The sequence below is a fragment of the Gossypium hirsutum genome, chromosome A13 (genome assembly GCF_007990345.1).
Source record: "Gossypium hirsutum isolate 1008001.06 chromosome A13, Gossypium_hirsutum_v2.1, whole genome shotgun sequence".
Classification (NCBI taxonomy): domain Eukaryota; kingdom Viridiplantae; phylum Streptophyta; class Magnoliopsida; order Malvales; family Malvaceae; genus Gossypium; species Gossypium hirsutum.
In genome coordinates this window covers 109,542,634-109,606,641 of record NC_053436.1, presented here as the reverse complement: position 1 = coordinate 109,606,641, position 64,008 = coordinate 109,542,634, and the positions used below count along the sequence as shown (strand labels likewise).

The 64,008-nt window shown below is 31.9% G+C and overlaps 5 protein-coding genes and 2 long non-coding RNA genes across 11 annotated transcripts; 6 read left to right on the top strand and 1 right to left on the bottom strand.

Moving 5' to 3' along the window:
• Positions 1–16,911: 16,911 nt before the first annotated feature.
• Positions 16,912–18,450, bottom strand: LOC121212642 (uncharacterized). The gene is made up of 2 exons (XR_005907910.1): positions 17,621–18,450; positions 16,912–17,303 (listed from the first exon to the last, which is right to left on the bottom strand). It is a non-coding gene; the product is annotated as an uncharacterized lncRNA (long non-coding RNA).
• Positions 18,451–23,897: 5,447 nt separating this feature from the next.
• Positions 23,898–26,918, top strand: LOC121212641 (multiple organellar RNA editing factor 3, mitochondrial). 2 transcript variants are annotated; one of them, XM_041085813.1, is made up of 8 exons: positions 23,898–24,239; positions 24,830–25,213; positions 25,321–25,418; positions 25,759–25,824; positions 25,906–26,107; positions 26,182–26,285; positions 26,373–26,441; positions 26,522–26,918. In XM_041085813.1, exons 2-8 carry the CDS (start codon positions 24,879–24,881, stop codon positions 26,722–26,724), a joined length of 1,077 nt encoding a protein of 358 aa, XP_040941747.1. In that variant the 5' UTR covers positions 23,898–24,239; positions 24,830–24,878; the 3' UTR covers positions 26,725–26,918. The 2 variants fall into 2 exon arrangements, with proteins under 2 accessions (XP_040941747.1, XP_040941748.1); XM_041085814.1 differs by having other exon boundaries at positions 23,913–24,239; positions 24,827–25,213.
• Positions 26,919–31,518: 4,600 nt separating this feature from the next.
• Positions 31,519–32,602, top strand: LOC121212640 (uncharacterized). Its single transcript, XR_005907909.1, has 2 exons — positions 31,519–31,959; positions 32,199–32,602. It is a non-coding gene; the product is annotated as an uncharacterized lncRNA (long non-coding RNA).
• Positions 32,603–33,969: 1,367 nt separating this feature from the next.
• Positions 33,970–37,443, top strand: LOC121212365 (pentatricopeptide repeat-containing protein At1g63130, mitochondrial-like). Its single transcript, XM_041084841.1, has 3 exons — positions 33,970–34,252; positions 34,326–34,585; positions 37,408–37,443. The coding sequence occupies exons 1-3, from the start codon at positions 33,970–33,972 to the stop codon at positions 37,441–37,443; spliced, it is 579 nt and encodes a 192-aa protein (XP_040940775.1).
• Positions 37,444–37,780: 337 nt separating this feature from the next.
• LOC121212639 (multiple organellar RNA editing factor 3, mitochondrial) lies at positions 37,781–39,921 on the top strand. 4 transcript variants are annotated; one of them, XM_041085812.1, is made up of 7 exons: positions 37,781–38,303; positions 38,413–38,510; positions 38,823–38,888; positions 38,973–39,158; positions 39,241–39,344; positions 39,425–39,472; positions 39,554–39,921. In XM_041085812.1, exons 1-7 carry the CDS (start codon positions 37,960–37,962, stop codon positions 39,566–39,568), a joined length of 861 nt encoding a protein of 286 aa, XP_040941746.1. In that variant the 5' UTR covers positions 37,781–37,959; the 3' UTR covers positions 39,569–39,921. The 4 variants fall into 4 exon arrangements, with proteins under 4 accessions (XP_040941746.1, XP_040941743.1, XP_040941744.1 ...); XM_041085809.1 differs by having other exon boundaries at positions 38,973–39,162; XM_041085810.1 differs by lacking the exon at positions 38,823–38,888 and having other exon boundaries at positions 38,973–39,162.
• Positions 39,922–48,479: 8,558 nt separating this feature from the next.
• LOC107944183 (protein ROLLING AND ERECT LEAF 2) lies at positions 48,480–51,993 on the top strand. The gene is made up of 5 exons (XM_041085808.1): positions 48,480–48,597; positions 49,163–50,361; positions 50,445–50,656; positions 50,730–50,953; positions 51,024–51,993. Exons 2-5 carry the CDS (start codon positions 49,266–49,268, stop codon positions 51,685–51,687), a joined length of 2,196 nt encoding a protein of 731 aa, XP_040941742.1. The 5' UTR covers positions 48,480–48,597; positions 49,163–49,265; the 3' UTR covers positions 51,688–51,993.
• LOC121212364 (villin-4) lies at positions 51,880–60,162 on the top strand. The gene is made up of 24 exons (XM_041084840.1): positions 51,880–51,884; positions 53,118–53,222; positions 53,361–53,460; positions 53,635–53,703; positions 53,819–54,055; positions 54,150–54,327; positions 54,431–54,569; positions 54,657–54,819; positions 54,905–55,052; positions 55,187–55,287; positions 55,509–55,664; positions 55,978–56,046; positions 56,155–56,223; positions 56,325–56,462; positions 56,668–56,796; positions 56,921–57,068; positions 57,195–57,205; positions 57,288–57,428; positions 57,609–57,734; positions 57,818–57,883; positions 58,458–58,779; positions 58,862–59,070; positions 59,153–59,350; positions 59,876–60,162. The coding sequence occupies exons 1-23, from the start codon at positions 51,880–51,882 to the stop codon at positions 59,264–59,266; spliced, it is 2,943 nt and encodes a 980-aa protein (XP_040940774.1). The 3' UTR covers positions 59,267–59,350; positions 59,876–60,162.
• Positions 60,163–64,008: the final 3,846 nt, after the last annotated feature.

Below are 64,008 nucleotides of genomic sequence, written 5' to 3'. Positions count from 1 at the left end.
TGGTCACACCCTTAAGTGGGAGTGAGAAGCTATGCTTTCGTGAGGTTTTCACCTCCGCATGGGCTAGTGGATTGCTTCAGGGATACATCCGTACCTATGTCTTCGTAAGATTTTCATCTCTGCATGGCCATAGGGAAATGTGTCCCCCTGAACCGAACTTGGTCCATATGAGCCTATAATTGGTGAGGATCGAGGAATCTGCTGGTTCAGGTACCCTTGCTTTAGAACCGAACTACATATAGTGAACTTTAAGTGCTTACCCCAGGTAGTATGATGATGACCTTTAGTGCCTACCTTTATAAGTTCTTATTTATTATTATTTTGTTATATATGAGACACTGACTTGTTTTTCTTATTTTGCTATCATTGCATGTAATTTATCATTAAAAGGTGTCGATTCAAGGTTCGATTTCTGAGTTAGAAAGTTTTGTAATAGGGAACGAATATCTTAATAAAGTGGAGGACAACTCTTTCGTTTGTGCTTGGTCAGAAAAAACCCAGATAGAAAAAGGAAATAGTGTCATCGAAGGATACACATCAGAATTATGGGACTACACTCTCGTTAGTGTGATGCAAAATAACCTCCAAGAGTTAAAAGAAATATGGAATTGATGGAGTAACGAAGCCAAGCAGTTGTTCTACAACAGTTATGGGGAATTGCAGTATTTGCTTGACATGAAGATAGATGAACAATTCAAAGTGAGCGTGGGGAGTACTGATGGACAATTCTACCATTACAGATGGAGATAGTCACCTCGTGGATGGTAAGGTTATAAGACCTACAAAATTGAATTGGATGGAAAGAATTTTGCTTATGATGGTAGAAAGGCTCACTTACTATAGGACCATTACCAAACAACAAACTGGAATTTACTGTGGTACTTTAGGATGTTGTTGTAATGGCCTAAATTCAAAGTTATTGGAACAGTGGTTTTGTAACCACAAATCCGATTTAAAGAGAAATTTATTTCAATATTTTTGCATGAAAATTGATATGATAGGAAAATCATATGAAATTATTAATAGAAAAATTTTACCGATTTAGTGGTTAGTTAGAAAAAGAAATTATTGAAGAAATTAGGTAAAAACAAGATATCGGGATCTCTATCTTGTAAAACTGAGTCGAAAATAATTTTACAAATATTTATGAAATGTTATTAGTGTGCTATTAAAATTTCGTTAGGAAATTTTAATGTTTGGGTAGTCAATTAAATGAAAAGGAGTAAATTGTAATAGGTGTAAAAGTTGCTAGAATGATTAAATAGCTTAAGAGTCTAATGAGAAAGGATTTAAAAGGCAATTAGACCCAAAAGTTATTTGGGCTGGACGGCAAGTGTATGAAATTAGCAGAAAAATTGATAAATTAAGGGTAAAATTGGAATATTGCAAAATTAACTAAATAAAGCTAGGACTAAATAGGAAATATCTAGATTTCTCTTCATTTCTCTTCAATTCCAGCAGCTAAAAACGCCATAGGAGGGTTCTCTAAGCTGGTATTTCATAATTTTTGCACCAAGTGAGTTAATACTTGCCTGTTTCTTGTAATTTTTGTGTTTCTAAGACTTTTACAACTAGGTCCTACTATTAAATTCATTAGTTTTTGATTTCATGGATGAAATTGAAAGTTACCATGGTTGAGTGCTGTAAGCTTATGATGAAATATAATGAAATTAAAGCTTTAATTTGTTTATGAGATGATTTTATTAGGTAATTTCAATAGAAATTGATTTTTAGGACCTAATTGTGAAAATGTTTGGAATTAAAGCCTATTGCTGAAATTCTGATTTCTAAGGGTTGTAAACTAGTTTAAGGTGATAGAATAAAGTGTTAATTGAGAAAAATCATCTCAATTGAGAGGCTAATTGAGTAGGGACGAAATTCTTATTTATTAAAAGCTTAGGGGAAAAATGTAATAAACAGCTTGCACTAACAATATTGGACAGCAGCAGTAGACTAACTTTGAAAAATCACCATAAATTTTAGGAATTGAATTATAAGATGGAAAAAACATGGAATGAAAGCTTATTGAGTTTAGTTTCTCATAGAATAAACGATGTAAGCAATGAATTTGTAAATTTTGAGATATAATAAATTTTGAGACAAGGTCAGAATGAATTCAGGTTCCCCTGTTCTGACTTTGAAAAATCATAAAAAATTTAATAAAAATAATTATGGGCTTAAATTTATATGTATAGAATCCTGAATGAGTATATTTTCAAGAGAAATAAATGGGAACATCATCCAAATTCTGTATGAAGAGATAATTAATTTTTAGTGAAGAAGGGTCAGAACAGTTGGACAGCAGAACAGGGTTGATATTAAAGAATAAACTGTACTTATTGGCTAAATAAAAAATTCTGAAAATATTATAGTAAGAATATATATGAGTCTAGTTTCAGAGAAAATTATCGGATCCTAATTTGGAGCTCTGTAGCTCAAGATAAAAAAAATTTAGTGACTATGACTCAAGTAGACAGCTTTGAATGAACTATAAATAATAGTTGAATTATAGAGAATGTTGCATATGAACATGAAATGTATTAAATTGATAATTAAATTTATTTATTTAGATCCAGAAGATTCAAATACGAAGTTAGATCGAGGAAATGAAATAGTTCGGGATTAGTAGATCTTTTTGTTTACAAACAAGTGTTAAGGTAAGTTCGTGTAACTTGAATTATATTCTTAAATGCTTGAAATGTATGTTATTGATTTGAATATGATTTGAATATGATTTGAATGTTCATTGTATGAAAATTAATGAAACATTGATATATTTGATAAAATGGGAAGAAATCCCAGTTGAATGAAAGGAAAATTCGATAGATCTCTGAAAAGGAATTGACGGTAAAAAGGATCTAGCCCGGACGGGTGATCCTATCTTGATATAGCCCTTCCGAAGAATATGTGTAAAATGAATTTAGCCCGGACGGGTAATCCGAATTAAGGTCTGAATTTAGCCTGGACTGGTAATTCAGATCCAAGCTCATTAGAGTAATTGTCGTTGCAGTGGATTTAGCCTGGACTGGTAATCCCGCTGCAAGGTTGAGGTTCGCAGGAGTGTGCTCTCTAAAATGGATATGTGCGCACATGAATATGAATTGACGGACCCGAAATTGTACAATAAATGTGTACCTCTGAAAATCCATCGAAATTCCGATAAATTCAACTGGATAATATATGGAAAAATAACAAGGAAATGGAAATCATGGTATTGACGAGCTCATCAATCATGGTATATATATTATTGATACATGGAAATTATTGTACTAACTTGAATGTTGAGTTTGTGCATGTTAGGGTAATAATGCATTGAATGGATATATGAATGCTTATTGTATTGTATTGAAAATATTAGGTAAGTATAATTCTTGTTACATGAGCTTACTAAGCACAAAGTGCTTACCCTGTTTCCTTTTCCCCTGTTTTGTAGTGTTAAGAGCTCGGAGGTCGGATTTGGTTGGAGACACATCACAGTATCAACCTCAGGACTTCGGTATATAAAGAAACTTTATTTTGGAAATCAATGGCATGTATAAGCTAATAAAGTAAATGATTCTATGAAATGAATGTAGAGTTATCCATTGGTATGGTTAACAAACCTGGTTTTGGGTATGTGATGACGTTATTTTATAAATATGCATGAATTTATCTTGAAAATATATTGAATTGGATTGGTTGATTTGGATTGGTCTCGATATAATATTGCAAGGAATGTTAGATATCTGTAAAGGGATTATATTGAGTTTTCCTAAAAAAAAATCGTAAACTCCGGTAATACCTCGTACCCTATTCCGGTAATGAATACGGGTAGGAGGTATTACAGTTGTACTTATCAGAAATAATAGAAATGCAAGCCCTGATGGCCGGAACAGCCCAAATGAGCATGAAAGAAAGAGATTAAAGACGATCGTATCGTTTAAAGACCTTTAAAGTGGAGATTAGCTATGCTGCGAAGATACCCATGCAAGTAATTCGAAATGTTCTGTGGAGGCAGAAATTTGAAGACTCTCAAGAAGCACTGAGGATGTTTGATATCATTTTAAGGAAGTATGCTGCGAAGCTGGAATGCCTACTTGTTCGTCAATCTTTCTTTCAAGGTAATCAGAGCAACTTCACAGACATTAGAGGAGGTGTCTTTCGCTGTAGAGCTTACTTCATAGGTGAAGCCATAATTCAAATTCAAGAGATAACTGATCATTTACAGATACTGGTAGAAAGGGCGAGCACGTTGAGCACCAATATGAGCTACAGTCAGATCGTGGTTGAAAGTTAGCTTTGTTATTAGATAGGGTTAAGACTATGGGCCTACGGGCGAAAGCTTATTTGTAATTTGTTTTATGAAAAGATTTTTGTTCCTTAAATAACGTTTTCTAAAATGAAACTGAATCAGAATCGATACCCTTTTACATTCATGCATTTGCCTCTAATAGCATCTCATCGCATCATTTGCATTCAAAATTATAAAAAGACCCTAATTAGTTAAAGTTATCATCAAAAAGAGAAAGAAAAAGAGAGAAAGAGAAGAGGGTCACGGCTGAGTAAAAAAGAAGTTGAATGGGAATTAACGACGTTCCCTTACATATCCCCGACTTTATGTCAGGAGGGATAGCTTACCCGGAGAAGGGGGTGTTTGGAAATGAAAATCATTAATGAGGAAGGGACTGAACAAAGAAACCTTGAGGACATTCGCCCTTACGAACCAAGAAGTTCTTTAAACAATTGGACTGCAGAAGAATTTCCTGTAATCTTTAGGAATTTTACGGAGTAATATTCAGAACACTCTTATTGCTCTAAAGCCTAGGAGTAATGAGATTTCTTTTGAGAAGTGGGCTCATGTTCAGACATTTTTATTTTCAATAAAACATACTTTTATTATTTATCCGAGTAAATACTCTTTCATTCTAATTCTTTTGACCTTTGGCATTCTTTATAAATTTTCATTTCATGTAAATAGTCATTCTTGAATTCATTTATTCCTTGTATATTCTTTTGTGTGCCTATCGTAGATCTCTAGATATCAATGACACGGGCAACGATACTACAGATTCAGAGTTCCTTTTAAGTGTGATATGTGTTTAGAGGAATCTCAGTACTTTGAAGGTGACAGAAATTGTGACTTGTTTCTGAATTTGTTGAAAATGGTTTATACCCCATGAAGTGGTGGTAGGAAATATAGCCTTAGAGGAAGGAAAGATTATGAAATTGGAATTAGCTGAGGAGACAAGACAAGACCTTGTTGAGACTATTATGGGAATTCAAAAATGTGGTCCAAAAACGCATGCAGGAGGATTTGCAATTGTCAGAATAAACATGAGGTTTTGGGGCACTGTTGGTCCACCATGGACAGGGATCGCATCAGTTGTACAATGAATGCCAAATTTAAGGGAGTCAAGACTTATGGGGCATTTAAGTTATGGGCCCAAGTTCGTCAAAAGTTTCAAGCTGACAATGACTCATCTTTGTGGACGTCAACTGCTCCATTAAGAGGGGGAGATAGCTTCATATGCCAATACTACAAAGTCAAAAGTCATCCATTCCAAAAAAAAAAGATTATATAACTGCACAATGCCAAAAGTTTGCAGTCTTTTCAAAGATAATGCGCCATACCACAGTACAACAAAGGTTGCCAAAAGAAAAGAAAAAGAAGAAAAAACAAATTACAGAAGATGACCGAGACTGGTAAAAATTGGCATAAGAAACTACCGCTTACTCTCTATGCTTACGCTGGGGCAAACACTTTCAATTTCAGTTGTTTCAAAGGTTCCAACCATCATCCTTGGAATGGGTACATTGTTTGGCTTTCCTGAGCAGTCTGATGTGCCGTCAATAGCTGCGATGGTTAGCTCCAGACGGTGGCCATTGATTTCCAGCTATGGGGCATCAGGCCGTACACAGTCTCTGAAGCTTAAAATGATAGATTCTTTCTTCAAAACCAGTTTCTAACAAAGTGGATGACGAAAGCTTGCAAGTTTCTTGACGAGAGGTGGAACCCTAAATATTGTGGTTATTGTTGTACAAAAAACCATCATACCAAGTTTTTTCAGCTTGGATCTCCTAATAATGTGCTACATGGTACTATCATTGAAAACAAAGTATTCCATCTAAAGAACAATGATTTTTACCTTGGTACCCATGCTGGAATGATTGGAATCACGAGGCAGACCCACTATCATGTTCTCTTAGACTAGGCTGGGTTTTCGGCTGATGATCTGCAAAAGTTTTTTCATTCTCTATCCTATATGTATCAAAAGAACACCACAACCATATTTGTTGTGGCTCTTATTTGCTACGCTCATTTGGCAGCTTCATAGTTGGGGGCAATTTATGAAGATTAGGGATGCTTCAAAAACATCATTGAGTCATAGTGGGATGTATGCTCCGGGAGTAATCTCTGTACCTCAGCTTTCCAGGTTGAAAAGTAAAGTCAGGAACTTCATTCTTGTCTGTTGAGAATCATTGAACCATCTTTTTGTAAGGTTCGACAAACAACAGCCATGACTGCTGCTGGGGCAATCCCTTTCTCATGGGTTTATGAATCAAGATTTTTCCTCCAAGCTTTGATGGAGTCAAGAATTGAATACCTCTAGTAAACTTAACTTGAAAGTATTCATCCTAAGAAAATTTACCAAGAATGGATGACACAGACTTATAACAAAGAAAGTTCGTCCAAAAGAATTTCATAAAGGAAACCTTGTGCTGAAAGAGATCCTTCCCATGCAAAAGGATGTTGAATTGGGAAGGGCCATATGTTGCAAAGAGGGCTTTCTCTAGAGGTGCACTGATTTTGACAAGAAATGGATAGGAAGAATTTATCTGATCTAGTGAATTCAGACTCGGTCAAGGAGTACTTTGTCTGAAGGAGAAGGGAAGCCAAGGTGAAAACCCGCAAAGGGCACTTTAGGACTTCTATTTCAAAAAAAAAGGAAAAAAAGAAAAAAAAGAATAAGAAAAAAGAAAAAAAAAAGAAAAATGGAGAGGCCAAGGTGAAAACCCGCAAAGGGCGTCTTGAGACCAAAGGGTTTTGAGTTGAAAACCCGAAAGGGCAGCTCAAATTTGGAAAGTCATGCAGTGACCTTGCTATACCGGATTCGACGAGAAGTGAAGTATGTTACATATAGAGGCATCAACGAATTACTTTGGATCTTTTAAACACATGTTGAACTCAAGAAAGTCTTCATGGAGCTGGTGTATAGACGCTCTAGCGGCGATATCAGGGGCATCTGATTTCAGTCCTATTTACTATCTTTGGATTCTTTTTCTTTGCAAAGATATGTTCTCAGGTTAATCTTTTGCATTCCTTCCAATAATTTTTCCAAATCTAATTATCCTCAGGATCAATTTATTTGTATCCCATTATTCATAAAGCATGTTGCATTGAAATAATGATAGATGAACTAAAATATCTTCACAAACGAAGTTTTACATATTACTCTGAAAATTTCTAGATAATACAAGAAACTAAAACAAGACAATTGTTTAAGGAATTCCCATATGTATGGGTTGGAGATACTCGAGAGATTTTCTTCTTCAGTCCAAAAGGTGGTTGGACGTTTTAAGTAATATTGATATTAAGAAAGGATCATTTCATAAACATTTTCAGTGGGTCGTAACATTCAGGGAATGGTACAGTAGACCAAATTGATGGAGAAGATTCGAGGCATACGAGCAGAGTATGATTGATATGTCAAGAAGAACGAGGTGGAAAGCTCGATAGATGAATGAGTGATGACGTCCGAAATAGGAGTTATTTTCATAAACATTTTACATCATAATATGTCTAATTAGGAGCATTTGACTCATTTCGATCATGGTAACTTAATTATTTGGCATAAGCATAAATTCTAGGAAATCAATTCTATAGGTGGATTCCCCAGTGGACAATGTAGCAAGATTGATTGAAAATTACAAAATTCAACGCCTTAATCCCCTAAGCAGTAGGGTAACAGGTTAAATTTGCAGATCTTATCTCCCTAAGCAATAGTGGAGCAGATCGAAGACTCGCCTTAATCCCCTAAGTAGTAGGGCAACAGGTTAAATTTGTAGAGCTTATCTCCCTAAGCAGTAGTGGAGCAGATTGAAGACTCGCCTTAATCCCCTAAGCGGTAGGGTAGCAGGTTAAATTTGCAGATCTTATCTCCCTAAGTAGTAGTGGAGCAGATCGAAGACTCGCCTTAATCCCCTAAGCAGTAGGGTAACAGGTTAAATTTGCAGATCTTATCTCCCTAAGTAGTAGTGGAGCAGATCGAAGACTCGCCTTAATCCCCTAAGCGGTAGGGTGACAGGTTAAATTTGCAGATCTTATCTCCCTAAGAAGTAGTGGAGCAGATCGAAAACTCGCCTTAATCCCCTAATCAGTAGGGTAACAGGTTCCCAGATCTTATCTCCCTAAGCAGTAGCGGAGCAGATCGACGATGACTCGCCTTAATCCCCTAAGCAGTAGGGTAACAGGTTAAATTTGCAGATCTTATCTCCCTAAGCAGTAGTGGAGCAGATCGAAGACCCGCCTTAATCCCCTAAGCAGTAGGGTAACAGGTTAAAATTACAAATCTTATCTCCCTAAGCAGTAGTGGAGTGGATTGAAGACTCGCCTTAACTCCCTAAGTAGTAGGGTAATAGGCTAAGATATAGCAGATCTGACCTTCATATGTTTACATCGAAGTAGATCCAAGATGACAGATTTGGCATCTCTGTATTAGACGGGGAGTAGATCGAAAACATAGTAGATCTGACCTTCAGGTGTTTACATTAAGTAAATCTAAGATGACAGATTTGGCATCTCTATATTAGACGGGAAGCAGATCGAAGACATAGTAGATTTGATCTTTATGTGTTTACATCGAAGCGGATCCAAGATAACAGATTTGGAATCTCTGTATTGTCAGAGAGCAAATCGAAGATAGCAGATTTGGCATCTCTGTATTGTTAGGGAGCAGATCGAAGGTAGCAGATTTTGCGTCTCTGTATTGTCAGAGGGCAGATCGAAGATAGCAGATTTGGCGTCTCTGTATTGTCAGGGAGCAGATCGAAGATAGCAGATTTGGCGTCTCTGTACTGTCAGAAGGCAGATCGAAGATAGTAGATTTGGCGTCTATGTATTGTCAGGGAGCAGATAGAAGATAGCAGATTTGGCGTCTCTGTATTGTCAGAGGGAAAATCGAAGATAGCAGATTTGGCATCTCTGTATTGTCAGAGAGCAGATTGAAGATAGCAGATTTGACATCTCTATATTGTCAGAGAGCAGATCGAAGATAGCAGATTTGGCATATCTGTATTGTCAGAGAGCAAATTGAAGATATAACAGATTTGGCTTTCACGGGTTTACGCTGCAGCAGATCTAAGATGATTTAGCGTTTCTGTATTACACGGGGAGCAGATCGAAGATAACAGATTTGGCGTCTTTGTATTAGACGGAGAGCAGATCAAAGATAGCAGATATCGCCTTCTTGAGTTGCAGTGAAGCAGATTGAAGCCGTCAAGAGGCCATTTAAAGAAGATCAAGGATCAAGAACTCAAGACTCGGCGAGCCCGGGCAAAATTGGTCCTTTTATAGTCTTTACTCTATTCCTGTTACACAACAATGAGCAAAGAGAGGCAGCTATAGACACTCAATTTTGTCGGGGCCCAGAAATAAGTACAAAAAAAACCCAAAAAAATGAAAAAAAATTCCAAGTTCAGTCCATAATTATAAATATACTTTGGCCCGATCGGAATGGCCAATTACTTGAAAAAATTTAAGGTCCATCTACAAGCTTGACTCATATGAAAATATAATCTTCAATGATATGCAATCTTAGATGTGATATGCAATCTTAGATATGATACAATCTTAGATATGATTGCAATCTTAGATATGACATGCAATCTTAGAAGATATGATTTTGTAATCTTAGAGATTTAATTTGTAGATACCTTTTAATCTTAACCGTTGATGTAATTGATCTGTACCGTTAGATTTGGGGAGGCTCAACTATAAATAGAGGCCTCTCCCCTCATTGTAAAAAACTTGACTTCAATTGAGTTTTGGGAAGCAATAAGAATTCTTAAGAGCATTCACTCAAATTTCTCTCCCTCTTGCGTTCTTATTTTCTACGGTTTGTTCTTATTTATTCTTTGTTCATTTTCATTTTCAACCCTTTTTTATTTTGATTTAATCCCTATTTCCTTGATTTTTAATTCTCTTTTATATTTTATTTTTTTTAATAATTTTAGTATTATATCAAACTATTTTTTTATTAAATTCTATATTATTCATTGTTTTAAAAAATATATTTCATCTAATTGAAAAAGTTTTTCTTAAATAAGGCAATGTTTGGCGTTTAGAAATTCGAAAAATAGTGTCCTAACATGCTGGATTGCGATTTTTTCGTTTGACTAAATAACCAAATATCCTTTTAATAAATTTTCAAAATCATGAGATAATTTTAGTTACGAGGATTTAAAACATCGTGTCCTAACATGCTGGATGTAATGTTTGTATACTTTCGGAACAAAGGAATCTCAAGTTTCAACTTTAAATTGTTCAAGTTTTAAAATCTTTTCAAATTTTCGACATTAGGACAATAAATAATCAATTCGGTACCAATTTTGGGAGTTACGAGGGTGCTAATCATTCATTGTGCGTAATCGACTCTTGAACCTTTTTTTTTGAATTTTGTAGACCAAAATGTTTTATAAATGTGATCCAATCACACCTAAAAAGGTTGGTGGCGACTCTCATTTTTATTTTTCAAAAAGTCGAACCCCGTTTTTCAAAACCCTTTAAAAAATAGTTTCGACATATATGTTTTCTTATTTTATTTTGTTTATTTATTTTATTTATTTTTTGTTATTAATTTTAAAAAACTTGAAATCTATATTTGAAATGTTTTATAATATATATTTTTTAAAATTTTAAATATTATTTTTAAATTATTTTTAAAAAATTTAATTTATTATTAAAATAACTCATTTTTTAAATTAAACAAGAAAGTGACCTAAAATCTACAGTAAAAGTTAGTGGAGCCAAATTAAAAAAATGAATCATTTTGATAATTAATTAATTTTTTGGGTTATTTTTATTAAAAAGTCGAATATCTTTAAAATTAATTTAAAAATAATAATCTAAAATATTATAAAACAAATTAAATAATATTAAAAATATTAAAAAAAACTAATAATTATCTTTAAAATATTTAAATATTTTATATTATTAAAAATATATATTTAATATTTAAAAAATAATATTTTAAAAAATAATATTCAAAATTTTAAAAATAATTTAAAATTAATATTTAAAATTTTAAAAAAATATATATTATAAAACATTTCAAATATACATTTCAAATTTTTTAAAATTAATAACAAAAAATAAAATAAATAAATAAACAAAATAAAATAAGAAAAATATAAAACTTAAAAAAAGATAAAATAATAAAGAAAAAGTTAAAAGTTAAAAAAAAGTAAAAAATATCAGAAAAATATCAGGTTTGGTGGCGCCATTTAAACTGGCTCCACCAGAAAATGAAAAATTATTTTGAAGTCCCCTATTTTTTCAGAACTTGCAGTATTTTCATGATATTTATACAGGTGACGTCATTCTACATCGCTTCACCTAAAAATTAATTTTTTTATGCTCCCTGTTGACATGGCAAGTTGGTGGCACTATATAATTTGACCCCACCAACTTTTGCTGTAGATTTCAGGTCATTTTGGTGTTTAATTTAAAATGTGAGTCAATTTGATACTTAATTAAACTATTTGGGTTATTTAAATAAAAAAAGCCCCTTTCTACCACGGAATGGATCAAACCTTAACGTACGATCTGGATATCCAATAGCAGGAGCTCAGTGGGAGCCAGAGTATTTTCTGAAGATATGAATAGCTCTGCTTTTATTATAAAACATTTCAAATATACATTTCAAATTTTTTAAAATTAATAACAAAAAATAAAATAAATAAATAAACAAAATAAAATAAGAAAAAATATAAAACTTAAAAAAAGATAAAATAATAAAGAAAAAGTTAAAAGTTAAAAAAAAGTAAAAAATATCAGAAAAATATCAGGTTTGGTGGCGCCATTTAAACTGGCTCCACCAGAAAATGAAAAATTATTTTGAAGTCCCCTATTTTTTCAGAACTTGCAGTATTTTCATGATATTTATACAGGTGACGTCATTCTACATCGCTTCACCTAAAAATTAATTTTTTTATGCTCCCTGTTGACATGGCAAGTTGGTGGCACTATATAATTTGACCCCACCAACTTTTGCTGTAGATTTCAGGTCATTTTGGTGTTTAATTTAAAATGTGAGCCAATTTGATACTTAATTAAACTATTTGGGTTATTTAAATAAAAAAAGCCCCTTTCTACCACGGAATGGATCAAACCTTAACGTACTATCTGGATATCCAATAGCAGGAGCTCAGTGGGAGCCAGAGTATTTTCTGAAGATATGAATAGCTCTGCTTTTAATGGCTGTAGCGATTCAAAGAAAAGAGAAATGTCATTAAAGTGGTCCAGCTGTTTCTGTCTACTAGAGATATTTTAGAGTTTAAGTTTCCTGTTTTCTTATCTTTTGTTAGTTATTTTAGTGGCCTGTGGTCCTTTTACTGCTTTTGGGTCTGCTTTCCTTTTATTCGATTTATTTGTGTGGTGTTGGGGCCTGTTTGTTTTGAGTTTTAGGCCCAGTGGCAAGCAAACTTTTGTTTTGTTTTCTTATTTTATAAATCCAGTCGAATTTTCTCAAAAAAAAACCATTGATCCAAATACATCCAATAATATATTATAAGTGTAATATGTAGCCATGATGAAGTTGTTATCGATTGAGATAGTGAGACCTTTCTTTAACAATCCTTTCTTACAGAGTGATTCAATAAGAGTGTTGTAGGTGATGATATTAGGATCAATGCCTTTTTCTTCCAACATCTTAACAGCTCTATCAATATCTTCAATAATATTAAACCCATTGATTAAGATAGTATAAGTATTTATATTAGGAAACATACATGTTTTATTTATTTCATCAAACAATTAATAGCCTGATCAACTTTCCCTTCCATACAAAATCCATTCATCAGAGTAGAAAAAGTATAAACAGTGGGTTGAAAACCTATGCTCGTCATTTTGCCCCAAACAGATAAACTATAATCTAGTTGATGAAGGTGACAATATGCATTAATCCAGGTGTTGAAAGTAGTAGTATTTGGCTGGACTCTCCAAGGTTCCATTTTGCCACAGAGATAAACAACTATGGCATATTGGTACTTGCTAGCATGTTCTGCTAATTTTTGATTGAATTCAAAATTTGTGGGGGTTAGGATATGGGTTTTTACATATCTTGTTTGAATTTTCAAAAATGTCAAAAAATTTTGTAGTAATGCTATTGAAATAAGAGGGGAAGTGAAACGAAATAAAGAAGGCTTGCCCATTGCGAGAGAAGCAGAGAAAATCAAGATAAGAAAGAGAAGCAGAGAAAGAAAATCAGAGATTGATGAAGAAAGATAAATAGAGAAAAAAAACAGGGATTGATGAAGATGAGAGAAACAGGTGTAGCATATATATATTTATATATATATGGGGAGGGGTTGGTAGGACCCAGGCCCCCTAAAATTTCTTTTAAAAAAAAATTACTTTTTGATGTCGTTGCATTGTATCTCATTAGCAATTAGTGATTGATTTTTTTGAATTGCATCATTGCTCAATGTAGTTATGCTTTTTGTATTTTTTATGTTGTCAATTGCGTGCATGTGCAGTTTGTATATGCATGGTTCAGATGTGTATCAATTATTTCTTGTTTCAAAGGTTTCCTTTAAACAACTTGGCTCCATGTGTACATACTTAATTGTCAGTTCTTCTAATGCCTTGCTTACTACAATAATCATTGGAGGAAAAATATTCTTGTTCTAGCAAAATCATGTAGGGTGTTACATTTTAGTGTTACCATGACACCTCTCAAGTGACCGAAGAACTAGTTCAGATTATTCTACATCCAGGACTTGAGCCTGGTGCTGTTAATGTTTTTCTTGAGTTCATATGCTACTCGGATGGTCCCCTGCCCGAGGAATTACTTCTGCAGGTTAAAGTAAGTTTCTTAAACTGATTTCTCGTATGCCGTCTTCTTTTCCCTTCAGTTTCCATGTTAGTTTATGTTGCCTGTTCTCTCTTCTTGCAATGTCCTGTCTTGATAGCATGGGGTGACAATGATCCATGAGAAAGCATCAAACTCGGAAGAGCCTACGGGAATTTTGAAACCGTGGAAGACTTTGTCGTCCTCCTTAATGTTGGCCACTGCCCTCAGGTTTGCTCTATCATGAAACTATGGTTCGGCAGGTTTTTCTGTTAACAGATATGATAATTCTGTGCTGTGTTACTGATGTGCATGCAGGATGAAGCTCCACATCTTATGAATCCACTTGTAGAATCATTCGTGTCTCATCATTCTAAAATCTCCGGCTAATGCTTCCACAACCATTTGAACTGATGGTGGAGCTTTTGTTGCTGCTCCTTTATCCATTATAGACATATCAAAATGTTCCTTTGCAAAGGCTATCGTAAGCTCCCACACTATACATAATTTATATAGCATTTAGAAAAGCAACCCAAAGTTCTCTTTATGAATTCCTTTTACATGTACCATAATGTTGCATTTCAATGCCTGACCAATTGTATTCAAATTCCTCGATCAAATAGTTAAGCAAATTTTGTACAAGATGATTTTTTTTTAAATGTGTACAGGGGATCTGGTTTTTTAAAAGAATGATAAAGCCAGTCCTATATCATCTTTCTATTCACACCAAAGAATGAAATAACTTGGAATGTACTTTTGTGACTGTGGTATGTTAACTGCAAGTGTTCTTTTTTAATACTGCACTTAGGAATGGATGCTTCTCTATCATAAAATTTTCGTCTTGAGCACAGATAAACTCAAGGTTCTTATTTTTCAGTTACTCCCAAGCGCAGAATTAGAGTTTCGAGGGTTTTCTTCATACAACTAATCCGGAATCTATTAGGCTGCTCTTGTAGTTCACTTGTATGTGGATTCTCTTTTAGAGTTTACCCTTTCAATGCATGGTACACGACTACACGTAATAAAAATATAAGTAAAATAAAAATGTAATAAAAATAATTATTTCAAGCACAGAATTAGAGTTTCGAGGGTTTTCTTCATATAACTAAAATAATTATTTTAAAGTTGAAAAGTAAAATGAGTAATTATGTTAATATAATAATATAAATACATGGTACACGACTACACGTGATAAAAATGTAAGCAATAGAAAGTTAAAAGTTAACAGGTGATGATGTGAGAAACTAGTAGAGTCTAGTGTAGTGGGACAGTAAGGACTAGGGACTAGCTCTATAGCTTCCATTTGATTTCCAAAGCTAAAGTTGTTATAAGAGGGAATACTAAACTTAGTCGATAACAACTTCATCATGGCTACATATTTGACATAATAATAACTTTTAATTGAAAGATATTACATTACATAAGCAAAGTACTATATCTAACTCTATCTTCTTCTTTTTTTCGATTTTTGTTACATATATGATGGGTGACAACGTTAAATTTAACACATTCCTTTTTAATTATGGAAATCACAATTTTAGCCTCAAAATCATTTCACACTTGTAAAATGCTTCAAGCAGTATGTTGTAGGTATAAACATTAGGCTTGATGCCTTTCTTCAACATTTGAGAGAAAATAGTGAGACCTTTCTTTAACAATCCTTTTATACATAGCGAATCAATGAGAGTGTTGTAAGTAATGACATTAGTCATCACCTATAGCACTCTCATTAAGTCACTCTGTAAGAAAGTATAGTTAAAGAAAGGTCTCACTGTCTTCTCTCAAATGTTGAAGAAAGGCATCAAGCCTAATATTTATACCTACAACACACTACTTAAAGCATTTTACAAGTGTGGGATGATTTGCGAGGCTAAAGTTGTGATCGCTATCATGAAGAAGGAACGTGTTAAATTTAACATTGTCACCCGTCATATATGTAACAAAATCGAAAAAAAAGAGTTAGAAATTTGTTTATGTAATGTAATCTCTTCCAATTAAAAGTTATTATTATGTCAAATATGTAGCCATGATGAAGTTGTTATCGACTGAGCTTAGTATTCCCTCCTATAACAACTTCAGCTTTGGAAATCATATCCTTTTATAAAATGCATCCAACAATATATTATAGGTGTAATATGTAGCCGTGATGAAGTTGTTATCGACTGAGCTTAGTATCCCCTCCAATAACAACTTCAGCTTTGGAAATCATATCCTCCTATAAAATGCATCCAACAATATATTATAGGTGTAAATATTAGGCTCGATACATTTCTTTATTATTTGGGAGAAGACACTAAGACCTTGCTTTAACAATAATTTCTTACGAAGTGAGTCTATGACAGTGTTATATGTGATAATATTAGGATTGAGACTTCTTTCTTCCAGCATCATCAGAAGTTTAACAACTCCATCAATATCTCGATGATATGAAACTCATTGATTATAGTAGTGTAATTATTTATATTAGGAACATTCCCTATTTTATTCATTTCACCTAAGAACCTAAGAGCCTGATAAATTTTTTTCTATACAAAATCCATAAATCATGGTGGAAAAAATAAAAACAGTAAGTCGAAAACCTAGGTTTATCTTTTGCTCCAAACAAATATGTCATAATCAAGTCGAAAAAGCTTTCAGTAGACATCAATCTAGATGTTGAAAGTAACAGCATTTAGTTCAACTCTAGACAGTTCCATTTTGCCACACAGATAAGCAACTATGACATAATGGTGTTTCCTAACATGGTTTGTTAGTTTATCATTAAATACAAAAGTTTTGAGGTTAAGATATGAGTTTCTACAAATCTCTTTTAAATTTTCTGTAATAGCCCAAATTTGACCGGGTTGAAAATAGAATAAAAGAATTAAATAAATAAGTGTTTATTTAAAATGTCCATTTACAAATAAACAGGGCTCAAAGCCTGATAAGCCCAAAGCCCGTTACACCTGTAACCCAATTAGCCCAAAACCCATTTACCCGGTTACTACTCAGCAGACCTAAATTAAACCCAAACAACAGTGGCCCAACTGGCCCAAACCATTACACCGAGGCATGAAACCCTAGGGTTTCTGCCTCTCTTTCCCCTCGCGCCGTAACAAGTTTTGGAAGGTTCGGGGAGCGTCTGTCCAGCTCCCCAATCGAGGCCATCACTCAAGGCTCTGCCTCCTTAATCAGTACCTCACCGACACCACCACCAGACTTCAGGCCTCCATCAACGCTAGCGACCCTTCCATCACCGGATTTCTCGCGAGACATCTGCAAAATGAAAAAACCACAATAAAAAACAGAGGCAAAATATAGAATGAAATCAAAAGATTTCTTTCCTAGATTGTAAATCACTTACAAAGGGTTATAAAAACCCATCTTTTTCTGATTTGTAACACATGATTTTCCAGAGAAAAATACACATAGAGAATAAAAAACCAGAAGATACAGATTCAAAGAAAAGGTTTCTTTTTTTTGCGCACATATACTGAATAGGGCACCACAGTCGATTGAAATACATAAAGGTGATTTTTTTTAAATATATGTACATATATATGGAAAATAGTAAAAGAAAAGGAGGAATATACCTTTTTTTTATTCGCGTCGGAGAAAGGAAACTTTCCAGTTTCCGACCGTCATACGTGGCGGCGTTCGTAGTGGCGCGTGGGCGCGTGACCGCCTGAGAACGGAGGCTCGACGGAGATCTAATGCTGGTCCCAGATCCTCATTCAGAGGATTTTTTTTTCTTTTTTTCTCAGAGCTGGGGCAAAATGATTTTAGAACTATAAGTTTGGCCTATATAGCATAAATGAAATGGCGCCGTTTTGGTTTAATCCAATAAGCACAAAACGACGTCGTTTCTAGGCACAGGATCCGCGCGTTGACCCGAAAACCCGGGTAGGATCCTCGCGTTCTGGAAAAATGGGAAAATTGCCCTATTGACCCCTCCGTGTTTTCAAATTTTAATTTCATTTTATTTTTATTTTAATTTAGCCCCAATCTTTTATATTCATTTCAATTTAATCCTAGTGCCCTTTTAAAAATAAGTTCCAGATAACGTCATCGTTTTGGAATTAGGGTTTAATTACTCAATGAGTCTCTCTATTTTAGCTTGTGTTTTAATTAAGTCCAAATGTTTTTATTATTTTACAATTAACCCCGGAATTTTCAATTCAATTTTTATTTTTAATATTAAAATAGTATATATTATTGTCCAATATATTGTTATTTTTTAAAAAAAAAGATTTGTTTATCATATATTTTTTTATATATTTTTTATTTTGTTATATTTGCATTTTACAATATGTTATATGTATTTTCATTATATATATATTATTTATTTTACTATATTTTATCTATTATATTATTATATATTTTTAATTTTTATCATATATTTTATATATATATTATTTATATCTATATTATATGTTTTTAGTACATATTATTTTTATATATTATATATTATATTATTCATTTTATTATATATTTTATTTATAAAGTTAGTAAATACTATGTATTTTCTATATGTATCAATTATTTTACTATATTTTTATATGAAATACCTATTAGATTATTATTATTTTATATATTCTTCTTATATTATATTATATATTTTATTACTATATTATTTATATTATTACATATTTTTATTTGTAAATTATATTATATTTTACTATATTTCCTTATTACCTTTATTTTATCCTAAAGCATACATTATTACTTATTAATTATATACATTTTTTAAAGAATAACATCTAGTACACTATTTTTATTATATACTAAGTTATTATACATTATAATATAATCTGTATATGTATATATTTCTAAAAAAAGGGAATTTCTTTTTATTGTTCTCACATCGTTTAATATATTTCTAAAATAGCTTACTTTTATATTTCATACACTAATTCGTTTATTTATTTTAGATTCTCCTTTATTTTGATATTGTACAATGGGTTAAATTTCATATATCATTTTATTCTTATTTTTTTATATTTATATAAAATGAATTAATTATTATAATTTAGATATTTATTTGCATAAAATGTTGTTATGTATGCATTATACAATTTATATTATTGAATTCATTATATTCTATGTTGTATTGTGTATGTAATGATACTATTTATGACCATGCATGAAATAATAACATATTAGATAATTTAGATCCTTGTTCATCACCTTTATTATATTTGCATGAAATGATAAAGCATATATATATTGTATTTAATTTCTTATAATATGTGAAACATATCATTACTTTTAAAACCAAAAGTCATTAAAAAAAACTTTTAGAAAATGAACGAGACAATGTTTTAGATGTTTAGAAATTTGAGAAATAGTACCCTAACATGCTGAGTTACAATTTTTCATTTATCTAAATATCTAAAATATCATTTTTAAGCAGGTTTTATAAATCATGGGACGAAAGTTTAAAAATATTGTGTCCAATTATGCTGAATGTGATATTTATTATTCCTTCAAAGCGAATGAATCTCGATTCTCTTAATTTGAATTATTACGAAAATAAGAAAATCGCATTTTTTTTAATATCACATTTTTTTTAATATTCTCAAAATTTTGGCATTGAGATAAAAATTATCCAATTTGGTACCAATTTTGAACGTTACGATGGTGTTAATCCTTCCTCGAATGTAACTGACTCCCGAACCTGTTTTCTCACAATTTCGTAGACCAAAACATTTTATATAGTGATCCAATCACTTTAAAAGATTGGCTCTCGTTTTCATTTTTCAAAAGTCGATCCCTGTTTTTCAAACAACCCCTTTTAAAATTGGTTTCAAAATTTTCAAAAACATCAAAAGCTTGTGTTGGAATATTGTTAAAATATAGAGAGAGAAAAAGAAAGAAATAGCTTAGCCATTGCAAGAGAAGTAGAGAAAAAACCCCATTACCCTCAAAACTCCATTGATTCTTTTGCACTGCAATCACATGGCGTACTGTTCATCTAATGTCTGTAACATCTTCGCATCCACTTTCCTCCTGTTCCTTAAGAACACGCTGCACTTAGACTTCTTTATCATCTTCTTCCTTATCTTCCTCATTTTCCTTCTCTTCATCTTCTCCTTTAAAACCTCTTGACCCTCTCTCCTACATGTGTCGGCCCGAAAACCTAACCTGCCTGCGTCAACCCCATTGGAGCATCCCACCGGATCTATGAAGCACCGACACGGGAAAAATCCCCTCGTACCAGTGTCGTACTGGTGTCCGACACGGACACACCGCCGACACAGCCAGATACATACTGGACACACCTCGACACGTGTCAAAAAAGGCACACTACCAGACTTTCTTTTGGCCTGAATCAGAAAGGGGAAAAAACCCATATACAATAATAGAACTTTAGAAAACAGATAAAAAGCATAAATTTAACATTTAATCATGATAATTTATGGGATTTTTGACACACTTGCCTTCTTTGGAGTCTGTTCGCTTATATGAAGTGAAGATGATGATGCTGAAAGTTTTGTAGATGAATGTTTTGCAGAGAAGAAATACAAAGGCAAAGGTAAAAGTAGTAAATGAGGAGGGAAAAAAAAGGAGTAAATGGGGAAGAAAATAAAAGGTATATGAGTGTAAAGCTGTCTGTAGTAGATGAGGAGGGGAAAAAAGGGTAAATGGGAAAAAAAAAGGGCTGTTTGCGTAAGAAAGAAACAAAAGTAGTTAATATATTATATAATTATAATAGGGAAAGAAAATCAAAAACAAATTATAGTAGTTTAAAAATAGCAAAAATATCAATATTTTCATTTACATTTGAGTATTTTAATATAAAAATATATAAAAATTATAAAATATTTTTTTATTGCCGTATCCTTCCGTATTCATGTCCTTATTTTTTAAAAATTACTGTATCGCCGTATCCATATCGTGTCGTACCCGTATTGCGTGTCCGTGTCCATGCTTCATAGCACTGGAGTATATATATTTGTAATTAAAATGCAATTCATGTACTACAATATTTCCATTTTTTAAAAAATTTCAACACAACAAAAAAATAACACAAGTAGAGAATATTAAACCATTGATCCAAATACTTGCGCATGTTATAGAAGAGGAAGCATTGAAGGAAGGTGTGGGTTATTACCTTCGTGCTCTTTTGGGTAGGCAGTGGTAATAGCTCTGCTTTCTAAAGGCCTATTGTCTTAGCTCCACCAGCTGGAAAAACAATTAATGTACATCAACAAAGGTCTAAAAGTGTCGTTGTAGGCACATCAGGGCTTAGGGGATGCCCAAAGCTAGCCTCACTCTCCTATCTCTTTACCTTTCTACTATGGAATGGATCAAACCTTAGCATACGATGTAGATATCTGACAGCAGCTCCCAAGGTGGGAGCCAGAGTCTTTTCTGCAGATATAAATAGCTCTGCTTTTAATGGCAGTGACGATTCAGAGAAAAGAGAAATGTTATTAAAGTGGTCCAGCTGTTTCTGTCTACTGAAGATATTTTAAAGTTTAAGTTTCCTGTTTTATTTTATTTTGTTAGTTATTTTAGTGGCCCGTGGTCCTTTTACTGCTTTTGGGTCTGTTTTCCTTTTATTTGATTTATTTGTGTGGCGTTAGGGCTTGTTTGTTTTGAGTTTTAGGCCTAGTGACAAGCAAAATTTTGTTTTGTTTTCTTATTTTATAAATCTAGTTGAATTTTCTCAAAAAAAAAAAGAAAACCATTGATCCAAATAACAATGACATATTTATTTACTTTATTTTCAACTCCATGGGATAGGAAGCATTTGGTAGCAAACAAAGGTAAGGTAGTGCAGAGCCAGCTATAGAGCTACTCCCTACTCCTTACTGTCCCACTACACTGGACTCTACTAGTTTCTCACATTATCACCTGTTAACTTTTAACTTTCTACTGCTTACATTTTTATTGTGTACTATGCATTTATATTATTATATTAACATAATTACTTATTTCACTTTTCAACTTTAAAATAATTATTTTAGTTTTTCATTTCAATCTTTTTAATCAAATCATCTTTAAAAAAAAACTAATTTTTTAACAATTAAAAATATTAAAAATATTTTTTTTATAAAATTGACAAGTTTTTAATATGTTTAACTAGACCTGTCCATAATTAGGCCAGGTAGAATTTGGATTCAACCCAACTAAAATTTTAGACTCGTCTATTAAACTTGACTTGATCCGAAAAATGGTCTAAAATTTTATTCAATCCTGAATAAAAATGTTATAATTTTTAGAATAAAATTTTAAGGACTTCATTTCATTTCTAAGGAGAACAGCGTAGATCTTAACAACGTCAAGGTTAAAAAAAAAGGTACTATTCTTTTTGCAAATGAAAAGATGTGCTGAGTATTGTTGCTGATAATGCTTGTTTTCGCTACATTCAGATGACTCCGGTGGATGAGGAAGGAAATTTGGCTGACAAGCAAAGAAGCAGTAACCATCTTAGATGTAACTCGTCTGAAGATGACTTTAACTTCGAGGCTGACTAGATCAGTGTCAAAGACTCGATCGATCAAATACAGTAGTTGATTCATGGGGAATATGAAACCGTGTCAAGGAGGTTCCACTGCCTTAGCTAAAAACAATGTAGCTGTTGTGCCTAGTTGTAACAATGAGAATCCGATGGATTCATCTTTAGTGGATGTTTGTGCAATAGATGAGGAAACCGTTACTTCAGAACTGGATTGGTATGAAAATCATGCAGATAATGAGGTGGAAGGCCCTTCCTGATGAATTGATTCTTCAAAGGGTTAACTCTAAAAGAGGATCCACATGCAAGTGGGCTCCAAGAGCAGCCTAAGAGGTCCGGGATTGGTTGTACAAACACAAAACCCTCGAAACTACAATTCCAGGCTTGGGAGAAACTGAAGAAATGAGAACCCCAAGTTTATCTGTGCTCAAGACTAGAATTTTATGATAGAGAAGCATCCATTCCTAGAGTGCAGTATTAAAAAGGAACACTTGCAAGTTGCAGCTAACATACCACAGTCACAAGTACATTCTCAATGAGTTCATTCTTTGGTGTGAATAGAAATTAAAGATGATATAGTACTTGTTTTATTATTCTTTTTAAAAATCAGATTCTCTTTACACATTTAAAAAAAATCATCTTCATACCATATTCTTGTACAAAATTTGCTTAACAATTTACTATTTAATCTAAATTAAATTAATTTTTTAATAAAAAGATCAAAATACAATTCATCTATTAGCGCAGAACTTACCGTTGTCCAAACTTAGCTCATTTACAATCTCTAACGAGGCCGAGCCTACTGCCTTCCGGAGCAGTCAACAGGCCTTGCTTCTTGATTTTGTGAACAAAGTAAGCAACCCAGTGCCCTTAACATTCAAGTCCCATAAATTAATTTCCATGGAGGTGCACAATTTTTTGGATATTATTTTTGTACCAATGATTTTCTTTTATTTCATCATTACCTACAATGATTTTCTTTTATTCCGTCATTACCTAAAAGGTATCTTTCAAAGTTAATATTGTTTAATAGAGTTAATATTTTCAAAGTTTTTATAATTTTGTAAATAAAATCTTTTGTTTGGAATTTAAATCCAATTGAAAAAAAATGAATTTCAAGATATTTTGTATATAGTAAATGTTAAATTTTTTATAAATTTAGACTTTTTAATATAGGGATTAAATTAATCCATTTAATAATAGAGGGACTAATTTGATTTAGTCCCTATAATACAGGGACCTCCCAGGTACTTTAACAAAAAATATATATATTAATGAAAAAGAAGAAGAAAACTGGTCTGGGCCTAACCCAATGCTAACCTGAAATTGGTCCACTATAACAGCAATAACCTATGGTGGGTTCTAAGCCTACAATAACAACCCAAAACTAACCAGCATTTCTCCTCAAATGAAATCAAAGAAACATTGAAAAACAAAGAACGGGAAAACACTTGGATACTACAAACTTTTTTTTTTATTTGGAAGCCATGAAAAGGGTTTTCTCCATAGGAATTTCACTCACTTCTCACAATTTTCTTCACTCTTACACCAAAACCAGCCAAAACCCAGTTCACTCGTTCTCCCCACTCGCCGCTTTAACTCGGTGTCGACTCAGGTTCTACACTTCTACTCATCCGAACCGGATTCTCAGGTTGAAAAGCAGCCTGACCCTGTTATAGAATCTGCTTCTGTAGCTGAAACCCATGTCAAGGATGTTGCTTTGCCTGTTGAAGATATAAGTGATTAAGGTAAAAAAAAATTGGGTTTGGGTTTCTAATTGGCAATATGGTTCGTTCTTGTGTTTTTGTTTAGTTGATGAGAAAGGAAAGTCAAGATGAATGAACAAGTTTGATTTTTATCTATTGGTTTGTTACGTTCATGTTAGTCTGGTAAAAAGTCTTAAACTGGGTATGAGGATTTAAATTTATCAAATATTATTTGTGTTATTCTACCTTAAATTGAAAATTTTCAATTTTGATTTATTTAATAACCAACTGCAGTTTAGTTTCCTTATTTTTGATTTGTCAAATATTTTGTATTACAAGTTTAGAAATTAAGTGAGGTGATGTACTAACATAAGTTTTCAAGATTGGATCTTTTAAAATAAGAAAGCTCATAATTAAAAGCTTTAGGAATTCAGTTTTTATATAAAAATTAATAAAGGCTAGGTAGAATCGGACTTAGGGATTTTAAGAAAAAGATATGATATGATATGATATTGTGCTAATAAATTAGATTAAAAGGAGAATATGATATGATATGAGACAAAATTTCCGTTTTTTTTTTTAAACAATAAATCGGTAAACCGTTGGTCTTTATTACAATCTCAATCTAGTAGTGTCCCAGAAGCAAAGCTTATTATCAGAGAGAACCAGCGTTGCCGGAAAATGGCTTGCCTCAATGCCCGAAGATCTCTATCAACCCTTTTAAGCCGCGCCCTCACTTCTTCTTCTTCCTTTCCTTCCTGTTCTCGCCTCACAGTTGCTCTCCTCAACTCAACCCCAGTTTTTATCCCCGAAGCAACCAAAATCCTGACCCGAACCAAGACATCTGGGTCCGGCTACTCGCCTTTGAACGACCCATCTCCAAACTGGAGTAACCCACCACCAAACGTTGATTATGAACATTGGCTTATCATTCTGGAATTCTCACGACGCCCAAAACCTTCGGAAGAAGAAATGATCGATGCCTATGTTAAAACCCTCGCTTCTGTAGTCGGCAGGTTTTTAAATAATAATAATTCCTTCAGATTTCATTAATTTTGGGCTTTTCGCCGGGAATTTGAGAATTGGGTTTTATTTTTCTTTTTTGTTTGTTCTGATCTTGTAGTGAAGAGGAAGCGAAAAAGAGAATATACTCTGTTTGTACAACGAGGTACACTGGGTTTCGTGCTTTTTTCCCAGGGCTTTCGATTTATGACGTTATAGGTAATTTCATTTCTCATTTATTAGGGTTTAAGGTTTACATGGTTTTCCCTTTTTTAGTGTAATTGGAAGAAGAATTGTGTTTTTTTGAAACAATGGGCTTTAAGAAAGAAAGAAAAGAGAGAGTAAGGGTTAACATTGGCTTTCATTGTGTGTGATGTTTTCTTAGCTGTTTTAGGGTTTTAAACCTCCCAATGTTATTACTTTCTATACTAATTTATTAGGGTTTAAACGGTCCCCCCCCTTCCCCAATTGTTTGAACTTATAATTGATGAGGCATCCACAATGTTCACTTTGTTCTAAAATCAATCTTTTTCATACAATTGACATTATGTTTCTATAGGGTTACCTCGTGTACGGTGGGTGTTACCAGCTGAGTTTATCGGTAGCCAAGATTATTATTTTGGAGGTGGGTAGTTTAAAGATGAAGTTTGTTGCTTATAGCCATTGAAGTTCCCATTGTCAACAAATTTAATCTCTTTTTTCTCAGGGGATTTGTTTGTTGATGGGAAAGTCCTTCGTAGACCGCAATTGAGTCCAAGGGTTGGCGTTTCAAATAGCAGCCACAGAGTTGGAGGACGTGGTGATGATGATCTTTGGGTTATCACTTTCAGATTCCCGAAAGACCAAGAACCTTCCTTACAAGAACAGATCGATCTCTATGTTAAAACCCTCGCTTCTGTTGTCGGCAGGTTGTTAATTCCTTCAAATTTGGGCATTTCCGGGAATTTGAGAAATGGGTTTTATTTTTCTTTTTTGTTTGTAGTGAAGAGGAAGCGAAAAAGAGAATATACGCTGTTTCTAGTGCAACATCGTGGTATACTGGGTTTCGTGCTTTTATTTCTGAGGAGATGGCTCATGAACTTTCAGGTAATTTCATTTCTCATTTATTAGGGTTTACATGGTGTTCTCATTTATTACGGTTCAGGGTTTACAACTGGCGTTATGTTTATATAGGGTTACCCCTTGTAGAAGGCTTTTATCGGGATTCAGAGGTCCAACATCGGAACGAAGATATTTGTGGAGGTGGGTAATTTAAAGAATTCAAGATGATGTTTGTTGCTTACTGCCATTGTCAACAAATTTAATCTCCTTGTTCTTATTAGGGCATTTGCTTGTTGATGGGGAAGTCGTTCTTAGACCAACCTTATCGAAAATGCAACCGCCAAAGGTGGGGCACCTTGTGGGATTAATAGATTTCTTGCAGGAGCAGATACTTGACGTTATTTCTGATCGGAATTTATCGGACGAAACCGTATTCGACAGTATTATGGAAGCTGATATGGTGCAGAGGATGACCGCTTTTTGAATCGAAAGTAGGAAGAAACCGAAACCGATAGTGGTGGTGAAACTGATCTCGTGCAGGAGCAGATAGTTGTCGTTATTTATGAATCGAAATTTGGAAGAAACCGATTTGGTGGATTCATATATCTCATTATTTATTTTATTTTATTTTTAATTTTAAAAAATAAATATTAGAGAAGGGTCGAAGATTGATATTTATTTTTTTACTTTATTTTACTAATAACAATTTAATTTCAATATTACCTATTTATCTTAGGAAATAATAATAATAAAATGACAGAAAATTGTATGTTCGTGCTCGTGCAAATGCAACACCATGAGTGACACTTTCCATACGAGATTTCTGATTTTATTTTCGCTTACAAAACATTATCAAACAGGTGTTTATGAAGATGAATCGAATGGAGGGGTTGGCAACATGATGTAAGTAATTAATAGATTAAGATTATCTGTTGAGATTTTCACTACATGTTAATTTGTACATTAAATGAGAATGACGAGTAAGTATAAGCTGAATGTTGACTGAGATATGAGGAAGGATTAATATTCTTATAACGCCCAAAATTGGTATTAGTTAATTACTTGATGTCTTAGCGTCGAAAATTGTAAATTCGAAGAGAATTTAAAATACGATCTTCTCTTTGCATGATGTTATTTGATTAAAATACCGCTAATTAACTAAATTAAATTTTATGGAAATGACCTTCTTATTTCAAGTTAATTGAGAAGAAAAGATCATTGGCATGATGTCTCGAATTCTCGAAAATAAGAATAATCGCCATTTGATTATTACCTAAGTCTTATATGTGTCTTGAATTTTAAAAGGATGTTCGATTATCTCGGTTCAAGAAAAAAATCGTACCCCGTAAATTAGGGCACGATTTCTCAAATTCCCTAATTAAAGACGATTCTAGTTGTTTCTTATGCATCGGGTAAAAACGAATATAACATTTAATGTGATGAACAATTAATTTATTTGGGCATAGTACAAAGAACAAATATTTAAGCATGTTACGTACTATAGTAATGGCAGAAATAGAACAAAATAACTATATGGGTAAAAAACAGAACTATAATATAACAAAATAATAGTGAGAATAAAATAATAGTAATCATGCTAATAAATAATAATACATCTATAATAGTAATAATAATATTAATCAATGATGCTAACAATAAATAATTATGATATAATTAATATTGTATTTAATGAAAAAAATAAAAAAAATGTAAATTAAAGGGGAAAAATATAAATGACATAAAAAATGTTAAAAAAATAAAAATAGAAAAAAGAGAGGAATGGTTGAATTAAATAAATGGATTAAATTGAGATTTTAACAAAATTTCAAGCATGGATTGCAAAAAAAAAGAAAAAAGAAAGGGGAAATAAAGGACTAAATTGAAAATATAACCAAATTTAAATCCTAAATTATAAGAAAACAGAACATAAAGGATTAAATTAAAATGAGAAGAAACGTATAGGGACTCAGAGGGAAATTATCCCAACCCCATGTCATTCCCTTAGGCCAACAGTGCGTCAAGGGACTGACTTGTAAAGAAATTAAAATTAAAGGGGTGAAATTAAAACAAATAAAAAAGAAATAGGACGAAATAAAAAAGGGGCAAAAAAGTGGAAGGACCAAAGTGGCAATTAGACCATCCATGTGAAAACGCGCGGATCCTAGGGGTATTTGGGTCAAATTTTTGTGTCGTGCCAAAACGATGTCGTTTTAGGAGGCTATATAAATTAAAAAATTCTCAACGCGTAGAACGTGATCCTAAGGTCAAAACCCTCCAAAAAGAATCAAACCTCCAAAAAAGAAGATGAAACCCTTTGGTTTCTTCCTCATCCGATGAGGCTCTCGACGAACCTTAAGAGGTTTGGAGACCTTTCGAATCGGGGAGGCCACCCACGCCGGCGATGAGACGAAACGTTAGGTAAAGATCTAAACTTTTTTGTTTTATTTTCTATTTTTTTCTTTTTTTTTTGAAAATAATAAAAGATTGAAATAAATAGACTACCTTCGTTTTTGAAATTTCATTGTTTTCTTTTTTTGTATTTGATTTCTCTCTACTTCTTTTTTTTTTGTTACAATGGTTTCGGCTTTTATAGCCAAATAGATTACATGATATTAGTTTTTTTTTTTTGCTTTCTCCTTTTTGTTTCTACTATTCCTGCTTTTCTGTTTCTGTGTTTATGCTATTCTCTGCTCTCTGTTCTTTGTTTTTTTTCTTTTTTTTTGCAGGTTGTTCATAGCAATGAGCTGAGTCAACGGCGGTGGAGAGACACGCCCCTTGCCATTTTGGTGAAATGCTGGCGTGTTTGTTGGGTTTTCTCCTGGATATTGTCTTTGGACTTCTACTTTGTTTTTTCAGGCCCTTTTATGTAATACTAAACAGTATTCTTTTAAAAAAAAATCATAATTTTTACATTTTTGCATCTATCCATATGAAATTGGATAAATTTGTGTTTAGATTAAGATAATTTTGATATCCATTTGTCCAAATTTATTATGAGTGTATATTTTTATTAACTTTTGAATATTATTTTAGACTTTTAATTTTAATTTTTTTTGCTTACATGGCATAACACATCAACATACTTATCCAAGTGATCAACAAATATTAATGGTTAAATTGATCAATGATTGTTTTATTAACGAAAGAGACCAATTGATTTTTATTATTATGCGCACAATTGAGTGCATCTTTTCATAAGAGCTTGATTAATTCTTTTTTATACTAAGGATTTTTTATCGTTTAGCCTAAGCCCATATTATGGTAAACTTTTCCCTTAATGTATACTACTTATAAAGTCTGTAATTGAGTTAGTGTTACAAGTTAATTAGACATCAATTAAATTGAAAAAAAATAAAAAATATAATTTTTAAAGACAACAAATTTTATTATAAGGGTAAACTACAAAAGTAGTCATTTTTGTTTGTCTCAGATTACATTTTAATCACTTATGTTTGAAATGTTATGTTTTAGTCACTTACGTTATCGTTTTCTTAAGAAGTGATCACTCTATCGTTAAGCTCCGTTACCTTCCTAATGGCAGTCTTACGTGGCAATCCATATATGTTTGAAATGCCAACTTGAATGTCCTATATGCCACGTAGGATTGTCGTTAAAGAGGTAACGAAGTTTAATGATAGAGTGATCACTTCGTAACAAAACGATAATATAAGTGACTAAAATATAACATTTCAAACATAAATAACTAAAATGTAACCTGAGACAAATAAAAATGAATACTTTTGTAGTTTACCCTTATAATAAAGATATTATATCTTCCAATAATTTTATAATTTATTTTTAAGTTAAATAGTTTAGATTACAGAAAATTTCAAAATGTTAAGTTGATGCTTGCTCGATTTTTAATGTTGATTTTATATGTTTTTTTTCCTTTACTCACAGGATGAGCATCACGTGATTTAATTAAATATTTTGAATTTGGTTTGGAATTTTCTTTCTAAATAATCTGATATGATTTAATCATGTTTCGTGATTTGTAGGTTGTATATACATTAGGCTTACCTTTTTGTCAAAGATTTTTATTTTTATATATTTATATAATTATTTTGTCAATTAATTAGATGTTTTTATTTACAATAATATTGAATAAAAAATAATTATTTTATACATAATTTGAGAAATTTTTAAACTACACGAGTATAATGTGACAAGTGTTTCATTTATTTATATATTAATTTTAAATTTCTTTATTATATCCTATAACATCTTTTGCACATATTATATATGAGATAATATTTCATGTAAAAATTATGAATTATTATAAAATGTTTTAAAAATTAAATAAATAATATTAGAATAAAATTTTTATTTTTCAAAATAGTCAAATTAATATACAAACTATCCATGTAAGATTTTTAATATTTATAAATTTATAAAAATATAAATAAAAATGATTATAAAACATTTTAAAATTGAAATAGAATAAAAACAAATAAATGCTTTATGCTTTTTTAGTTGGCTCACAAGTCACATGTCAAAATATATATACCGACCATTCACTTACATTTTGTTTTGTTGTTTTTAATTAGAAATTTAGGTTGTGTTTGGTTTAAGGAAATTGAAGTTATTTTTTTATTTTTTTATTTTGGAAAATAGAAAATTTTGAAGAAAATGTGTTTAGTTGAAATTTTTAAAAATAATTTTTGAAAAAATTAAATATATGAAAATTAGAAAATAATAAAAAATTGTTTTCATTGTGTTTTGTAAAAGTGAAAAAAGATAATAAAAATAAATAAATGTTTTTAACTTTAGATGAGTTGGAGAAAACTAGTTACCAATTATGTTTTTTATATTTTTATTATTAAAAATAATTTTTTATTTCTATTTACGAGACTTTTTTTTAATTTTAAAAAATAAAAATTATTTTCTAAAAATAATATGGTGAAAATAATAGGTAAATAATTATTTATACTAAAATTTCTGTATCAATTCTGTTAGAAAATTACGAGAATATCCTTCTATAATTAAAGTAAATAATATATTTGAAGATATTTTAATCTTTTCACTTTAAATTTGTGATTTCCTAATTTATATAAATGAATTTTCTTATTATAATTTTTTTTGGTGCTCCCTCGTATATTTTATGTCATATTATATTTAAAATGTTCAGCTCAACAAATTTGAATGTGGGACTTTGAGAATTTAATAATGCATAATGGTCCCACTCTAAACCATCCAAAATGGACCTAATCTCTATCAATCGGGCCACCTCGCCAAGTTGTAGTCCCTAATTGCCCATGAAGTTAAGGATATGTAAAGTGTCGAAACCATTTTTTTAAAAAAAGAACTGACTTATATATTTTGAAAAAATGAAAAAATGGGAGTCGACTTATATATTTTGACAAAAAAATTCATTTATCCATGTTTTAGAAAAAAAAGGCTTTCTCTCTCTCATTTTCTCTCTGGCTGAAGCCTAGCATCCGGTCGCCGGCGACGGTGCCGCTGTCCACGATGGCCAGAGAAAACGAAAAGAGGCCTTTTTTTTTACCCTTTTTAAGCCTAAACCTAGATCTAAAGGCAAAAGCCTAAAAAGAAAAATAGAAAATAGAAAAAAAAGAAGTAAAACCATTCAATCGACGCCCTTCTCCACCCTTCGCCCTGTCGTATTTTTTCGACAAAGCCCGAAATGAAACCCTAAAGGTCTCTCATGGCTTTTGCGAATGGATAGAAGCTTCGATGTTGGCGAGATACAGTGAAGAAGGTAGGTTTCGATCTTTTTTTTGTTTTCTTTGTTTATTTACAAAAATAAAGAATGAAATACAAAAAGAATCACCTTTTTTAAATTTTTGAACTCTATTTTATTATTATTGAAAAAATCCCCCTGAATACATTGGTCTTTCGTGCTTTTATAGCCGAAAGTGTTACAAATATAATATGTTTTTGCTTTTTTGTTACTGTTACTTTTGTTATTTTTCTGCTGCTTTTGGTTCTCTTTCGTAGGGCCGCTAGGAGTCAACGGGGGCTACTTCGGCTATTCTGGTGCAAGAGCCACAAACGAGCCAGGGGTGGTTAGGCTTTGGGCGTTGAACGTGCTGGCAAGGCACGTGGGAAGCGGAGCAAGGCTGCTAGGGTTTTTGACCCTTTTTTCTTTTGCTGAAAATATTCAATTTTGGGCTTGTTTTAGTTTGGGTTAAATATGTTTTAGTTTTGGATTGTTTAGGGTTTGGGCTTGTTTAAAAAATTTGGGTTGTAATGAACTGTTATTTGGACCTATTATTTTGGTTTATTCTTTATGGGCCCATGCAAATTTGGGCAGTTAGATAAAGAACACCAAAACATTTGAGACTTGCAAATGCCCATACATAATTAGGAATGCCAATAGGGTACACCAATTTCTTCTCTCATTTCGATTCTATTTTTCTTAAAAAAAAAAAAAGTTTAAAACCCAATGATATTCATTTACATGTGCTGCAGATTAAAGTGTTTTTATTGTATTTGTATATATATTTTAAAATATTATATATTTATACTATTATTTAAATTTTTGATTGATTTAATGTCATAAGTTAATTCGGAATTAATTCGGTTAAAAAATTACTAAGTTATTGTATTTTTTATATGTTAGGAAATCAATTACCTATTTTTATTTTTAAGAATTTAATTTCTTTACTTTCTAAATTTAAAAATCGGGTTTAATTATTACAATAAGAACTCTTCTATTAAATCTACTAATTGACATTTTGAAATTAAAAAGAAAAAAAAGAAAGAAAGAAACTCGCTCGGTATCCATGTGAAAAAAAAATGATATTTACAATGGACTTAAATTTACAAATAATTTTAACGATGTTAAAAATTATTAAAATTCATATGAGCATTTTAATTAAAATAAAGTGTTTAGGCTAACTAATAACACTGAAATAATTAGTGCATCACATTATGTAAAAAATCAAAGTATAGAGATTAAAATCTCAAATTTGAGCTTAGTATAAGATCAAAATTGTAATTTGACGATTGTTATATAATCTTTAGAAAAAATGAGGGATAAGAATTGAAATTTAACCATTATGTTATAATGAGAGAGAGAGGGAGAGAGAGATGGTCGTGTGTAATGTGAGGAAGGCTTTAAATTATAAAAGTTGATGTATCAAATATAGTATAAGGACCAAAATTACTATTTAACCATTGTTATACAATTTTTTTTTTTGATAACCATTGTTATATAATTTGACTTATCATATTAGAAAAGAGTTTTTTTAAGAACAATTTATGTATGCATTTTAACCCAAATATTGGAAGATAATATAACTATTTGAATTAACTAATGTCATTTTAAAAAGTAGGGATCCAAATTATTATGTTAAATTAAAAATCAAAATATAAAGATTAAATCCTAAATGTGATTATAGTAGAGGGATGAAAACTGGAAATTTACCATTTAAACTTTTATCTCGAAATGATTGAAATGAAAAACTGTCCCCAACGGGTTCAAGAGTTTAATGGACTAAAGAAGCAATTTCACCTTTGTTTCTTAAGTCGGACTATATATATACATGCTGTACCGCTTCTTTCTTCTTCATCGATCCTTGTTTTTCTTTCTCTGCTTATCACAGTCACAGCCCCTGTTTTTCTTTCTTCTCTTGCAATGGCAAAGCCTTTTTGATTTCGTTCAATCAAAAGCATTACTACAAAAGCTTTTGATGTTTTTGAAACTTCAAACAAGATAGTTAATAACCCATATCCTGACCTCAAAACAACCTTTCAGTTCAATCAAATGTTAGCGGCATCTGCTAAGGAGAACCACCTTACCACAGTTGTTTTTCTCTGTGGGAAAATGGAAAGTTGGGGCTTCAAGCGAAATACCGCTACTTTCAACAAGTGGATTGACTCATACTGTAAGCTTGGTAAACTTAATTCTGCTTTATCTGTTTGGGGCAAACTGATAAAAACAAGATTTCAACCCACTGTTTTTAGTTTTTCTACTGTGATGGATGGGTTATGCATAGAAAGAAAAGTTAACGAGGCTGTTAAATTATTTGCTGAAATGGATGAAACTGGTATAGTTCCCACTATAAATACTTACAGTATCATAATAAAAGGGGTATAGTATCATTGGGGATTTGGATGCAGCTGTTAAGATGCTTAAGGAGTTGGAAGAAAATGGCCCTCATCCTAATGTTGTCACCTATAACACTGTCATTAATGCATTCTGTAAGCAAGGAATGCTAAAGGAAGGACTCGTTGTCTTCTCTGGAATGCTGAAGAAAGGCATCGAGCCTAATCTTTACACCTACAACATATTGCTTGAGGCATTTTACGAGCAGCGGATGCTTTGCAGGGCTGAAGCTATGATCGTCAGGATGAAGCAGCAACGCATTAAATTTAACGTGGTAACTCGTGATATATGCAATAAAATAGGAAAAAAAAGAGTTAGATATAAGAAATTATGTAATCTGCATGTATAGCAGAATCGTTAAAGAACATATAGAACCAGGGATTTAAATAGCGATCCGTTACCGAAATAGCGGCCGTTATATAGCGGTAACGGCACCGTCCGAAACCGTTACTGCCGAAACCCGCGATACCCGCAGTGACCGCAATAGCGTCCGTTATGTCCGCGACCGCGACAAACGCGACGCGACCGAAAACGCGACCGCGACCGCAATTTAAATCCCTGTATAAAACGTTTTTGTTTATATAATGTAATTTCTTTTGATTATTAAGTTATTATTATTATGTAATCTCCAGCAATCTCTCATCCCATGGTGTACTGTTCATCTAACGCTGCGCTTAGACTTTTTCCTCCCCTTACAAACAACAAACACTTTCACATCCACTTTCCTCTGGTTCCTTAACGACATGCTGCGTTTAGACTTCTTCCTCCCCTTACAAAAGACTCTAATATCAGATATAAAATGAAAAAGAATGAAAAGGAGCATTAAGGACAAAAAGCAAAGAAGGTAGGTAGCATAGGTAAACAAAGGTGAAGAAGGAGCAGCAATTGTCTGCTAAACAATGGCGTTAGAGATACTTGCCTTTTCAAGTAAATATTTCATGCTGATTTTCCAAACTGTATCAAGTCCTCTGCGGAAATTGTTTTTGGTGCGTAGAATGTCCTTTGTTTGAGTACAATTGCACAGGCATGGGATGAAGCTGTGATCGCGATATCAAGGTGAAGTAGGGAGCAGCACAGGGTCGTAGGGAGCAAAACAGAGTCAGTTATCAGACACACAGGAAAGAAGGGGGGAGAGGATAAGTAAGGCAGTGTCTTAGTCTAGCCCCAAAATGGAAAATATTGTCTTTAAGTCCTTAATTTTTTTTTAAAATTTTAAATTAGTCAAGGTAAAATTACACTTTGACTCTTCTTATATTTGAGATTTAATTTATGTATTTAGAAAATTAAAAAGGATTTAATTTCTTTTTATTTTTTAATTTAAAATCTTACTCCAAGCATTAAAATTATAAGTTTTTTTTTTCAAACTTTCGTTATGCTGTCTTCATATGACATTGCAAATAAATTAACATATAAATTGATAAGTTTTAATAGAAACTACTAATTAAAAATTTTAAATTGAAAAAGTAGGAAGATTGACTTTAAATCTCAAACTCTATGTAAGAATTAGGACCAACAGCATAATTTAACCCAAAAAAACAACCCCTTGCGTAGTGCTCATTCACCAAAAAGGACAACATGATGCCTAATAGCCAACAATAACACTACATTGCTTCAACACTAACATGCCACAAATGCCTTCTCTTTTTCTTTTGCTATATCTATATACCCTCTTTACTAATAATTTTTTTTAATTACTAATAGTTTTTTTTAATTTTAAAATAAATTATAAATTCAATTATATAGAAATTTTAATCTAGTATCTTAAATAATCAATTTAATCTCCACGCTTATTACTATGATATTACATCTAACTAGAGGTGAACAAAATTCAATTCGATTCGAAAAAAACGAAAAAAATTAAATTTCGAGCTAATCGAATCAAGTTATTCGAATTATTTGAGTCAACTCGAATAAGAAATTTCGGATTTCGAGTTCGAGTTGAATTGAATTTTTACAATAATTTATCTCCACGCTTATTACTATGGTTACATCTAACTAGGGGTGAACAAAATTCGATTCGATTAAAAAAAATCGATTTTTTTTAATTTCGAGTTAACTGAATCAAGTTATTCGAATTATTCGAGTCAACTCGAATAACAAATTTTGAATTTCGAGTTCGAGTCGAGTTGAATTTTTACAATAAAAAATCAAATCATCAACTAAAAATACTTAGGCTCTGTTTGTTTCATTGAAATTGACTTCCGGAAAATTATTTTTAGAAAATGGATTAAATTATTTTTAGAAAATGGCTTACTTTCATAAAAAAGTTAAATATTTTCTGTTGTTTGGATGAATATATGTAAAATATTTTATATTATTTGATAGATTTCTTACAAATATTTCATAAAACTTACATTTGAGATTTTATTATATTTTCGTTTTCTAATTGTGTTTACTTTACATCTATAATTTTATATTTTACATTGTATTTGCATATATTAAAAATATTTTGTTAAATTTATATTCATTACAACGTCATTTTTTAATTATATGACTACCAAGTGAGTATTTTTTTATTTAAAAATGTGACATCAACAAAATTAACCAAAAAAATTGAACAATATCAACAATTGGACTTAATCTTCAAATATGAAAAATAGAGGGATTAAATCCTTGAAAATAAAAATACAGTGACTAAATTACAAATTTGTGAAGAGTATATAGACTTATGACATATTTTAACCTTTATACTAAAAAATATTTATTATTAATATATTTATATTTGTAATAAATATTTATTATTACTATATATATTAATATTGAATATTTTCAATAATATGTGAAGAAAATTATTTAGAATTATTATTTTTAAAATTAATTATTAAAATAGAATTGTATTAATAATTTATTATATCACTAAATAAAAATAATTAAATGTGTATGTTTAATAATATTAAAAGATATAATATTTTTTTTGTATTTGATTTCTCTTTTTTATTTTGTTACAATGGTTTCGGCTTTTATAGCCAAATAGATTACATGGTATTAGTTTTTGTTTTTTTTTTTTGCTTTCTCCTTTTTATTTCTGCTATTCCTGCTTTTCTGCTTCTGTGTTTATGCTATTCTTTGCTCTGTGTTCTTTTTTTTTTTTTGCAGGTTGTTCATAGCAATGGGCTGAGTCAACGGCGGTAGAGAGGCACGTCTCTTACCATTTTGGTGAAATGGTGGCGTGTTTGTTGGGTTTTCTCCTTGATATTGTCTTTGGACTTCTACTTTATATAATACTAAACAGTATTCTTTTAAAAAAAAATCATAAATTTTATATTTTTGCATCTATCCATATGAAATTGGATAAATTTGTGTTTAAATTAAGATAATTTTGATATCTATTTGTCCAAATTTATTTTGAGTGTATATTTTTATTAACTTTTAAATAATATTAACTTTATATAAAAAAATTAATACGAATTGAATGAGATTACATTCAAATTTTAAAATTAAATACATAAATAAAGAAAGATATGATATGATAAAATATTGTATTAATAAATTAGATCGAAGAAATAATATGAAATGATATTATGCTAATAAATTAGATGAACAGAAGGAGACAACTAATCGGTGAACCGGTGGTCTTTATTACAATCTCAATCTGGGAGTGTCCAAGAAACGAAGCTTATTATCAGAGAGAACCAGCGTTGCCGGAAAATGGCTTTTGTCAATGCCCGACGATGTCTATCAACCCTTTTAAGCCGCGCCCTCACTTCTTCTTCTTCTTCTTCCTCCTTTCCTTTCCGTTCTCGCCTCACTGCTACTCTCCTCAACAAAACCCCAGTTTTTATCCCCGAAGCAACCAAAATCCTGACCCGAACCAAGACATCCGGGTCCGGCTACTCGACTTCGAGCGACCTTTCCCGATCACCAGCGGCTTTCCTAGATGGCGTTGATTATGAACATTGGCTTATCATTTTGGAATTCCCAGAACGCCCACAACCTTTGAAAGAAGAAATGATCGATACCTATGTTAAAACCCTCGCTTCTGTAGTCGGCAGGTTTTTAAATAATAATTATTCCTTCAAATTTCATTAAATTTGGGCTTTTTTTTCCGGGAGTTTGAGAATTGGGCTTTATTTTTCTTTTTTGTTTGTTCTGATCTTATAGTGAAGAGGAAGCGAAAAAGAGAATATACTCTGTTTGTACAACGCTGTACACTGGGTTTCGTGCTTTTTTCTCAAAGGATTTGATTTATGAACTTAGAGGTAATTTCATTTCTCATTTATTAGGGTTTAGGTTTTACATGATTTTCCCTTTTTCTAGTGTGATTGGAAGAAGAATTGTGTTTTCTGAAACAACGGTTTTTCAGAAAGAAAGAAAAAAAAAGTGTGTGATGTTTTCTTAGCTGTTTTAGGGTTTTAAACCTCCCGACGTGATTACTTTCTATACTAATTTATTAGGGTTTATACGGTTTTCCCCAGTTGTTTTTGTGAGTGTTTTTGAACTCATAATTGATGAGGCATCCACTTTGTTCTAAAATCAATCTTTTTCATACAATTGACATTATGTTTCCATAGGGTTACCTCGTGTACGCTGGGTTTTATCAATTGAGTATTTGGATGACGAAGATAGTTTTTTTGAAGGTGGGTAGTTTAAAGATGATTTTTTTTTTTGCTTATAGCTATTGAAGTTGCCATTGTCAACAAATTTAATCTCTTTTCTCTCAGGGGATATGTTTGTTGATGGGAAAGTCCTTCGTAGACAGCAAATTCTACCTGCCCTTTCAAATACCCACTTCGCAGTTGGACGTGATGATGATCTTTGGGTTATCCCTTTCCAATTCCCGGAAGACCAAGAACCTTCCTTAGGCGAAGAGATCGATCTCTACGTTAAAACTCTCGCTTCTGTTGTCGGCAGGTTTCTAATTCCTTCAATTTTGGGTTTTTTTTTCCTGGAATTTGAGAAATGGGTTTTATTTTTCTTTTTTGTTTGTAGTGAAGAGGAAGCGAAAAAGAGAATATACGCTGTTTCTAGTGCAACATCGTGGTATACTGGGTTTCGTGCTTTTATTTCTAAGAAGATGGCTCATGAACTTTCAGGTAATTTCATTTCTCATTTATTAGGGTTTACATGGTGTTGTCATTTATTAGGGCTTACAACTGGCGTTATGTTTGTATAGGGATTCGGGATTCAGAAAACGAATATCCGAACGAAGATGTGCATGGAGGTGGGTAGTTTAAAGAATTCAAGATGATGTTTGTTGCTTACTGCCATTGTCAACAAATTTAATCTCTTTTTTCTTATTAAGGAATTTGCTTGTTGATGGGAAAGTCGTTTTTAGACCAACCTTTTCGAGAATGCAACAACAGAGTTTGGGAGACTGTTGGTATTACTAAATTTCGTACTGGACCAGATACTTACCGATATTTATATTTGTAAATTGGAAGAAACCGAAACCGACAACGGTGGCGAAACTAATGTCCGGCGGGCCCGGATCTTTTTCGATTCGTAATTTGGAAGAAACCGAAACCAATAGCGGTGGCAAAATTGTCACGATTACTAGATTTCCTGGGTACAGGACCAGATCTTTTTCAATATTTATGTTCGTTTATTAATTCGTATTATTTAGGTCAACAGAAACCTTAATCACCATTCCTAATAAATATTTGTTGTTATTATATAAATTATATAATTTTGATTTTGATAATAATTTAATAAATACATAATAAAACTCAACTAGTTCTATAAAAATATTTTGTTAGTGTATGGTATAGAATATAATTATTGACTATTTATAAATTTATTTTAATTTTAATATCTCTGATGATAATTTTAAAGTTTGGCTAATGAGTTCTAAGTAGTGATTCAGCAATCGGTACAATGGATTAATACCTATCAACTAGTAGAAAAATATATTTTAGATCCAAGTCGATCTGATGATTAGAGATCGGATAAAAAAACTGTTTGGATCTTGGTTCATAGATTCATGATGTTCAAAGTTATTTTCTGAAGAAAAAAAAAACTATAGAAAAGAAAATGAATTAGAGGTTTCGATTGGTGTAGGCGATTAGAACAGAAAAGATCATACAACAATGATTTCAACAACTTAATGAATTAAATAAAAACTTTCGAATAATTAAATGATATTTTGTAACTTTTTAAAGTTTATAATAGTGAGCTTTTTTCTTTTCTAAAGTTTCGCTAATGAGCTTCAAACGGTGATTCAATGATCAGTACGGTTGATCAGTATTCATTAACTAATAAAAAAATATACCTTAGATCCAAATTGATCTGAATTTTGTTTATAGTATAAAAGACTTTTTTTTTCATAAAATGTAAATAGCAATATTATAATTGCTTAATGAATACGTAAAATTAATTGATTACCATTTACTAAATCCGTGCAATTTTTTAGTAAATTTTTTGTGTAATTTTAATACGGTTGAAATAATAATAACTTTTGATTGAAATTATAATATTTGTAGAGATTATATTTGATATAAACAAATTAATTTTGTAAAGGGAAAAAGAAATGGGGCAAGAATAAGTAAGGCAGAGTATGCGCGCATAGGGGGAAACCATTATCAAAATAGCGAAGGAAAAAAAAAACATGTAATTACAGAGAGATTCGTAGCTGCTGTGGCATTTCCCTTCCCTGCCCCCAAATGGAAAATATTTCATTTAGACCCTTAAATTTTTTTAAAATTTTAAAATAATTAAGGTAAAACTTTACTTTTGACCCTCTAAAAATAATAAAAATTTGATATTTTTAAAGGTATCTTTCAACGTTTTTATAGTTATGCAAATGAAATATATTGTTTGGAATTGAAGTTCAACTGATAAAAATAAATTTCAAGATATTTTTATAGTAAATATTAAATTTGCTACAAATTTAAACTTTTTAAGATAGGGATTAAATTGATCTATGTAATAATAGATGGACTAATTTGATTTAGTCCATATAATACAGGGACATCCCACGTAGTTTAACAAAAAAAAATATTAATGAGAAAGAAGAAGAAAACTGGTTTGGGCCTAAACCTGAAATAGGTCCATTATAACCAATGCTGGGTTCTTTGGTTATTTTGTTTAACTTTACACAAGAAGTAGAAGGCAATGCTGAGGCAATTCTTAACGCCAATTTACAGAGAAAGTTGAATGGAAGGATGAGGAGGCAGGTGAATTAATATTTTTAAATCAAATTGATGAAATTAATAATTTAAAAGCTATTAAGTTGATGAATTAATAAATTGTTTTGATAATGATAGGTTACTTTATTATTATTTTAAATTTAAAAATACAAAAATAAAGTAAAAACAATAAAAAATAATAATAAAAGAAAAACAATTAGTGGTCAATAATAAAAAATAATTAAGGATACATTAATTTTTCTCTAATTGAGATTAAAATAATATTTCGATTAATAATTTAAAAAATAAGATCTATGGTAATCCATTATGAAGTTAAAAAATCTTACAATAGGTGCAAAATAAATTAGGTGGCAAAAAAATTCGAAAATCAACTCGAATCGAGGTTTTTGGATGATTTATGAAATATAAGTTTAAAAATTACAGTTACTTGAAATCGAACCAAATTTTGTTTTTTATTTAATATTTAATTAATCTTGATTTTTTAAGATATAAATAAAAATTTTATATTCAAAATAATGAAAATAATTTAAAAGTTCTTCAAATTTTGTTTTTTTTAAAGAAATATTTATGAAAAATACCTTTACATTTTGTCAAATAATATTCAAAAGCCATAAAACAAAGCTCATTTATAAAAATAAGTCTAAATTTCAAAATAAAAAATCAATAGAAAAAATAGAGAATTGAACCAAATTATGATGGACGGTTAAAAAATTCTAAAAAATTTGATTGAACCGAACTGATATCACTCTTAAACTTATCCTATTGTGGTTGATTTACTAGGTTTATATTGTTGTTATTGCAACAACTTCAATATCACATATTTAAACACACTTATGTATGCGTGTGTTATATTCTATTTCATTTTTGGCATAATGATAAATTTAGCCTTTAATGTTTAGATTTTTTGTCAATTTGGCTCTTTTTTTTTGTTGAGCTAAATTTGGCATTCAACTTTTCAAAAAGAGTCCAATTACTTTTCTCTAATGAAAATGCCCACTAAAATATTAATTTTTTAGCAATATCGGCATGACCAACATGCATGGTAGCATTTCATGCTAATATAACACTATTTATCTTATATATCACGTTAACAAATAATTTAAAAATTATAAAATATTCAAAAATAAAATAAATTTAATTTCATAAAATTATAAAAATTCATAAATAAAAATATGAAGTACACGTAGATTGTCATGCGAGCTTTCGTGTTTAAAAATTTAACATTTTAATAAGATTTTTTTGTTAAAAAAATAACAATTTAATTCTCTTTAAGAGGTTAATGGTCAAATTTGACTTTGTTTAAAATGTTGTGGGCTAAATTTAAGTTAAAAAATAATAAAGACTAAATTAATAAAAAATAAATATTAAAGGCTTAATTTATCATTATGCCTTTATTTTTTAAAAAAGAAAAAATATATACAAAGAAGATATCTTCCATTTAGAGATTTGCTATTATGGGTAATTTATTCCTATTTTAAATTTAATCCGACTCAATTTTAAAATCATCGAAACTTAATATGAGTAGATATAGAAAATCTTATACCGAAAGAATAAGTTAATTTTTCTTCAACGGCATAATAATCAATTAATTACAAGTAGAACATAAGCTAAAAATATATATATATTAATTTTAAAGTATAAAGTCTTTTTGGTCCTCCAACTTACAGAAAATCCATTTTATCTATCCATTTATTTTTTCATCTTTGTTAGCATTTAAACTCGCATTTTTTGCCATATCACTCAGAATAGAGGGAAAAATTAAATGTTTTTTTAACTTTATTGATGTGACATACAAGTTGACTGTCACGTGGATAACATGTAAGTATTTAATTAATTTTTTAAAATTCTAAAATTCAAAAAAAATATAAAAACTATTTTTTTAAAAATTAATTAAATGATGGCATGTCAATTGCGTGGCAATCCACATGTATGCCATGTTAGAAAAGTTAATAAACATTAACTTTTCAATCAATTTTGAGGTGATTTGATAAAAATACAAGTTTAAGAGCTAAAAGAGATCAAAATATAATGGAGAGCCAAAATGACTTTTTCTATAAAGTTGGAGGGCAAAAAAATTATTATGTCTAATTTTAATGCAATAAACACATACCTTGATGTAACATTGGATAAAATTTTAAACTGATGATTTAAATAAAATTTTTTTGAATAATTTAATAGTGATTTTATAAACTTTTGAAATTAAGTAATAAAAAATAAATTTAATTTAAAAAACGAATTTAAACACAATTTAATTTTTATTTTATTTTTAAAAAAAAGGAAGAGTCCAATGGCATTGTTGATAATAGATGGCAAAATAGTGGGCAATAGTTGAGGAAACCATAACCGAGGCATCCATTCATTCTATTCCAATTCCACAGTGGGACCCACACTTGCTGCTATCTTTTTCTACTTTAGAGCCGAAAGTCTTTCTTTTTCGCTTTTCCCCAAAAAACCAAAATTCTCTACACACACCTTCGATCCCGGGCCGGAGGCCTGGCCCGGTAACAGAACAAATTCAAACTCGAGACTCATTTTTGGTTCTCCCATAAGGGGAAAAAAAATAAAAATATTTTATATTTTTTTATTATTAATTTTAAAGTTTAAAACATTTTTTATTGTTTAAATTATATACAAGCCAGAGTCGAGAGATTAAAACCTATTCAAGCTTAACAAGCTGTTCAACTCATGTACAAATCTAATTTCAATTAGCTGCAATTTTTAATTGGATGCAACCCCTATTTAAGATTTGTGTATAATGAATAAAAAATATAATTTTTCGAAACTGAAAAGATGAATTATATTTTCGATTCGATTAATCTATTTAATTTTAATTAAATAAATTATTTAAAATATCTTAAAACTATAAAATCTTATTCAACCAATTTAACTATTGATCCAATCAAATTATAAATTAACTAATTTTTTCATTGCTTTGAATGAACTTATTTAACCGATCCTTTTATCTGGTTTCAACAACCTTTAAAAAATTAGATGTGATTAATAGTGAATGGGATTCAGTGTGGACTGGGAAAAGAAAAAGGAGTAGAATCTTTTTTTTTGTGTGGGAACTACTTTTTAGCAGTGAAGGATAAAGCAGGGAAAGGTTCCTTCTTATTCTTACATGAAAGGAAAAAGGTTCTTCTTAATTTTGGTTTTTGTTGGTATTCATTAATAATATTAGTGTTATCTAAACAGAATCTAGTTGAGAATTGATTAGAATATCACTTTAGGAAGAAGGGACGAAGGTAGAAAGCTGTTTTAGGAGTAGGAATAAATAAAAATTTTATCCATTTAACCCTTTGTTTTCATCCCTGCCGAAGAGTGATAAAGAAAATAGGTTGACCCCCCCCCCATTAAACTAGATTACAAATTGGTTGAATTGAATTTTATTTATTTATTTATTAATAATTTATTTAACTAGATAGATTGATTGGATTAAAAATTGATAGTTTGATCAGTTTCAAAAATATTAATTTTTATATGCATAAAAAAAGAGATATTTTTTTTGTTAGATAATTAAACTAGACCAATTATATTTGTTGAATAAAGTCTTTATCATTCAATTCAAAAAAATAAAAAAAAATCTACATTTTGATTATTACAACATGCGAATTAAACTAAGATTCTTAGTTATTTCTAATTTTATTTGTAAAAAATAATTCATGAATAAATTATTTAATTTTTCACTCTAAGTAAACAAATAAATACAAATTTGTCAGTACTTACCATCAATCATGCATGTGATTGCAATCACATTTTTTCTTCTTCTATTTTGCTGACTGTATAAAATGCAAGGGGCATGATTTTCATTAAAATTGCCTTTTAAATACACATAAATCTCATTACAATAATGGATTATTGACATTAGTATTGTTATCAGTGTAAAAGGTAAAGGTAAATTTAGAGGTTGGCAAGATCCGGTTCCCTAAAATAGAAAATTGTTATCTACACATTTTAAAATTTTTTAAAATTTTAAATTAATAAAATTGAAATTACACTTTAGCTCCCCTAAAATTATAAAAATTTGATTTAAACATTTAAAAATTATAAAGATATATACTATTAAAAATTAAATTTTAATTTCGACCCCCTAAAAAAATTTCTAGGTTAGCCCCTGACAAGAGGATGTGGGTTCGAGTGCATTAAAATGCGTTATCTTCTTATTTAAGTGTTGGGGAGGGAGTATCAGTAATTCTAAGCATTTTATCAAAAGAATATATATGATAAAAAACTTAATGTTCAAAAAATTTTAAGAAACAAGCATAGGTGGTATGGTTATTTGATTGACAAGTGGATATCGTATGTGGTAAGAAGAGTTCATAACATAATTTCTTCTATTTTTTACTTGTTCATAAATAGACGTGTTCATGGTTGGGCTCAACTAAAAATTTAGGCCCATTTGCTAGGCCCGGGCCCGACTCAGCCTGCCCGTATTAATTTTTATATTATTTTTAAATATATATAATACATAAAAATACTAAAAACATCAAAATAAATATTTTTCAACAAATTGAAAATAAATTTTAAAAAAATATGTATACTTAAATAACACTAAGATAGATACAACTTAACAAGCAAATGCCTCTAAAATGATAACAAAATTAACAAATACCTTTAAGATAATAACAAAATTAATAATAAAATAAGTTCTATACAATATCCAAATAATAACAACAAAATAGTAAACTTGTAGTAAAATAGAGAGAAAACAACAAGAAAATAACATTTAAAAAAAAAAGAGCATATTTTTTTTGTCCTTTAGTGAATTTGAATGAGTGTTTTTAGGATAAAATCTTAATTAATATTTTCAACGTTATATTTATTATTATATGACTATCAAGTAAATTTTCTTTAAAATTCAAAATATCACATTAAATAATTTAAGAGAAGAATTTTAATCATGATGACAATTGGACCTAAATTTTTAAATTTAAAAAGTTAAGGACTATATTCCTAAAAATAAAAAATAAAAGGACTAAATTTTAAATGTACAAAATATATAAGTGTACAAAAACTTACAACATATTTTAACATTAAATGCTTTACTTTATAATTTGACACAATCTGATAATAAACCTAATGCGAAGAGTAAGTAATGTCCAAACTAATAGGATCTCATCTCTATATTTAATTTTGACATAATTTAATAATTTTAAATAACTATTTATATTATGCGAACAACCTCTTGCCATGTGCCAATAACATTGCGGGTTATAAAAAAAATTATACAATTATTTTATTTTTAAAATATATTATTAATTAATCCACATATTTAATGATGTGTCATGATTACAGTATTTTTAATATCAAATTATCTCGTATTTTACTAATTTATCTTAATTTAATTCTAAATTTATTTTCATAAAATATTAAATAAAAAATAATATTTGAATTGAAATTTTTTTTTGGAAAGGCATTTAAATTGAAGACTATTCAGTAGAATTAAAAGTTTTATTTTCAATTAATTATTTAAACTCCCAACGTAATGGGTATACAATCTAGTAATAATTAAAGGGAAAATAATTAAATATTCCCTAATAACTATGAAGATGACTAGAAAGAGGGTAGATTTTGTTCTTTTGGGTCAGAAAGGTTTAATTATGCTCCAGTCCTTGTATTTTTTAGGCTTTTGAAAATTAATCCCTCTGCTTTTAATTTAATGAATTTAATTTGTTTGATTTAAAAATTAAAGTCCAATTGATAACGGTGAAGCCATAAGAAACTTGAAGGCGGGGGGGGGGGGAAGAGGGGAGATAAAAAATTTGAATTAGAATAACTTAAATCAAATTATTAATTTTTAAGAGATACCAAAATTGAAAATTTTTGTTTAACATGGGGTAAATGGGACTAAATTGAATTGTTATGGTTTATGGGAATAAAAATGTAGTCAAACTATTTAACAAAGCAAGTACAACACTAGAGGGAGGGAGTCGAAGGGCCTAGCCCCATAAAATGGAAAATTTATTTATTTTAATTCCTTTAAAATATAGAAAGTTATAAGCTAACACGTGGAAAAATTTCATTTTGCTCTCCTAAATGATAAAACTACGGTTTAACTCTTCTGAAAATGGTAAAGGTACAACTTTACAAATGAAACAAATTGCATTTTGACTTTAATAAAAAATTATAATTCAATTTTGATCCTTCAAAATTTTTTTTGACTTCGCCCTAAAACCATGGGAGCCAAGGCCCTTACCTCTTGTTGGCTTTGCCCCTATTGATAACATTGTTGACTGATCTCTATTAAATCTAAATACGTGTTATCTGATTAAAAAGAATATATATTATCAATTGAATTTTAAATTTTAAATTAAATAATTAAACATCAAAACAATACATATTCAAATTTCAAGAAAATTCATTAACATTATTAAATCAAGCTAAATAGGCAATATATGTCGATTTTTTAATTGGTCAAATAAGCTATTTTTTTCAAGATTTAGGGAAATAAGTCAGTATTAAAAGAAGTGTGTGAAAGCACGTCTAGTTAGATGCGCTTTCTGCACAATTGGTAAGAAAACTCGTCTACCTGGAAGAACTTTCTATTGATATGTTAGGAAAAGCACGCCCAGGTAGACGAGTTTTTCTTTGAAATTTTTAGAAAATGCTTTCGACTGGACGCAATTTCTCAACATGTCAGCAGAAAACTCGCCTAGCCAGATACGCTTTCTTTCACTCTTTTCAAAATCGATTTACTTTCCTAAATATTCAACAAACGACATATTTGACAAATTAAAAAAATTCGGCATATATTACCTATCTAGCCATTAAATCAGGCAAACAGAGAGGCCAAAACCCTAAAAATAAAAGTGGACTAAATTTCAAAATTCCATAAAGTATAGGGACCGACGAGGCAGAATTAAACCTATCAGAAAATAAAGCGACGTGGCACTATCGTAATAAAGTGAAAACATGAAGGGTAAACATTCTGACAAGTTGATATTCGTTGTCCTCCTTTATCTCACTTTATCAGTAAGTTCTCCAACATGACACTTTCTATTTATTTTATTTTATTTTTAATTTTCATTTTCCAATTTTGTCCTTCACTTGACTTTTGTCTTTTTGACCGTTGCTTTAATGTTTTTTTTCCCACAACGGCTCTCTCTCTCTCTCTGCCCTCTGATCCAACCCCCAAAAAATCAAAACAAAACAGAGCAAAGCAAAAAAACTTCATCTTATTCCCGCCTACATTTCTTCCCAGGTACATTATCAATAATTTTTTTTTATTTTTCAAAATTATAATTTGAACACTCTTCATTCAACAATGAAATGTTTAAAACCCATTTTTTTTTTGGTTTAGTTTTCATTCTTTTTGCTGCACTTTGTCCACACAGTATATGTTTTCTTTTTTTTGCAACAGAAAATTTTGTTTTACTGTAGAATTCTGCTGTGTGTGTTTTTTTTAATGATGAATTTTCAGTTTTTCATTTCTTTTTTGTTCCAAACCTTTAATTATCTTTTTTTTTTACATTTTCTCTATTTTATTGTATTTTTTAAATATTACATTTTAGTATTGTTTTCATTTTCATTTGTTCAATATCCCTTTGTTCATGTATCATAATCTGTGTTAAACCATAAGTTCTTTACATGTATGTATGTATGTATGGTGCACACAAGTTTGATATGTTCTAAGGCTTGAAGTTTAAGGAAAGCATCATAGCTTTGTATACTTGTTTCCTTTGTTTATGAGCTAAAGAATCCATTGATAATGCTTTCATTAAATTGGTTCAAGTTGTTGTTGAACTGATCTGTTTTTTTATGAACAGTTTGGGGATAATCCGTAGGAATCTGGTTGGAAATATTCGGGAACACGTTTTTAGCTTGGGGTTTTCGTTCACATTGTTGAACTGATAAGTAAAAGAGCGGATCATGGGATGTTCTACATCGAAATTAGACGATGAAGAGGCGGTTCAGCTTTGTAAAGATAGGAAGAATTTCATTAAGCAAGCAGTAGAGCAAAGAACAAGATTTGCTACAGGGCATTTAGCTTATATTCAATCCTTAAAACGAGTTTCAGCAGCTCTTCAGGATTATGTCGAAGGAGATGAGTGTCATGAGTTCTTGTTAGATTCGTTTATAACCCCGCCTTTTACGCCTGTTAAGAAAGGGAGTCCCGGTTTCATATCGATTCAATCTAATCCTAAGTCCACATTGAAGGTGAGTTATTTGAGATCAGGTGGTAACCCTGCTGTTGCAGTTGAGGAGAGACCTCAATCGCCGGAAACTGTTCGGGTTCAAGCTTACTCTCCAGTGCATCATTATGGCATGGATGGTATTTTCGCAATGCAATCTTCTCCAATGAATAATTCCTCGTTTTTTACTTATTCTCCGAACAATAGGCCGAACATACCTCCCCCTTCACCTCAATCGTCGCAATGGGACTTTTTTTGGAATCCGTTTTCGTCTTTAGATTACTATGGTTATCCCAACCGGAGTAGTCTTGATCAGGCAGTCATGGACGATGATGTTAGAGGACTAGGGCAGGTAAGGGAAGAAGAAGGAATTCCCGATTTAGAAGAAGATGAAACTGAACATGAAGAATCCGAAAATAAGGTGAATTCGGTAGAAGAGAAGGCTAAAATACATACAAACTATAATAGAGAAGAAGTTACGGTTGAGGATGTTGATGAGGATGACGAGGATGAGGAGGAAATAGATATGGCTGAAACCGAGCACGATGTAAAAGATGTACAGCCACAACGGAAAGTGAGTGTAGAAGTAGTACGATCACAAACTGCTGGAGAAGTCGAAGTTAGTAACAAAGAAACGGCAGTTGGAAGTAGCGAAGCTAAAGAAGAAACACCCGGTTTTACGGTTTATGTAAACCGAAGGCCAACGAGTATGGCAGAAGTTATCAATGATCTCGATGCTCAATTCATGGTAGCTTGTGATGCAGCGAGTGAAGTGTCGGGAATGTTAGAGGCTAGTAGAGCTCAGTACTCATCGACCTCGAATGAGCTCACAGGTCGAACCTCATACATGGCCAATAATAGGTATTTCTTGTCATTTAAACTTCAGCATACTGATCTCGAGCGTTCATTCTTGCAGGCATGAAAATGTTGAATCCGGTAGCTTTGTTGCGGTCTGCTTCATCACGGTCGTCCTCGTCGAGATTCTTAATGAATTCTTCGAGTTCCCGAGAGGCAGGTTATGAAAGCAGCAGCTCTGTATCTGAAGAATCCTGCATGTTCCATGGTAGTCACCAATCGACACTGGATCGATTGTATGCCTGGGAGAAGAAACTTTACGAGGAAGTCAAGGTATATCTATTGCTCGAATATATATACATATATATTCACCTCGTGCTGACATTGTTCTTACATTTCCGAACAGTCCGGAGAAAAGACTCGAATTGCTTACGAGAAGAAAAGTAGGCAGCTGAGGAACCAAGATGTCAAGGGTGACGACCCGTCCGTAGTAGATAAAACGAGAGCAGCAATTAGGGATCTGCACACACAGATGAAGGTTTCAATACATTCAGTTGAAGCTATTTCAAAGAGAATCGAAACTCTAAGGGATGAGGAGTTGCAACCGCAACTTCTGGAATTGGTGCACGGGTATGTCGGTTCTTGACATATAATGTATCCTATTGTTTCAAACTAAATACTTCAATTTGTAAACAACCAGGTTAGCTAGGATGTGGAAAGTGATGGCGGAGTGTCACCAGGCTCAAAAACGGACCTTAGATGAAGCTAAGCTTTTACTAGCCGGAGCACCTTCGAAGCTGGAAGCAAAACGACAGTCTTCTATCTCGGCTGCTGCTAATCTCGAAGCCGAGTTAAGGAATTGGAGAGCTTGTTTCGAGTCTTGGATCGTTTCTCAACGGTCCTATTTACGTGCTTTAAGTGGTTGGCTCCTCCGTTGTTTGAGGCCAGACCCTGATACATCCAAGTTACCGTTTTCCCCTCGCCGGTCCAGTGGGACACTCGTAATATTCGGACTTTGCATCCAATGGTCAAGGTTCCTCGACGCAACTCGTGAGACACCAGTCCTCGACGGGATAGATTTTTTCGCAGCGGGAATGGGGTCACTCTATTCACAACAGCTAAGAGAGGAGTCTCGAGTCGGGTCTAAGAGGTTTGCACCAGGGGAAAATATGGAGTTGGTAAATATTGATGAAGTCGGAGATGTTATGACGACAGAGAAATTCAGCGATGTTGCTGTAAGGGTACTTTGTGCTGGAATGTCTGTTGCGATGAGTTCACTAAGCGAGTTTGCGATCAGTTCAGCTGATGGCTATGCTGAACTCATATCTAAGTTGCCACAAACTTCAAATGGTTCCGGAATGTGATTGAATTTCGTGCTACGAGAATGAATGTAAGTAGAAATGTTGTGTGACCCCTATCGCAAGGTAGCCGGGACCGAACTCGATCTCAGCCAACATGAACAAGCAAAAGAGAATTCTTCAAAGCCTTGCAAGGGATAGGGGGGAATATGCAATAGTCAAAAGATTTTTAAGGAGTTTTTTTAGAACTTAATGTAAATGCAGTTAGTATGGTTAACAAATATATACACATTGCAATGATTTTTGTGCAGTTTAGTCCCATTGTATGAAAGTTTAGTAATCTTATATAAAGACTTAATATATAATTTGGTACTCGAGTTTGACATTTTTCTATAATGTGATATTTGTATTTAACAAAAGTTATACATTTTGATACTTAAAAGTAACAACTAACAATATTAATTTTTTAGTGCTTAATTCAGGTTTTAGAATTAATTTTACGCACATTCATAATTCGGGATCCAACACTAACTGGTGGATGATACGTAAAAGGAGAAACACAAGGCCTAACATCAAGCCCCGCCTTAATTTTTTTCCTTAGAGCAGATTAGTAATGCATGAATCATGGCCGGTGACTCGTCATTTTCGGGCCATTCCCTTTCAATTTTTTTTCTTAATTTAGTAATTTTTTTATTCTATTAAATTTTTTATCAAGTAAAATATAAAAAAATTATTTAATTAAAAAAGAACAAAAAAGGAGTTACAAAACAAGAAATTTTGGTTTTCTGAGATCACCATTAACAACACTTGTATCTGTAAAGCAAATTAAAAAAATCATTAAGAAAGGTAAATTGAGTAATGATCCTTATATTTTTTTATTACTTTATTTCCATTTCTATTTTTTTTAGCATTTTACTATTCTTTATTGTTGATTATACTGAAAAAACCGTTATTGTAATCTAGTACTATGTCAGTAAGTTTAATCAAAACTCATTATGTTATATCATGTATCATATGTGACTTCTATTTAGATTTATTTTAGCTTAATTTCGTCTTGCTCGGTGTTATTCTTATCTAGATTATGTTTAATTTATGCTTTTTAATGGATTAATTTACTTGTAGTGTTTTGGATGTATTAAATTAGATTTTTTTAATGGAAATTTACCATGAGGAATAAGGTGGAAAATGGGTTCAGTCATCTCCTTCTTTGATTTTTTTTTGGGTATAATTAAAGTATTCTATATGTTTGTTTTATTGTCTATGAATAATTTTTCGAGTTCGTAATTGTATTTCTCAATAGTGTGATATTTATTGATGTCCTTGTTTGATTTTTGATACAATAAATTTGGTCACCTTTTCAACAACAAATACCATGAACAGTGTGTGGAAGTGTTTTTGTTGTTGTACCTTTAGATTCTCTTACATGCAATAATTTACTCAATTAATGGTGCTAATTGTGTTTCAGGTTAAATACTACATATATTTCTGGACCTCAGCTTAACACTTGAAGGTCAAAAACATTATATTGAAAGCTTCATAATAAGTCTTGCAGTTTCCATGAGAAATTTAGATCAAGCTTTCCAAGGAGCCGGGCAGAAAGCGTATCCTTTCACGTCGGAAACAACATTTCATGTATCATCATAGTTGAAAATCATCATTTTTGGTTGTACATTTTTGTGCAGGGTGACAAACATTTCATGTCTGTTCTTGAATGAGTTATTGTCCTTAACAATGTACAGTGGAATCGAAATTTGGCGCATTGAGAACTCTCGGCCGGTTTCTCTTCCGACTTCGTCATATGGAAAATTTTTCACCGGTGACTCTTATATTATTTTGAAGGCAAGTATTCAATCGGTTTCTTGCATGTTAAGTAAATGTTAAAGCTTTTAGGACTAATGCATTTGGCTGATGTAGTTGCTTCATTTCTATTCGTAATATATAGCTAGGTTATGCTTATGGTTTTAGGGTCTAATATGTATTGTTGTCTGTAACATTACTATTTGTTTGGCGCAGACATTTGCCTCAAAAAGTGGTGTGTTACGTCACGATATTCACTACTGGCTTGGTAAAGATACAAGCCAGGTAAACCTTTGCTGCCATGAATTTATATTACTTTCATCAAGTAATAAATTGAATTTGGAAACGGAAAAAGAAGAAGCTTTAGATCAATTTTGTGACCGCAAGTCGTTTAACATAGGATGAAGCAGGTGCTGCTGCAGTCAAAACTATTGAACTTGATGCTGCTCTTGGAGGGCGGGCTGTCCAATATCGTGAGGTGCAGGACCAAGAAACAAACAAGTTTCTTTCCCTTTTCAAGCCATGTATCATGCCCCAGGAAGGTGGAGTTGCAACTGGATTCAAACAAGTTGATGAAGATGAATATAAGACACGTTTACTTGTTTGCAAAGGGAAACAATATGTCCAAGTAAAAGAGGCAAGTCTTTAGACCTTATTGATCTTTTTCAAGGACTAATAAATTATCATTTGGAGTGTGATTAAATCGAAGTTTTCGACATGTATTATGGCAGGTTCCTTTTGCTCGATCCACACTCAACCATGAAAACATCTTTATACTGGATACCCGGTCTAAAATCTTTCAATTTAATGGTTCCAATACATCCATTCAAGAGAGAGCAAAAGCACTAGAAGCTGTTCAATACATTAGGGATACTTACCATGATGGGAAATGTGATATAGCTACCATTGGTGAGTGAATTAACAGATTGGATCACGAAAGGATAAGATGAATGAAGTAATAAGTGGCTAATTGTATATAGTCTAATGATTTCAGTCTAATTACTCTATGCAGAGGATGGAAAGTTAATGGCTGATGCCGACAGTGGAGAGTTTTGGGCATTATTTGGTGGCTTTGCTCCACTTCCAAGGAAGACTGCTGCTCGTGATGAGGACACAACTACTGGTTCTCATCCAACCAAGAAACTACTAAGGTAAAACTTTGTCTCTCATTTGCTTTTTTGGAACTATAGTTTTGTAATTCAAAGAACATCCTTATCGGGTTATGTTTGCTTGTCAAGTGTCGAGAAGGGGAAGGCAGATCCTATTGAGGTCGATTCCTTGACAAGAGAGTTGTTAGACACAGATAAATGCTATATTTTAGATTGTGGGTTAGAAGTCTACGTATGGATGGGAAGAAATACTTCTCTCGATGAAAGGAAGAGTGCGAGTAGAGTGGCTGAGGTAATAGCAAGTCCTTTCTGATGAGGTTTAGACCAAGCTTTTTTATTCGGATTTCTCATGTACTTCTGTTTGTGTCACAAAACAGGAGTTACTCCGAGATTCCGATCGACCAAAATCTCACTTAATTCGTGTAATAGAAGGATTTGAGACCATTACATTTCGGTCGAAGTTTGAGTCATGGCCCCAGACCACCAATGCTACTGTTACTGAGGAGGGTAGAGGCAAAGTTGCCGGTTAGTAATTGTAATATCTTGAAATGTTCTTTGTGTTTGTAGTATGAGTCGTCCTCGAGATTTTTACCATTTTAGCTATCAAATACAATCACTTGACAATGTTGTTATTAATATATCATTAATGGTTTTTGTAGCTCTTTTACAACGACAGGGGCTGAATGTCAAGGGTCTTTTAAAAGCTGCTCCTGAGAAGGAAGAGCCCCAAGCACATATTGATTGCACTGGAAATTTGCAGGTAACTTGAAGTCTAATTATTATTAAACGGTATATGATTAGAGCACAATTAAATTTTCAGTTATATCTCTCTGTGTATATATGTAATACTATATATGCTAACTATGATTGAATTGAGTTGCACTAAAGCTCTTCTCCATGCTATGTGCATAATATATGCAGCAATATTGACCTCGAGTTTGACGCCAGTTTACTGATGATAGCATTGACTTGAGTACACAGGTTTGGCGTGTGAATGGCCAGAACAAAGTTCTCCTTTCAGCTGCTGACCAGTCGAAATTTTACAGCGGGGATTGTTATATTTTTCAGTATTCTTATACCGAAGAAGACAAAGAAGAGCATCTTATAGGAACATGGTTTGGAAAGCAGAGCGTTGAGGTGATTAACCTTTCTTTTTCACTGTTTCTTGCTCTCGGTTCCCATTAAATGATGACCGCTATAATGCTTTCAGCTGTAATCTTGGGGACTATACTCACGAAATATCATTCGAAAAATGTTAGAATAGTTACATTTACCCGTGGTTTTGTAGTAGAATACTATCATCTTTATAGGCTAATTCACTAGCTAGAATGACTAAAGACCGCAACCATTGCACAATTAGCTGTGAGAGGAAGAGCTAATGCTACCTTGAACATATATTTATCGTGCTACTTTTTCTTACGATGCCTATGATCATTCATTTTTTCTACAGGAAGAAAGAGCTTCTGCTGTTTCTTTGGCAAGCAAAATGGTTGAATCGATGAAGTTCATGGTTGCACAAGTAGTTTTCTTTTACCTATATGGCCAGATCATTGCTGTTCTTTTTATCGAAGTTGTTGTATGCAGTCTTTTCGATTTTTTTTCTCATTGTATCTTATCTTATTATCAGACTTGCATCCATGAAGGAAGTGAACCCGTTCTATTCTTTTTAATTTTCCAGAGCTTTATCTTGTTCAAGGTTTGGGGAGTTTTTGATTCGTAAAACATTTACTTCAATGGATCCTCGTACTTATATTGAGAATTTCTCTAATGACCGGTTTGATTATTAACATTCATCAGGGTGGTCTTAGTGATGGATACAGGAAGTACATTGCCGAGAAGGAAATCCCGGATGAGACTTACACTGAAGATGGTGTCGCACTGTTTCGAGTTCAGGGTTCTGGACCCGAAAATATGCAAGCGATACAAGTTGAAGCAGTATGTCCCCAATTTTCAACTTTTCACCTACTATATTTCAGTTCAGAACTCAAAACAAGTGTAATAATGTGTAAAACCATGAGACTACAAAACAAGTTTTTGATCCAATAGGTTGTTGCTTTTGTAATTTTAGTTTTTGATCCAATTACTTGTTGTTTACAAGATGGAACTAATGTTGCTCTTTCTTTTTCTTTACTTGTATCAGGTTGCACCGTCTTTGAACTCTTCCTACTGTTATATATTACATAGTGGTTCCACCGTCTTTACATGGGCCGGAGGCCTAACTTCTCCGGATGACCAGGACCTCGTCGAGAGACAGCTAGATCTCATAAAGGTTTGATGTGTGTGTTTTAAGCAACTTCCTTATCAGAACTCGATTTAGGCTTGATATAATGGAATGTCTAAATTGTTTGGAGCACTTTTATTTTGGTCTTATGATGTACTTTTTATCTCTCTAGCCCGATTTACAAACCAAGCCACAAAAGGAAGGATCGGAGTCTGACGAGTTCTGGGAGTTGCTAGGAGGAAAAACCGATTACCCAAGCCAAAAGATCTCAAGTGTACCTGAAGGTGATCCTCATTTATTCTCTTGCACGTACTCGAAAGGTATTAGTTGGTTACAAGGTTTTTCTTTCATAGTCTTTCGATTTTAGGAATGTAAAATGTTAATTTCTAATCCCTTATCTTTCTTCATTGTCATGGTTAATCGCTAATTTGCGCTCAATTCTGCAGGAACTCTGAAGGTACGTATCTGCTTTCATTTACTTTCTGAACACGCAATGTAGGCCGTGCTTTATGTTGTTTGAGCCAAATTTTATCGTACAGGTGATGGAGATATATAACTTCACCCAGGACGATTTGATGACCGAAGATATATTCATCCTAGATTGTCACTCGGACATCTTCGTTTGGGTAGGACAACTAGTTGATACCAAGAGTAAATTGCAGGCCTTAACAATCGGTGAGGTAAGAACAACTGGTTGCATAGGAGGTTGCACTCGTAAAACTTCTAAAAAATGTGAACTTACATGTTCCTCATGGTTGGTCGTGGTCGGTTCGATATCGATTTAAGAATTTTGGAACGATTTGTGACAGGTTTTGCTAGATGTGCTCTGACTTCTTTTTTTCTTTTTGGTTGTCGTACAGAAATTTCTCAAGCAAGATTTTCTCTTTGAAAATTTATCTTGTGAAACTCCGATATACATAGTCATGGAAGGGAGTGAGCCGCCCTTCTTCACTCGTTTTTTTACGTGGGACTCTGCAAAGTCCAATGTGAGTATCTTTGCTGTTGCATGAAAAGTGGTCATGGTTGATTTTACTTTGCAAGGATTTTAGTGTTTTTACCTTGTTTGCAGATGCAAGGGAACTCATTTCAAAGGAAGCTTACTATAATGAAACACGGGGGTACACCAATAACAGATGTAAGGCCGTAGTTTACTCTTTTGAATTAGTTGAACTTTCTATGTCCTTAATGTCATGTTATCTATATCCAAACTTGTTGAGTGTTTGTTTCTCTGTGTCCTCCTCAGAGTGACTCATTGTCATATATATATATATATGAAGCAAGTTCCACTTATGTGTCGTGTTAGGGACAACTAGACTATAGGCGTGATGACACGCACGTGTCCTAGTAAAGGGCTCGCCAGACCATAGGCGAGCTGTTGGGGAGCTAGCTAGGTTGGTAGTGAGCAAGACCCGGCTACCCGAACCATACCTCGCCAACTAGGAAGAGTGGCGAGCACACGTGTTGAGCAAGCAGGGATTACATGGCATGCTTTATATTCTTTGTATAACAAAGCCTAACTCGTAAATTTACGAAATGCATCATTACTTCTACGATATACATGATAGATTTTGAAATAGAAACCATGTACACTATCTCGTCATGTAGATATCATATTACGTATCCACTCTTAACTCATTTGTTCTTGTTAAAGACTTTAACTATACTCTTTAGTATTAATTCTCCGGTTTAACATTTGATTTGATGCTTAGAAACCGAAGCGGAGAGGGATTGCATCGATTGGAGGAAGGTCTAGTGGTGCACCAGAAAAACCTCAACGTTCGAGAAGTGTGTCCTTCAGTCCTGACCGACCTCGTGTGAGGGGCAGGTCGCCTGCTTTCAATGCACTTGCATCTAGATTCGAGAATCCTAGTAGTAGGAACCTTTCTACTCCACCTCCTATGGTTAGAAAAGTCTACCCGAAATCCGGGACTCCAGATTCAGGGACGAAGGCTGCAGCTATAGCAGCTCTTACTGAAAGTTTTGATCGCCCATCAGCTCGAGAGACTCTCATGCCTAGAATTGTGAAGAAGGGTATGCATTTTCTTTTTCAACGTTTGGATAAGTTCATGTTATTTTTCATATTCACATGACGTATGTTTCTTTCATCACGAAGCGGCGAGCCCAGCAGCAACCAAGACAACATCACCAGAGCCTAACACAAAGGAGAATTCCATGAGCAGCAGACTAGAATCCCTCACTATACAAGAAGATATGAAAGAAGGTGAGACCGAAGACGAGGAAGGCCTTCCGATACACCCTTACGAACGTCTTACAACATCATCAACAGATCCCGTCACCGATATAGACGTGACCAAACGAGAGGTATGATTTTTAACATGGTATTGGCTTATCACAAGGTTGTACCGTTGCTTCTCTGATATATTTCCGTGTTCGATACGTGTAGACTTACCTATCAGCCACCGAGTTCAAGGAGAAGTTCGGGATGAAAAGAGTTGAATTCTACAAGTTGCCTAAATGGAAACAAAACAAGCTCAAAATGGGTCTTCAACTGTTTTAACTCCCGCTTTCCTTGGTGCATTTGCCTTTTCTTCAGATCCAAGCAAACAAGGTTGCGGGTTGAAGAAGACTTCTTGCAAAATCTGTAAAAATTCTTTCTTTTCCATCAAGAAAGTTTGTTTTTCTTTTTTTAAGTAAGACAACATTTAGTCCCTAAACTTCGCAACTTTTTCCAATTTTGATCCATGTGATAACACGACACTTTGACACCGTGACATAATTTTAGAGTGACACATCTTCACATGAACAAAAATTGGGAAAAGTTACCAAGTTTAAAGACTAATGTGGAGCAAAAAAGAAAAGTTTAGGACCAAATTGAAAAAAAGTTACCAAGTTTAGGGACTAAATATTCCTTTATCCCTTTTCTTAAATAACAATTTGTGGAAAAAGGGATAAGGAAACATTTAGTCCCTGAACTTGACAAGTTTTTTCAACTTGGTCTTTAAACTTTGCAACTTTTTTCAATTTTGGTCCGTGTAATGACGTGACACTTCGATACTGTGACTGCATCTTCACATGAACAAAAATTAAACTATTAAGTTCAAAGATTAAATATTTAAACAACAATTTGTGAAATCATTTTAACTAGACATTTTTTCTTTGGTTGCAGTGGGAAGTGAAAGGGATAGCATCACTACATTATTATTTAGCTGCTTCTCTTTCCAGGGAGCTTTGTTTCTGCATTGATGGCCATATATATCCAGATTTTTTTAATCAATTTTTTTTAAAAGAAAAATGGTTAAAATTAGAGCAACATTTAGGTGCTTGCAAATGCTGATAATTTAGGTTGTAAAAAACAAAGGATTAAAAAAGTGTGTAGAGAGCAGTGTGTAAGAACTAGTTCATTCATCATTTTGTTTTTGGCAATAAAACTATATGATCATTTTTCTGTTAAAAAGTAAAATATAAAGAGAAATCAATGTAAATACACTAAATTAATTAATGGTGGCTAATTAGTGAGTTAGGATAAGGTTTAATAACGAAATTAACCCTCAAATTATATCGCTTTCGTTTAGATACTAAAAATTTTTTTTTGGGTTAATATATATGAAGGTAATTGAATTTAACAATTTATAGCTTTGACCCGAGGCTTTGAGAACTACCTGCACTTGCACACGGAACAAACAATATGCTGAGCGATAAAGTTCAATGATGCTTTCATGATTCAAGATAATATAGCATAAAATAACATTTACAGATATTTATAATCTCAATGTCTACTAATACATATTCTATATTTTAATATAAGTATATAATCAATTTCATGTGAAGGTATATAATTATCAAAGCAAACTAATTCAATTATCATGACAAGAAAACAATCAAATCCAATTACATATACCCATAATATGGGTTAGGTTCGGGTTTGAACATTCAAGGTCCGAACTCGACCCGACCTGTTTTAAGTTTATAATGCTTTATATTATGTAATTTAGAACACATTAAAAAAATAAACATATACTAAATATATAATACTAATCTAATGTAAACATTAAAATAATGTTAAGATGATTATATAGTAATTTTAATAAATAAAAAAATGTAAGAAATTATTAAATATTAAAAAAATATTTTTTATTTTTTAAATAATATTGTCAAGCTTAAAATAGGTTTGGATTAGTCTTTTGCAAATATGGGCAGGCTTTGCGCAAAATTTTAAGCCAAGATTTTCGGTCGAGTTGGGCTTGGATAAACATAAAGCATATTAATATTGCTTAAGCCCGACCCAAACTCGACTTGATCCAACTCATGAGCATCTTTAACCATTATTATCCACTATCCACTATTTAAAAATGGTTTATTTACCATCTGACCCTTAATTGCTATTTAAGTCCTCAAGTCTTTTTTTAATTAAAAATCTATAAAGATTGAACTTTTACAATTTAGTCCTTAGCTTTAATTAACCATAATGTCGGCTAAATTACTTAATCGAATTTCAATTCATTTATACACTAACTCTGAAAATATATTTATTTAATATTTACGGATTCGATTTACGAAAATAAAGTCTTGAAATTGTGTTTTTCGTCACCACTGAAAATCAGATCGTTACAACATAAATTTTATTATAAACTTGTAAACAAGTCAAATTGCGCTCGAACTTTTGATATTTTAGACTATGCTCGTATTTTTGTCTAAATAAATTTCGGACGAGAGTTCAAGTTTACTATTTCTTATAAATCTCACACATGATTGTACCGTATAGTGTATATTCCAAACGCTTCCATATTACGTATGGATACAAAACCCATTTATGCATTACCCATAACATGCAATCAACCATTTTTCTCTACTTTGAATTTTTGCTAAAAATAAAAAGCAATAAGTGATGACCAAATTCCCAAGGTTAAAATATGTCATAAGTTTCTGTACTCTTTATAAATTTAAATTTTAGTCTCTATATTTTGATTTTAAGAATTTGGTCTATCTACTTTTCAGATTTCAAAATTCAAGTCTAATTGTTAACGCTGTTAAATTGATTGGTGTGACATTTTGAAATTAAAAAAAAATCACTTAGTAGCAATGTAATTAAAATGTGACATTGTAATGATCCTGAAGTTAACAAAATAACTTTTAACAATGTTAATTATTGAATCTGAATTTTAAAACCTAAAAAGTAAATGGATAAAATTCTAAATTTACAAAGAAGATAGAGATTTATGACATGTTTTAACTTTTTTTTAAGAGATTTTTTTTGAATTTTTAAAAATCAATTAACTCTTCAAATTCACATTTTTCTCGTCAAACACTACATCAACTGTGACATCATTATTTAACAGTTCATCAGAAGTTTCGACCAACTATATTTTTACCACGAGGATTCCGTTATTCCTGTGTCCAACCACGATCATCATCAGCATTCCGATTTTGTCTCCCATGAACAATGAGACCTTCTCCCTGAGAGTCGGGTTTAACCACAAGATGCTTTATCTTATCATACGAGATTAAAAAATCATAAACCTCATCAACTGTGAGAGACTCGCGACTATATAAAATCGTGTCTCTAAAGGTTGAATAAGAAAGGGGCAACGAACAAAGTAGAATCAACCCTAGATCTTCCTTATCATACTGAACCTCCATGGCCTCCAAGTTTGAGAGAATTTCTTTAAACACTGTTAAGTGTTCGTGTACAGACGCACCTTCCTCCAAACGATGAGCATAAAGACGCTGCTTCATATGTAACTTGCTTGTTAGAGTTTTCGACATACATATTTGTTCTAGCCTCTTCCATCATGCAGCGGCAGTCTTCTCTTTCATCACATCCTGCAAAATTTTGTTGGACAAATGCAGATGTAATTGTGTTAACGCCTTTCGATCCTTACGCTTCTTCTCTTCATCTGTTAATGTCGAAGGCATCTTATCTATCCCTAGCAGGGCATCCTCCAGATCTATCTGTGCAAGAACTGCTTGCATCTTAATTTGCCACAATGCAAATCTGGTGTTGTGATCCAACAGCGAAATTTCATACTTCAAAGACACCATTACCGTGATCGAGATAAATAACGCAGAAGCTCGGATACCAATTTGTGAAAAAATAAAATAAAAAAATCAAAATAAAGAACACACAAATTTTACGTGAAAACCCTTTCGGGAAAAAAACCACGGGCAAAGGAGAAGAAAATTCACTATGTCGAAAATTTGAATCAATACAAGAGGAATAGACTATGTCTATTTATAGGCTTGTAAAGCCATATTCTAGTAGGATTGAAACACTTTATCCTAATCAATATAAAATAGATGAAGTTTAATAAGGTTTAAAAACATTATTCTAAAATAAAATAAAAGAGGTCTAGTTCTATATGGATTTTACTTTTATTTTATTTTCCATCGTATTTTATTTAAATAAGAATTTGGGTCACTTAATTCTAACAAAAAGTATAGGGACTAAATTCATATAAATAAAAGTATAGAGACTAAATTCCAAATTTATAAAAGGTACAATGACTTACAACATATTTTAACCAAAGAATTAATATTGCATATGTTGACTTTAATATAGGGATAAATATAAAAATTATACATCAACTTCAACCCAATGTGCAATGTCATTCATGAATATTGATTTTACACGATTTTATATATGAAATTATGATTTGATTCTTTTTTTTACAAATTACTAATAATGTTATCAAATCAATATATTTTTAAATTGATATATTGCATACACAAGCAATTTTATTAGTCAAATATGAAAATAAATGTATACAATTGAATCAAAATCAAAGTTCATGGATCAATTTACACGTTGGACCAAAATTCATGTATAAATGTAATATATATAATTTTAATATAAGGTTAAAGCACTACTTAGGGCCAGAACTTGACAACTTTTTTCACATTGGGGTCTGAATTTTTTTTCCAAGTTAGGCCCCAAACTTAGCATTTGTTACCACATTGAGGTCTGAATTAGGCAAGTATTTTTACATTGGGGCTTGAATTTTCTTTTGTCCAAGCTAGGCCTTGAACTTGGCAACAGTTCCCACATTGAGGCCTGAACTTGGCAATTGTTTCCATATTGGGCCTGAACTTTAGGGTTTTCAAGGATTAATTTAGACAAAAAAAAAGTTCAAGCCCCAACGTAAAAAGAATTGCCAAGTTTATGGCTTAATTTGAATAAAAAAAATTCACGCCCACCTAATTCAGGGCTTAAACTTGCATAAATTTTTTTTTTCTTAAACTTGGATAAAAAAAATTTTAACTCCTAATGTAGGAAAAATTGCCAAGTGTAAGTCTCAAAAAGTA

Excerpts from the sequence above, each read along its gene's own strand:
- LOC121212641 (XM_041085813.1), top strand. The coding sequence starts at position 24,879 with ATGGCTTGCCTCAATGCCCGAAGATCTCTATCAACCCTTTTAAGCCGC. Across the intron at positions 25,419-25,758 it reads TTCGATTTATGACGTTATAG|GGTTACCTCGTGTACGGTGG; the intron begins GTAATTTCATTT and ends ATGTTTCTATAG. Across the intron at positions 26,442-26,521 it reads GAACGAAGATATTTGTGGAG|GGCATTTGCTTGTTGATGGG; the intron begins GTGGGTAATTTA and ends TGTTCTTATTAG.
- LOC121212365 (XM_041084841.1), top strand. The coding sequence starts at position 33,970 with ATGTTAGCGGCATCTGCTAAGGAGAACCACCTTACCACAGTTGTTTTT. Across the intron at positions 34,253-34,325 it reads TGCTGAAATGGATGAAACTG|CTGTTAAGATGCTTAAGGAG; the intron begins GTATAGTTCCCA and ends ATTTGGATGCAG. Across the intron at positions 34,586-37,407 it reads AACGCATTAAATTTAACGTG|GTTGTTCATAGCAATGGGCT; the intron begins GTAACTCGTGAT and ends TTTTTTTTGCAG.
- LOC121212364 (XM_041084840.1), top strand. Across the intron at positions 55,288-55,508 it reads ATTGCACTGGAAATTTGCAG|GTTTGGCGTGTGAATGGCCA; the intron begins GTAACTTGAAGT and ends TTGAGTACACAG. Across the intron at positions 56,797-56,920 it reads GACAGCTAGATCTCATAAAG|CCCGATTTACAAACCAAGCC; the intron begins GTTTGATGTGTG and ends TTATCTCTCTAG.
- LOC107944183 (XM_041085808.1), top strand. The coding sequence starts at position 49,266 with ATGGGATGTTCTACATCGAAATTAGACGATGAAGAGGCGGTTCAGCTT. Across the intron at positions 50,362-50,444 it reads GACCTCGAATGAGCTCACAG|GCATGAAAATGTTGAATCCG; the intron begins GTCGAACCTCAT and ends TCATTCTTGCAG. Across the intron at positions 50,657-50,729 it reads AACTTTACGAGGAAGTCAAG|TCCGGAGAAAAGACTCGAAT; the intron begins GTATATCTATTG and ends ATTTCCGAACAG.
- LOC121212639 (XM_041085809.1), top strand. The coding sequence starts at position 37,960 with ATGGCTTTTGTCAATGCCCGACGATGTCTATCAACCCTTTTAAGCCGC. Across the intron at positions 38,511-38,822 it reads TTTGATTTATGAACTTAGAG|GGTTACCTCGTGTACGCTGG; the intron begins GTAATTTCATTT and ends ATGTTTCCATAG. Across the intron at positions 38,889-38,972 it reads CGAAGATAGTTTTTTTGAAG|GGGATATGTTTGTTGATGGG; the intron begins GTGGGTAGTTTA and ends CTTTTCTCTCAG.